The sequence below is a fragment of the Rhinatrema bivittatum genome, chromosome 3 (genome assembly GCF_901001135.1).
Source record: "Rhinatrema bivittatum chromosome 3, aRhiBiv1.1, whole genome shotgun sequence".
NCBI lineage: Eukaryota > Metazoa > Chordata > Amphibia > Gymnophiona > Rhinatrematidae > Rhinatrema > Rhinatrema bivittatum.
The window spans coordinates 279,990,851-280,057,137 of NC_042617.1; the positions used below are offsets into that span (position 1 = coordinate 279,990,851).

Consider the following 66,287-nt stretch of genomic DNA (forward strand, 5'->3'; position numbering starts at 1 on the left):
CCCCTCCCTCCCTCCCTGCCCCCCACCAACATGAACTGCTCACTCGCTCCCAGCACTACAGGGAACTGTGCTAGATTCCCTCACTAGAAATGTGTTAACCTCACCCTCCCGCCTTCCCACTGGCAGGAGGACGGCAGGACTGCTTGCCACCGTGTGCCTTCTCGGCCAGTTTCAATCCAATGTTTAAATGCGGAATTTGCACATTCAAATGTCAGACTGAATTCGGAAGAACGCACAGGTAAAAACTGCTCCTCTTCTCCTGCCAGAGGAAGGGAAGGAGGAGGATCAGATTCATGAAAAATGTGTTTTGGTTTGCCATGAGGATGGAGAAAACTTGAAAGTGTACTGTGACATTAAAAAGGTTGGGAAGCACTGCCCTAAGTTACATAACACAGCATCTCTTACAGTGAAAGAGCCATGATGAGCAGGAAGTAACAGAATAATCAGAATATGGACAAAACAAACGGCTTTTAAAAGCTGAAAAAAAAAATCTATGGATACTGCATTCCTGCTTCCTGTCTGATGGGTAACATTTATAGATGCACTTATGGTGGTAAGAGCCTCTTATCCCAAATCGAGAGCACATATGAGAACCATAAAACTGAGCACATTTTTTTTTTTTTTTGGACTGGCCGAATTCTCCTGCTCCTTTCGGGCCTCCAGCTTAATCAGAATTAGCCTTAATTTGGCTGTAGTACCAGGATCCTTCATTCATCGCTACCTGAGGTTTTGATTCTACTTTGTATTCCATTCCCAATTCAGCCCAGTCACTGCAGCTGAGGGTCCACACCCCAGGCTCCTCCTGGGACCCAGGGAAGGTGGGCCCTAGCCGATCATTAGGTGCTTCCCCCTCTGCCCAAGGGCCGTGACTGGTGCTTCTGCAGCATCTCCAGCCGGCCCAGGGAGTAGCGCCCTGCCCCGGGCATCAAGCCCAGCTGCTCCAAATGTGAGCACACAGCACGCCCACTGAGCCACTGGGCCAGCCCTGAAGCTGGGCACTTTTGACATTTCAGTTTGCATGCCAGCTCTTCCCCCCCCCCCCAGACGTGGCTCCATATCGATGCTCTTGCATATTATTCATGTCAATAAATGAAAAATCTACTCGTGGTAGTGAAAAGGGACCAGCACAGAGGGTCACAGTTGCCAACAGTGACTAGTGCCAGGAGTGTTGTTAGCCAGGGGACAGCGTTGGCCTGACCAGGGTAACAGCACCAATGGGAGTAGAGGCCCCTTTAAAATGTACAAAAGAAAATGCAGCCCAGGGAAAGGAGAGAGAGAGAGAGAGAGAGGGCAAACAGAGGGTCTGCCTCCCATGGAGGAGCTGAGTGTGGGGCCAGCGCTGATTCTGAAGCTTCTGTCGCTGTAGCAGAGGAACAGGCACTGACTGAGAGCAGCGTGGCTGGAGGCGCCATCACCGTAGCAGATACAGGAGGAGGGATGACTGAAGCAGTGGGGAGCATTGAGGAGCTCCCACTCCTGGTTACAGGCTCGTGGGGGGGGGGAGGAAAGAAGTGTATGAGGGAAGCAACACAGAGCTTGGGGAAGCTCCCATCGGCGTGGGCCAGCGGTGATGAAACTTTTGACGTGAGATCTGGAAACAGGGCCCAGGTCTTACTAAGGATTCTATCCCAGGGGTACAATTGAAAAAAAACAAACAAACAAGACTAGGCTAGACGTGAGAGGGCCAAGGGAAAGCCTCTCACAGCATTTTCATTTTAAAACAAGTGTTTTAAAGGGAGTTAAACACCAAGGCTGAGTGGTGCCGCATAGATGACATGTCCTATCATGTCATTCATGCCTATGGAACAGAGGAAACTATCGCTAGGGATGCTAGGTGTTTAGGTTCCTTGGGGCCACACTGGAGGCCTAATGCCAGGTTAAGGAAACAAGTTGTTTGCTTGAAACTGGAGAGGCAAGGAACACTTAAGAAATCATCCTTTAAATTCAACAATCAGATTGGAAGGGACCCAGTGATTTTTAAATGGAATTATTAAAATGTGAACATTATTGGGAGGTTCCTTGATTACAATGAAGCCATAAAAAAAAAAAAAAAAGAGTTGAAAAGATGGAACTACTTTGGTGAGGTCACATCTGAGCAATAATTCCTGAAATGATTTGATTTATAGTTGGGGAAACGCAGTCTGAGAATACAAGAAGCAGGGGAGGGAGGCACAGAGAAATAGCCTTGATTCATGTTACTGGAGAAAAATTCCTTGAGAGTTTAGCAGAGGTCATTAGAAAGACGTCACACAAAGGGGAAAACCGTTTTCACCATTTTTTTTTAGAATAAGTGAGATCTTTTAAATCCTGAAGTAAGGAATGATTGAAAGAAATTAAAATAATAATCTTTTCCTTTCAACTTAAAGTAAGAAGATCACAAGAAAGGCAGTTAAAAGTAAAAAAAAAAAAATAGTGGCGAAGAGCCACAGACATGTACTTCTCCTTTTTAGGTGTGTGACTGCAGTAATTCTGTTTGAGGAAAGTTGAGAGAAAACTTCGAGCAATATTAAGTAGAAGCAGACTAACTAGAAAGGAGAACAGGAGCACTGCTCTGGTTACAGTATATTGGTGCTACAGGGAATCTGGAGTGATTGTTCAGAGTGAAAACCGCTGGAAGCATCCATGGCCCAGAATCTGGGATAAAGCACTGCTGAGAGCACGCTCTACAATCCAGAAAAGCAGTTAGCGGGAAATTTGGAGGAAAAGAAAATGAAAACTGGTTCTAAGTTACAATACTAGAAATACAGGAAGAAGCACCTTAGGCTCAATATTAGACTGAGAGCTAATGTGAAGCACCAATAAGAATTATAAGTCCAAATGGAAATGAAAGTCATTTCAGAAAGATATTTATGTAACTGCTTAAATAGGGAAAATTGTCTAATTTGATTTCCAACAAAATTCTCCTGAAAACTTGCCCTCTAATGAGGGAGGCATGAGAATATAAGTGTGAAATTAAGTGGTGATACTTTAAAAGGAAAATATATTGCCCTCCGACACTAGAACAGAGAGAGTGAGAGTGAAAAGGTGAACTAAAACATTACTTGAGTTCTGTGACTGCTTTTTTTTTTAATCTTGTTAAACTTCTCTCAGAAAATTAAGGAAGCAAACCAAAGAGGTTAGAGAGTTACCGCTGTTATATTTTCTTTAGATAGAAAATTCACAACACAAAGTTCATTGGTTATTTTTTTTTCAGGAAACAGGCAGACATGGATTGCAGAAGAAGGTTTGCTTGAGGGAGATAGTTTCTCTTTTTGTGCTTCTAAAAAGACAGAGTAGTAGGAACGGCATATTCTTCAAAGAAGAGGACATTGCAGAAGAAACTAGAAAAAGATTCCAGACTAGAAGGCACCCATTGTACAGAACTACAAAGAGCTAAATGTGCATCAGCACATCACAAAAAGGCCGATGTAATAAAGTGCGTGTAAAAAAACGTGTGTCCTAACTGGGCGCCCATTTTTTTTACCGTGCGCACCTTCATCTCTCTTGGGTGCTCGATGCAATAGGCAAATAAGCCGCTGTGCTAAAAAGGACCTGCTAGGGATAAATTGTGTGTCTCTAGTGCGTCCATGGCATTGGGCACATCCACAGGTTAGGAAAATGGATGCTCGTGAATTGAGCATATATTTTCCTAACATGACCGCCCTCGAGACTTTTTTTCCTTTCATTTTGCTGCTTTCTGTGGTTCCTCCTATTGAGTATAACAATGACATTAAGTTGGAGGAACCACAGACAAGCAGTATTTTCTGCTTTTCTATTCAGGTCTTGGGGCACCTTAAATCTTAACACCAGCTCCGGGGCTGGTGCTAATTTTTTGAGGGTTAAAAGTTGCGTGTTGGCGCAGGTTTTTTTTTTCATTGGGAGTACTAGCTAATAGGCTTATCAACATGGCATTTGCATGTGATGAGCGTTACTAGCTATGCGTAGGTTTGGACGTGCATTTTTGGATGCGCTAATCCCTTATTACATCAGGGGTTATAGAAGTGTACCTCCAACTATGGGTTAACCTGTGTGCTAGCCTGAGCGCACAATACTGCATTGGCCTTAAAGGCAAAGAGAGACAGAATAAAATAACAGAGAAACAGAGAATCATTTCAAGAATACATCTGAGAAACAGAGTATAAATAGTGCAAATAAAACACAACAGATGGAGAGCAAAAGAATTCTCATACTTACCAGAGAAATCCGGATGCGTAGAGTTCTGATAAACAACGACAACCACAAACACTTAATTCCGATCACAATTCAGAAATGTTAGAAAGACTTTCATACCAAAAGAGGTTAGAAAGGAAAAGAACTTATCTGATTGGTAGTTTCATTCCACAGTCTTGTAAGCAGAAGTGAAAAGAAAGGTTTACTGGACAAAAAGCATAAGATGTTTAGTGTTTTTAACTATTTATGGTTAGAAATGGGAAAACACTTTCAAAAATAATTGACAGGCCTTTTACTGTGTTACTTAATTCTCTGAAAGCATCTGTTTTTTGTTTTGTTTTTTTACTTTATATTTATTAATTCTAACGTAATACAAAGCACCATAGATTTTTGCAGAAATGTAGTGGGAAAAGCAAATAACTCTAAACAATAAACATAATACAATAGTAATTCCAAAAACATCCCACAAATTAGCCCACAATATGATAAGGGGAGGAGAAAGACTATATGTGAGACAGAAAACTGAATAAAGAAACATGACTATATCCCACACAAAATAATTTTTCTAGGACTTAACATGGGGAGGAAGAAGACAATGATTTCCTAGAGTCAATAAAGACTCATAACTGTTCTGGGAGAAAGAAGACCTAACACTCTCTGTTAATAACCTACTTACAGGGGTATCTAAGAACGAACAAAGCTCCTAGAGCACGTACCTCCTGTCTTAGAGCAAGGAACCTCTTTCTTTTTTCCTGAATTACTCTGGCAGATCAGGATAAGTCGTCCCCTCGCCCTACAAAAAAAATATTCATATTCCTAAAATACATCTTCATAACTAAACTTAAGTCCTCTCCGATACAAAAGAAACCAACAATGTAGCACGTTCAACTATTTCAGGACTAGAGTTTTGAAGAAAATCTGTTACATTCAGCATATCCCAGAGTTTAAAGAGGCCTGGGCTCGCTGAGCTCTTACCCAAGAAGACAAAGGTCAAAAGGAAACCTTATTCAGTGAAGGAAAATTGTCCTCAAGTATAGGCAGGACTTCTAGAAAATACTTTTTAAGAATAAGTCAAGGTGGTTCACTCATCATCCTTGGAATATTCAGTAAACGTAAGTTCAACTGTCTAACTCGATTTTCCAAAAATTCCACATGACTTGATAGGGCCCCTTACTCCTCGATTAAGGTAGCACTAACTGACTGAAACTTCGTCACTTCATTCTCCAAAAACAAAATCTTAGTATCACGCTCCTTCCAAAATGTATTGTGGTTGGGGACTAAAGACTCAATCTTTTCAGAGAAAGTCTTAACCTTCCTTTAAGAAGAAGACAGAGACTTCCCAAGAGCAGAGCTGTAGCCTTGGCCATTGGTCACCATCCAGTAGGGACGCCGTCACCTGAACACTATCGACCTCCAGCTTCCTCCTCCCGCCTTCCGCTCTGGCAGTAAAGATCAACACGGCCTGCAGAGCCTTAAAAACGACCTCCTGCTCCTTCCTCCCGCCAGGGCAATGAAGAGCAGGAGGTGTATTGGTGTTTAGGGCCTGGTGTAATATTTGCAATTTTGCTTATTCATAGGTAGGATTGAATGCTGGCAGCTAGTGCTGTTTTGGAATGGGAGGTTTAGTATATTGTAATTGTAATTCCATTTACTTGTGGCTTTCGGAGGGCCAAGCCTACATCTAACATGTGCTACCATAGACCTAATACCATATTGGTTCCAAGTGCCTTTTTTCTTTGACTTGTTTTGCAGGGTTTTCTAGTTAGCGCCACAGCAATGCACGTAAATATAATATACATGTTGCTGTACGTGATATGTTACCTCAGAATGTTCTTTTTCATGTAAAATCTGAATAATCTTTAATTGTGTGTGGGAGGGCGTGACGCCTAGTGGTTAGATTGGGGGCCCATGACTGCAGGAAACCCTGGCCCCCAGCCCAGGACGGACACTGCATTGGAGTAAATAAAGTTGAGAGGGGAAAAAAAAGATCCCCGGGAGTTGTGAACGAAGGCTCCTGGCACCAGGAACTCTGGACCGGTTCTGATTGAGCTGGAAGCCCAAAGGAGCCAGAGGAAACTGCTGGGTGAAAATACAACTCAAAGCCCCCTCCATTTTAACAGTCTCCTAGCTTAAGGTATCGTATGTGGTGCTCGGGTTGAGGGCGCACTTTTTCGCTTGGCCATAGGTGCCGCATGGCCTGGCCACGGCTCTGTCCCAAGACACCCAATAAGATCCCATATGGAATCCAAAGTTACCTCCACCGGCTTAATCAAGATGAAAGGGGTCTCACCAAAGGGGACCAGGCCCATTGGACTGCAGCCAGGTTAGGAACCTCATCTTCCAATAAGAGAGAAAATTGCTGCTGCTCCAAAAAAAAAAAAGAAAGCCCTCTGGACCCCCCAAAGGCCTTGGTGTAGAAGAGTCTACCACAGATAACGATTTGACAGCAGCTCCCCTCCTGCACAGAAACTCCGAGGATGTCAGCATGCAGTGCCGTTCACAGCTCACTAGGGGGAGCCGCATCTCTCTGTGGGCAGTGGACGGACCGAGAGAAATCTCATCCCCAGGTGATTCTGACACTCCCTCGCATGGAATCACAATGGGGCTTTGCCAGCTTCCCCGTAGCAGGAGACTTTTGGACAAAACATGAAATAGGCTTCTGGCCAGGGAGCAGGGGGTCTCTTGGAGAGAAAACCCCTCGCTTTCCCTTTCCATTTCGATGGCATGATGAAAGCAAATTCTCACAGCAACCAAGTAAGCCAGCATATGCCTGGATCCGAGCCGTGCCGCCATCTTGACTCCTCCCAAGCATCTGAGTTTTAATCCTACCAGCAGGCCCTTTTAATTATGCATTATAGTAAAATAAAATTTTAAACTAAAATCTAGCCAGAGTGCGTAAAATCAGCACCAAAACCCACACATTAATATTAATTATTTATATTCGTAACCTTTGCTTTCCCTTTCTGTCTCCAGGAGCTGAGACTGGTTTGGGTATAGGACTCACTTCATCTATGGAAAACCAGTAGGCAGGGAGGGCACCCCATAGGATATCACACTCTAGGGAGAAACCCTGCACTGGGGCCGATGTAATAAAACCTACACTAACAACCAAGTTAAATTTTAGCGCAGGTTTTACTTAATGCACGTGTTAAAAAAAACAGGGTTCCTTGCAGGATGCAGTAAGCTAATGGGATAGAAATCAAACAGAAGTTAAAAATGTACCCCAAAATGTGAAAAATCCATACTAATGTGCTTGAAGTTAGAAGTTGTGACTAAAATGACCTTGCATGCAAGATTGTACAGGGTATCCGGATTTGGGAACAATCTTGCATGCAAGGCCATTTGGGCAAAGCATGCCAAATGAAAACTAAGGCTAAACTTTCTAGGGAGGGCACCTACAGCCAAACAGTTTGCATTTTGGTGCTGTGCATTTCGAACGGCTGTAGTTGCCTGTTCCAGAGAGTTTCTCTTTTGATTTCACTCAGCATGCCTTGCTCAAACGGCCTTACATGCAAGAATTGCCCTACTTGGGTTGACCACTGCCAGTCTTGCGTGCAAGGCCATTTTGGTTACACTCCTTACAACTTCAAGCACTTACCTCCTTACTCCTGTGTTTTATTGACTCCTTGGCCTGAGCTGGAGTAAAAGTTAATTCGCATTTCTGGTGGCCATGATATTCTATGGCTGTACCCATGAGGTAGCATTTAACTATTTCTATCACACTGGGCACAGCAATAGAGTTTATTCCGTCTCAGATCCAGGAGTTAAATTTCAAACGTAAGCTCTCTGAGAAAGATACCAGGATCTCTTTGTTTTCAGCTGAACAGTATGTGCATAATGCTAAAGTATATACTGTTCAGCTGTTGGTGCCCACTCAGAAAGCCTATGCTTTCTTCATCTAGTTGTAGGTGCCTTTCCTAGAGAGCTTATTCTTTTATTTTACTTGCCATTCCTTGTCAAAATAGCCTTGAATGAGAGAATGTGCCCACTAGTTGGGATGGACCCAAAAAAACAAAGCGGTAGCCGATCCAGTTGGCTGTATAGCAGTAAGAACAAAGAGAATCGGTAGTTGAAAACGCCCTTTATTAAATGATGCCCGACTCTGGCCGAGTTTTGCTCTTTTTCTCAGAGCTGCCTCAGGGGCAATCAATTGGAGAAGGGCTGATATCTATAAGATAATTGCCACATAAATATATGCAAGTTCATCAAATACCTGTAGGATCACAATTTGTGTCAAGTTTGCAGCCTTCTGCACCGATTGATGTGAATGGTGCTGTTTGACGGCACTCGCTGCAGACCTCGATTTGATCGGTGCAGAAGGCTGCAAACTTGACACAAATTGTGATTCTACAGGTATTTGATGAACTTGCATATATTTATGTGGCAATTATCTTATAGATATCAGCCCTTCTCCAATTGATTGCCCCTGAAGCAGCTCTGAGAAAAAGAGCGAAACTCGGCAAGAGTCGGGCATCATTTAATAAAGGGCGTTTTCAACTACCGATTCTCTTTGTTCTTACTGCTATACAACCCACTAGTTGGGATGCACAGCACCAATCTCACATGCAATGCCAGTTTAGCAAGGCATGGCAAGAAAAATCAAAGCATAAGCTCTCTGGGGTAGGCACCCTCAGCTGAACAGTATGCACTTTGGTGCTGTGCATCTAGTTTTGGCATCCTGTTCAGCTGTAGGTATGCTCCCCCTTCCCCCCCGGAGAGTTTATGCTTTGTTAAGCTAGCTGTAGGTGCCAGTCCCAGTGAGCTTATGCTTTGGTTTTACTTGCCATACCCTGCCAAAATGGCCTTAGACGCAAGAATTTTCTCTCTGGGGCAGGCACCATCAGCTGAACAGTAGGCACTTTGGCCTCTGATTTGGCATCGTGTTCAGCTGAGAATGCCTCCCCAGACAGTTTATGCGTTCTTAAGCTAGCTTAGGGGCCCACTCAAAAGAGTTGATGCTTTGATTTTACTTGGCAGTCTCTGCCAAAATGGCCTTGGATGCAAGAATTTACTCTCTGGAATGGGCACTTACAGCGAGCTGAACAATGTGTAAGCTCCCTGGGGTGAGCATCAACAGTTAAACCGCACACCAAAGACAGGACGCACAGCGCCGGTGTACTGTCCGGCCGTAGGTGCCCACCCCAGGGAGCTTACACTGGAAATTAAACTCCTGGCTCCATGGTAGAGTAAACTAACATTTCTGGTGGCCAAAGTTATTCTATGGTTGTGCCCAGTCTGGTAGAAGCAGCTGGTCACTATCACACTGGGTACAGCAACAGAATAACATGGCCACAAGAAACGAGAGTTAAGCTTTATTCCTGCTCTGACCCAGAGTTACATTTCCCGTGTTAAGAAAATGTGCTTTAAGCTGTCTGCCATTTAACCTGGGTAATTTTCAAATTTAATCCCTCAAATCAAGTACGGGATTTAGATGGATGAGAACCTCTCAATGAAAATGCACATCAGTAAATTAATCTAGATAGGTTACACCAAGTTACGTATCCTACATCGGTTGAAACCACGATTGACTCTTGCAGACTTCCGTGCTGTACAGCAAACTGTAATCTTCTCAGACCTTGACTACTGCAGCTCCCTACTACTAGGTCTACCAGCTAAGCCACTTAAAACCACTACAGCTATTGCAAAATGCTACAGCTAGAGTATTAATAGGGACTAGGAAATATGAACACATTACACCAGCGCTGATATCACTGCATTGGCTACCAGTACAATTCAGAATCTACCCTAAGGTATTAACAGTAATATTCAACATCGTTCATGACAATAACACTGGACTATTAGGAGTGACCCTACAACCTTACAATCCTCAACGAACGCTAAGATTTCAAAATAAAGAACCTTTGTCTATTCCCACATTACAGTGCACACATCTGACACAAATAAGAGATTGAGTGTTTCCCATAGCAGGTCCAAAGCTCTGGAACTCTCTGCCTGAGGCGCTGCATATTTTTCCAGGCAGAAAGAAATTGGAAAAATTAGTTAAAAACTTGGCTGTTCAGGAATGCATATAATTTAACCTAGAGACATTAGAAAATACAGCATCACAAAATAAGAAGGAGAAAAGGTATTAATCGAACCATGAAGTATAAATCACACAACAGAATGAAAGATCCTCAAAATAGCACACTGACGAAGATGTGAATACCATAACTTTGCATTTTCATTATCCAAACTCCCTGCCTTTTGTAATAGACCAAGGTGAATATATAATAGAAAATTGGATTTGATAAATTTTCTTTTAGATAAATGCCGACCTTCGTATACCACCTCTGTAACCTAACCATATTTGTCTATGAATTGTGTTATAATTATGAATGTCACTTTGCAAACCATTGTGATCTATATTTGGAACGACAGTATACAAAATGTCTAAACATATAAAATAAATAAATAATGCACCCCCCTGCATTGCTGGGGAATAGCGAATGGCTTCTTTTACATGGGATTTGCATGAACCTGAGCTAATTTTAGCACTGTTACTCCTGGTTTACCGTGCAGGTTTTAGCAGTTAAAATCCCTGTTAAATACTAGTTTTAAATTACTGCTGAAAAAGGCATGCTAAACCGGAGTAAAAGCCTGCCCTGACTTTAACATGCTTTATTACATAGGTCCCACTGAGAGACAACCAACAGCCACCATCACAGGCAGTGTGGGTAGGTATCCCTAGCCTTGGGGCACAGTCCACATTAGCCATTAAAATGAAGGAAATGAATAAATAACATTATATGTGCAGAATATGCACAAGTTTTCCTGTCACATGGTTTCTGAAGTTTAATCTGACATTAATAACTTGTACCTCAAACTTACTTCTGTTAACACAAGGCCTCTGCTGAGAAAGATGCTGGCTGAGGCCTAGAAGATGAGTTGTGACAGGTATAAGAAGTTGCCTTGCAGTGTCCACAATCCAATGCTATAGATGAAGGATGGACAACGACAGCCATTAAGATAAGTTGGGGGGTTTTTTTTTCATATTTTACCTGTGAGCATGGCTTGGGCGGACAACGACAGCCACTAAGATAAGTCGTTTTTTTCTATATTTCACCTGTGAGCATAGGTTTTATGCCGGAAGAAGATGACCGGTCATTAGAAAAAAATTGGTTATTGCCGCCATTTATGAAATAAGATATTCCCGTAAATCAGCTAATTTTCAGCCATTAAGAGGACAATTTACATGGGAAATAGTAAAAAAAAAAAAAAAAATTTTAAATCACTTTGGCGCACATTTCATAAAAAATAAATTCAAAAGCACTAGGTAGGAGGTGAACCGTTAATGATTAAAAATTGGTACATTACATGGTGGTAATGACTTTGAAAAAACTTATGAAACGTTCCACCCTTTCCTTAAAAAATTTTCTCTTGGTGTTTTGGTGTACATCATAGACTTTTAAAAAAGTTATTTGTAAAATTATATAAAAGGGAGTAATTTTTCCCATAGCGAGTAATAAATAAAAATACAAATAAATTCATATATGGGATATTTTTGGAGTTGGGAAAGGTGAAGACTTGGCACGATAGCAAATAAAACGTTTTAATTAGCTGAGAGGGACAATGAGCTTTTACAAAGAGCCACTGCACAGAAATAAAATTGGCTGTACGAAATAAATGAGTTGATTCCAGCATCACAATGCTGTGAATCATGAAGTATGTATGCACATGCACACATGTATCACACATGCATTTCAAAATTAGACCAATTTTGTAAAATTGCTTGGGGTGCAGTTTTAGTAACATCCAAGAAGTGATGAACACAAGACATCCCAAGACAGCTGATGGCTCAGAGGTTCTTGAAATTAAATATATCTGAAGCAGGAAGCCTGCGAAGGAGTCATTTGGACCCTTAGATAATAGAGGAGTTAAAGAAGTGCTCAGGGAAGATAAGGCCATTTTGGAAAAACTAAATTAATTCTTTGCTTCTGTGTTTACTGATGAGGATGTTGGGGAGATACCTTTTCTGGAGACAGTTTTCAAGGGTGACAATTCAGATGAACTGAACCAAATCACAGTGAAGATGTAGTAGGCAGATTGACAAACTGAAGAGTAGTAAATCACCTGGACCAGATGGTATATACCCCAGGGTTCTAAAAGAACGAAAAAATGAAATTTAGACTTATTACAAGTAATTTGTAACCTATCATTAAAATCATCAGTTGTACCTAATGACTGGAAGGTGACCAATGTAACCCTGATATTTAAAAAGGGCTGCAGACTTGATCCGGGAAACTATAGACCAGTGAGCCTGACTTTAGTAATGAGAAAAATCATGGAAAGTATTATAAAGAATAAAATCACAGAACATATAGTTAGACATGGTTTAATGGGACACAGCCAGCATGGATTTACCCAAGGGAAGTCTTGCCTCACAAATCTGCTACATTTTTTTGAAGGGGTGAATAAATATGTGGATAATGGTGAACTGGTAGATGTTGTGTATTTGGATTTTCAGAAGGCATTTGACAAAGTCCCTCATGAGAGGCTTCTAAGAAAATTAAAACATGGGATAGGAGACAATGTCCTTTTGTGGATTGCAAACTGGTTAAAAGATAGGAAACAGAGAACAGGATTAAATGGTCCAACAATGGAAAAAGGTAAACAGTGGAGTGCCTCAGGGATCTGTACTGTACTTTTTAATTGCTACGATCGGTGGCCTGTGGGTTGCCCCACAGACTGCTGCTCTTATCTCCAGGTCCAGTCCTGACACATGCGACAGGATGCCACTAGTGATCCCAGGCCAAGCTGGCCGCTCCTGGATGCGGCGATATGCTGCCAATGACTCCAACGCAGTGTACCCCCTTAGGCGCGTACGTGTGTCTCTTCTCAACATTTAAAGGGACCGCAGGAAATTCTCCACAGTCTCTATAGATGATGTCAGTGCTAAAGCCCTATAAAAGGGCAACATTCCAATCTCAACTCACTTCAACAACAGGTCAACTACTTCCAAGTAGTGTGAGTTGCTCCTGTGTCTGTCTTCAGACGTGGGCTGGTAAAGGCAAAACTCCAGCAGGACCTCTGCCTTGTCTGAGTCTGCCAGCCGACAGTGGGGACCTGCAGGGCTCTTCCCTGCAGATTGTGCCAACACTACCTCAGTCCAAGGGTCCACGATTACAACATTAATATATTTATACATGATCTGGAAAGGGATACGAGTGAAGCAATCAAATTTGCAGATGACACAAAATTATTCAGAGTAGTTAAATCACAAGCTATGAGAGGACCTTGCAAGACTGGAAGATTGAGTCCATATGGCAGATGAAATATAATGTGGACAAATGCAAGGTGATGCATTTAGGGAAAAATAACCTTTGCTATAGTTACATGATGTTAGGTTTACCACCAAGGAAAAAGATCTAGGCATCACAGTTGATATTACATTGAAAATGTCAGCTCAGTGTGCTATGTTGTTCAAAAAAGCAAACAGAATGTTAGGAATAATTAGGAAGAGAATGGCAAGTATAACGGAGATTGTCATAATGCCTCTGTATTGCTCCATGGTGGGACTGCACCTTGAATACTGTATGCAATTCTGGTCGCCACATCTCAAAAAAGATATAGTTGCATTGGAGAAAGTACAGAGAAGGGCTATCAAAATGATAAAGGGGATGGAATGGCGCCCTTATGAGGCAAGACTAAAGAAGTTAGGGCGGTTCAGCTTGGGGAAGAGACAGCTGAGGGGGGATATGATAGCGGTTTACAAAATCATGAAAGGACTTGAATGAGTAAATGTAAATCAGTTATTTACTCTTTTGGATAATATAAGGCCTGGGGGGGGGGGGGGATCACACCATGAAGTTAGCAAATAGCACATTTAAGACAAATTGAAGTTATTCTTTTTCACTCAACGCACAATTAAGCTCTGGAATTCATTGCCAGAGGATATGTAGCTGGGTTTAGAAAAGGTTTGGTAAATTCCTGAAGAAGTCCATAAACTGCTATTAATCAATAGGGAATAGCCACTGCTTGTTGCCTGCATTAGTAGCATAGGATCTATTTAAAGTTTGGTACTTGCCAGGTACTTGTGACTTGGATGGGCCGCAGTTGGAAATAGTGGCCAATCCAAGCAGCCTTGGTTTGACCCAGTATGGCATATCTTATGTTCTTATGTACAATATCCTTGCAAAATTCCTTCCTGATTCAAAAGAACTTTCAGTTCCCTTTTTTTTAAAACCCTGATCCACTTGAGCCACTCCTTGTTACTCTCAAATGAGCTGTGTCCAATTCTGGAGACCCAACCTCCAGAATGACAGAGACAGACCAGAGAAAGGCTACCAACATGGTGCAGTGCCTGCTCCATAAGCTCTACGAGGTGACTTTAAGGATCTAAATATGTACTGTACGTCTTAAAGGAGAAAAGTGATATGAGCAAGAAATTCAAAGACCTCAAAGGTATAAATAATGCACGAGAAGCAAACAGTTTTCAGTGGAAAGGTAACTCTAGAACAAGAGGCCATGATATGAATAATATACCTGGGAACTTTTGAGTTCTGGTCACCCTAAAATTTGTGTAGATTAGCAGGGGAGAGGAAGAGTAACAGCACACAAATGGAAAAATAACTTACCTGATAATTTTGTTTTCCTTAGTGTAGACAGGTGGACTGAGGACCAGTGGGTTATGCTCCCCTGCCAGGAGATGGGAGACGGAGCAAGCTGACGTCACAGTATATACAACCCTGCAGTGACCCCAGCCTGCCAGTATTCTCTTCAAAAGCAACTGTGGACATAGTAGCGAAAAACTTGATTAAAAACAGTCAACCATAACTGTACTCAACCAACAATAAACACGGAATTCAAGTAAGAACATAGGTACCCAAATCTAGGGACTGGATGAAAACTTAGCAGTAATCTCGTGGGACCCATATCCCCACAGCAGGACTATTGTTACAATCATTCAGCAGCCAAGGGCAGGAAGCTGAGTCCATCTGTCTACACTAAGGAAACAAAATTATCAGGTAAGTAATTTCTCCATTTCCTAGCGTGTAGACAGATGGACTCAGGACCAGTGGGAAGTACCAAAGCTACTCCCGAGTAGGGCGGCAGGCTGCCTGTGGTCCAGTCAATACCGCACATGCAAAAGCTGTGTCCTCACGGGCTTGCACATCCAGACAATAAAACTTGGAAAAGGTACGTACAGAGGACCACGTCACAGCTCGGCAGATATCGACGGGAGATAAACTAAGTTCCGCCCATGACACTGCCCGAGCCCTAGTGGAATACGCCCAAACCTAAGTAGGCAACAGCTTCTCAGCATCTAAATACGGGTCGTGATTATCTCCTTAGTCCAGCGAGCTATTGTAGCCTGCAAAGCTGGTTCGCCCTGCTTCCTTCCACCATGAAGGACAAACAGGCGATCCAATTTTTGGAGAGGTTCAGAAACTTCATACCGCACTACAATCCTCTTGACATTAAGGAATGCAGGAGACGATACTCCTCCACATCCCTAACCTTATAAAGGGACGGTAATGAAATGGACTGATTCAAATCAAACTCTGAGACCACCTTAGGCAAGAAGGATGGAACAGTACACAGCTGTAACACCCCTGGAGTCACCCGAAGGATCGGCTCCTGGCAAGACAAGGCCTGCAACTCAGAAATGTGTCGTGCAGAACATATAGCCACCAGGAACACTGTCTTCAAGGTTAATAACCGCAAGGAAAGGGTGCACAACAGCTGAGATGTAGGGCCCGCTAAAAAATCCAGCACCAAATTAAGACTCCACAAAGGAACCAGCAACCACATGGGAGGCTGAACCACTCCCTTCAAGAAACAGGTCACATCAGGATGGGACGATAAGAAGACATTATTCATCGTGCCTCTGAAACATGCAAGAGCTGCAATCTGAATCTTCAAGGAATTAAGGGCCAATCCTTTAGTAAACTCATCCTGCAAAAAATCCAGAATAAGACAGATCTTAACTGAACGAAGAAGATCACCGCGTTCCTTGTGCCAGGCCTCAATCTCCAAACCTGCACCTATGCTAGAGAAGTGGAGAACTTTCGAGAGCGGAGTATGGTAGCAATCACCACAGAAGAATATCCATGTTTCAACAGGCGAGCCCTCTCAAGGGCCAAACCGTAAGACAGAACCAAGTCAGAGCCTTGTGAAGAACTGGCCCCTGGCGCAACAGATTCAAGTGTGGCAGAAGATGAAGGGGGTTCTCTACCAGGAGCCTCCACAGATCTGCATACCACCAAAGCCCCCTGTGGCCTTTGATTCTGTGAATAAGCCTGCCCACCAAGGACCATGGAGGAAAAGGCATAAAGCAACTCGTCTTCCAGCCAGACCTGTACGAGAACATTGATGCCTAGAGACCACGGATCTCTCTTGTGACTGAAAAAGCGAGAAACCTTTGCATTGTAAGACTTTGCCAGCAGGTCTAGAGACGGAAGGCCCCCAGCAATCCACTATCAGCTGAAAAGCCTTGGTGGACAACACCCATTCGCTGGGGTCCAGACTCTCCCTGCTGGGAAAGTCTACTGTTAAGTTGTCCTTTCTGGTGATGTGGGAGGCCGAGATAATCTGTAGATGCCCTTCCGCCATTTCCATAAATTGGTCTACTTCCAGCAACACTTGCTGGCTCTTGGTTCCTCCCTGGTGACTGATGTGGGCCACTATCGTTGCATTGACCGATATCATGCAAACTGTTTGACCTTGCAGTCTGTGGCTGAACTGCAAGCACGCCAACTGAACCGCCCGGGCTTCCAGGCGATTGATGTTCCAGAGGGCCTTTTCAGCCGTCCATCGTCCCTGAGCCATCAATTCCTGACATTGAGCTCCCCAACCCTGGAGACTCACATCTGTCATGAGAACCAACCAGTTCGGGGAGGATAAGGACACTCTCCATCTCAGATGAGCCTCCTGTAACTACCACTGGAAGTGACAACAGATTTCCATCGGCAAATGGAGATGAACTGAATAGTCATGAGACTGCGGGTTCCAACGAGACAGCAGTGATTGCTGAAAAGGATGCATATGTGCCCTTGCCCATGGCACCACTTCTAGGGTAGCTTCCGTCAAACCGAACACCTGCAGATAGTGTCACACCATTGGATGTACAGCTTTCACCAAATGATGCACCTAAGACATCAACTTTTGGATCCGTGCGTCCGGCAGAAAAACCTTGCCCAGCCTTGTTTCGAAGCAAACTCTCAGATACTCCAATGATTGAGAAGGCTGGAGCCTGCTCTTGGCCAGGTTCACCTCCAAGATGAGCTCCTGCATCAAGGAAATCACTTTGTTGGTCACCAGGATGCTCTCTTCCAAAGACTTGGCCTGGATCATGTACGGGTGTACCAGGATCCCATCTCTTCTCAATGCTGCTGCTACGACCACCATAACCTTTGAAAATGTTCTGGGAGTGGTGGCCAGACCAAAGGACAGCACCTGGAATTGATAATGGCGACCCAGCACCGCAAAGCACAGAAAATGTTGGTGCTCCAAACGGATGGGAATATGAAGGTAGGCCTTGGACAGATCCAGGGAGGTCAGAAATTCTCCAACCTGCATGGCCATTATCACAGAGCACAAGGTTTCCATGTGAAAATGAGTCACCCGCAGACAACAGGTTGACACTCTTGAGGTCCAGGATGGAACAAAAGGAACCTTCCTTCTTGGGCACAACAAAATAGATGGAATAGCGCCCTGTATTTTTCTGAGGACGTAGGTACTAGAACCACAGCCCTCAGCCGGAGGAGCCATAGAATGTAGGCTCCACTGCCTGCTTCTTCTGTGGAGCATAGCAAGGAGACACCATGAACACTTCCCAAGGAATGCTGCAAAATTCCAGTGCATATCCTTCCCATATCACTTCCAGGACCCATTGATCTGATGTAATCTTGATCCACCTCTGATAAAAGAGAGATAGGCATTCCCCTATCTCCTCCTCCAAAAGGTGGGTCTGCAAACCTTCATTGGGAAGCTCGGGACGGTCCACCATCCAAGCCCGCTCCTCTCTTGAGCTGTTGGGAATGAAAGGTCTGAGACCTACCAAAAGGCCAAGTTCTCTGAAAGGCCAGGTTTCTGTAGGGACAAAAATGCTTGGAGTCTCAGAGACGACCCTTCACAGAAAAGGGGTACTGCAATTGCTTCTTATCCTCTGGTAACTGGGGAACTGGAGATTCGCCCCACTTACTGGCCAGCTTTTCCAACTCACTCCCAAACAAGAGTGAGCCATTAAATGGCATTTTAATGAGATTAGCTTTGGAGGTTGCATCAGCTGACCAATTCCGCAACCATAGCTGATATATTGCTGCCTCCACCAAAGCCACTCCTCGGCCGAGATATGGACCAAATCACAGCTGCTCCATAACTGCTCTGGAATTCACCCCATGATCATCCACCTCCTGAGAGAAAAGCAGGAAAGAGCATTCCACAAGAGCGCAACAGGAAGCAATCTGTAAAGTCATTACCACTGCGTCAAAGGCCTGTTTAAGGATAGATTCAATCTGTCTGTCATGCATATCCTTCAAGACTACTCCTCCCTCCACGGGGAGGATCATACACTTAAAGACAGCGCAGACAAGCGCATCCACTCTGGGAAAATGCAAATGCTCTCTCACTGCTGGATACAGAGGGTACAGGCCTTCCAATGCCCGACCCCCTTTGAAACTTGCCTCCAGGGTGTCCCATTCAAGATCAATCAATTCTTGAATGGCGTCCATAACAGGAAAAAAGCAAGAGGCTTTACACAAGGAAGCCAAAATGGGATTCTTCTTCAGCTCTGACGTAGAATCTGCCCCAGGCACTCCCAGCATCTTCAAGGTCTGGGAAAGTAGGGCTGGAAGGTCATCTCTATGAAAGAAACATAGCATGGTCCGATACGGTTCTAAACCAGGAATCGGGATCCGCCTCATCATCCATGCCATCCGGGTCCCCACCAGGGATACCCGTGGCAAACTGAGGCGTACCACAGCACTTAACCGAAGGATTGGAAGAGGGAGGGGGCCACCGGCTGAGGGATCAACCTGACAGGAAGAGGGCAAAGCAGAGCACTGCTCCTGACAAAGGCCTGTCAACCCAGAAAAACTCCACCTAAGAAAAAGCAGCTGGGTCCAGACCAAACCTCAAAGGTACGGGAGCGGGCCCAACTGAACTGCTATCTCCTGCGGAGGAGCCAGTCAAGGGAGTACCAAGATCTTGCGCACTTCCAGCCAAAGCCGTAAGCAGGCCATCATCAGAATGGGAGGATCCAGGCTTAGAAAAATCTGAGGAAGAAAACTCTCCTTCAGCATCTGAACAGCGCTGACAAATGTTTGAAGACAGGTCAGGCTGAGAAGCCCTAATATGACAGGCAACACAAAGAGAAAGGCACTTAGACTTCTTGTTTACCGGTGCCATGAGTGGAGGTAACTGTGCGTTCAAATGGCTTGCGCTTAAAAAAGTTGCATGCACAAAATCAAGGCGCTCCAGAATAAAGCGCGGAAAGGCCCACACACTACTGAAGCGTATCACCACACCCAAAAAGGTTGTGCGTAAAAGTCACGCCTAACTTGGCGCGCACCGCACACACCAACATCCTATCAAGGACAATAAGGCACGCACAGGAACGAGCAAAAATGCTGCCGTAGCCTACCACGTGGTGCCTAGCCCACCAGGGCCGCTCAACCCGCCAGGCTGCCCAGTTCCCCTAACCTCAACGGAAAGTCCTAAAAACCTCGTCTCTGTAATTTTTTTTTTTTAACTTACCGGAGTTCGGTGCTTACCGGCTGAGTCCAGAGACGGTCTCCAGCTGCAGGGGGGAGGGGGGGAGAGGGGATGTGCCGTCACCACCATGCTCAGCCTCCTGCACCCACTACCTTTCAGCTGCATAAGCAGTAAAGTCCACACCGGGAAGCGTCTACTGGACAGAGGCCTACCTCTGAGGGACCATGGAAATCACCTGAGAAATTTCTCAATTGGAAGAGGGATCTTTAGGTATCACCGCAAGAGAGTGGGGCTTTCATTTCTCAATTTAAAATTCTCCTTCCAAAATTCATAGCGATCCCTATAGGGAGATGCACATTCACCATTTGCTGGAGACAGAGAATACTGGCAGGCTGGGGTCACTACAGGAGTACATATACTATGAGATCAGTTTTCTCCGTCTCCATCTGCTGGCAGGGGAGCATAACCCACTGTTCCTGAGTCATCAGTCTACATGGGTTCACACACTTCCCTCCAGGAATGACTTTGACACTCTCTCCTTTCCCTTAGACCCAGCCTCCCACCTCTGAAGCTGTGACTGCTTTGGCTCCAGTGATCCAGTTCAACCATTGCTCCTTCCCGTCTAAGGCTTGCATGGCCTTCAGTCTTCTCCCAGCCCTGCTGATTCAATTGCAGCTGCCTCCCTCCATCCTGACATAAGATGGAACTCACATATTTCCTGTTACGTATCCAGAGACCGGGCAATTTCAAGAAAATCACAGAATCTGCAGATGAAACCTGAAGACCTCCCAGATAAAAAGAGTAGGAGACTGAGGTGTAACATAAGGAAATACGGAAAGGGTGATGGATACATGGAACATCCTCCCAGGGCAGGTAACTGGTAAGTAAAAAAAAAAAAGGTATTGGAATAAAAAAAGAAAAAACTATGGGGCAGGCAAGCAAAAGCCTCAGAGGTGAGGCAGCAAGGGTAAAGCTGCAAGATCAGGTATGATATGTGATATTGTAGTAGGGAAAAGGAATGGGAAGACTGGATGAACATTAAGAATGTCATACTGGGTCAGACCAAGGGTCCATCAAGCCCAGCATCTTGTTTCCCACAGTGGCCAATCCAGGCTATAAGTACCTGACAAGTACCCAAATAATAAACAGATCCCATGCTACTGATGCCAATAATAGCAGGGGCTATTCCCTAAGACTACTCGATCAACAGCAGCCATGGACCTCTCCTCATCTTTTCTAAACCTAACTACACTAACTGCCTCAACCACATCCTCCGTCAACAAATTCCAGAGCTTAGTTGTGTGAGTGAAAAAGAAATGGACTTGGGAGTCCCCATCGTGATGTCAGATTGTGTCTCATAGCAGTCATAGGAAGTACTGAAGTAGCAGCTTGCCGCTCAGCAAGACAGATGGGCGCCACCTTGTGGCTGTTTACCAAATGCAGATTTTTTTTTTTACTGACAAATGCTGCAGGTCAGCACAGCTGAACATTCATTTAATGATTCAACGTGAATAGCTATTATTTCATTTTGATGGTAACAAAAATAAAAATACCCCACCTATCCTGAAGCACACGGTGATAATCCTGAAAAGCTAAAGAGATGTGTTCAGATGGTAAGAATGTCTTTATTTTACAATTTTTTATTTTTTTTACTTAAAACATTTTGAAGAGCCATTTGAAAACATAGTCATGGACAAAACAGTATCTGTAAAAAAAAAAATAAATAAAATGATTGCAGGATTTCCATAGGCAGTAAACCAATAAACAAGGCTCTGTGCCAAAACACACAGCCCTAGTGATGGCGCAAAAAGGAGTGAGGGAGGGACAGGAAAAACACAGAACAGTTTTCAGCAGCAAGGTTGGTTCTATAGGATTTGGACTTTAACCAGACTAAACATGATAGGAGAGGTCAGGTTCACCAACTGACTTGAGATTAAACACAGCAGCCGTGATGGCTTTAGATTTGCGACACCCCCTAGGCGCTGTCAGCACGTTCCCCCCTTCCCTTCCTAGAAGACTGGAAACAGCCCCCAAGGCAGGAGGCCTTGGTAGTGTTGCGGTGGTCAGGCACGTGTCACAGTCTCTGCCACCCTAGGGAAAGAGCTACGACGGTGGTAGGCAAGCTTATGCTGCAGAGAATTTCCCAGCTCTGCACAGTCGACTGGGACCTACAAAACTCTGCTTCATTATCATCTGCTGGGGCAGGCCAGGAGGTCCTTATGACCCACAGAGGTTTTGCATCCCAAGAACAAGTCCTACTACCTCGGTGCAGAAATCCAGACCTGCTTGAGAGGTCAGGGCAATGTTTCCCCAAACCTGTTCTCAGGGCACTGCCTGCTGCGCGCTGCCATGCAGAGGACCTGAGTCTGAGTCTCAGGCCAGATCTTCCAGTCAGCTGGGACTGGGTAGGCTGTGGAGACAGCATTCACAGCCTTTAGCAGCAGGGAGGGGGGGATGTGAGGGAAGAGGGAAGCTCAGCCACTGCTCAACAGCAACACCTAGTGGCAAGACTCAGGGTGCACACGTACCAGGTTCAAAAGGGTGTTGCACTCTACAGCAAAGACCATCACTGCACTGGTTTGGCTTGGCTAGGGTGGGTTGTAAAATAGAGGAAAAGATCCCAAAGCCACAGCCAGCTCCACCTAAACTGGAAGCAGAGAGGAGGAAGCTGGTGGGCCAAAAAAAAAAAATGCATGAGATATTTTCCATATACTAAAGCTCCAATATATGCAAATATCACATGCCTATTCATTGTGGATATCCAGCAAACATGACTGGCTATGGGGGCACAGCACAGGTTTGGGAACCACCGGGTTAAAGGTTCCCAGCTGGCTCCAGATTTCCAAGACAGGCTGACCCAGTCCTCATCTAATCCTACTGCATGCATAGACTCACAACGATGTTCCTACGTGCAATGGGGGTCGAACTAGGGCCTGGATTTCAACATCCTGAACATGTGCAGCCCTGGGAGAAGTAGGACTACAGTCTAAGTACTTTAACCATATGACACTTCAGAAACCGCCATCATCAAACCAGCATGCCTGCATGAAGACTAAGGAGAGTGTGAAAAATAAAGAGCAAACAGTCAATTCACTTTCTCAAGTCTAAAACAAACCTAGTGGTTAGAGTAATGGGCTGAGAACCAAGAAAGCCAGGCTTCTAAATCCTACTACGACTCCCTGTGATTCTGGGTAAGTAGGGTCACTTCACCATCGTTGCCTCAGGGGGAGGGGAAGGTTATCTAAATGCAATCTGCTTTGAAGTGACTGACCAGCCACAAAAGGTGGAGTAAAATGAATCACTTAAACTTTCTGCAACATCTGGAGAGAAAATGTTGCAAAAAGAAAAATCAGACAGAGAAAAAGCTTGTACAAACAAGCACTGTGGTATTTATGCCCAATGCTTAAATAGAGCACTTTCCCCCACATATTTTAGAGCAGAGATGCATCAAAGCCTTTTCCAGCCAGAAACAAAACAAGTAATCCCATTTAGGCACCTGCAACTTTTCTTGCAAAACTGTGGATTCTTTTCCTTTTTCAAAATTGCAGAATTTAAACAGCTGGGCAAAAGATGCCTTTTTTTTTCCCAACACTGAGCAAGCAAACTAACTTGGAGACTCTTTGCACTTTTGCTCAAATCTTAAATATGGCTCTGCTGTGGGAAACATGAGGGTCAGCACCATTCTCCACCACCACCACCAGACTGGCACCCAGACCTCAGATCAGAAACACAACATGAGAGCATCTCAGAGGAGAGTGCTGGGAGGAGTGAGACAGAGCAGAGCAAAGAGAGAGCAGCAGCGTAAAAGGTGGCAGCAATAGAACAGCAATCAAAATTCATATTCACGAGGGAGAGAACCCCCAAGACATGACAGAGGCTGTGATATCTTTTATTAAACCAAGAAGCAGATTCTTCAGCCTGGCAGCCATCACGCTTTACCTTTCAGTGCTGCTGGAGCGGCGAAAGCGACACTGCAGAGCAATGTTATCGGCGTACAGAATGCTTTCTGCAGGTCCAATGAAAGACATCACAACTTGCACCCATGCCTGGCGTTAATGGTGATAGACACTTCAGGTTCTCACAACAACCCAGTTCACCAGGTCGCTCTCTAAGGTTTCCAAGCACACTGCACTCTCTGAGAAAAATAATCTAAGCGCAGGGAGTAGTGGAATCATTGGAGGATTCTCTTAGTGGCCTAGCTGGGGCAGGGTGGAGTTTGAGACCTCAGTTTTCACCCTACAAATTCACACCACAAGCTCCCTGGTAGGAATCAGATCAAGGATGGAATCCTTCACAAGCTGGTATAATCCCAGTCAAGAGGTAGTAAAACAGTGCATCAGAGCATTTTCATAAAAGAAAGCTAAAAGATCCTGACAACATTACCAAAGGCAAGCCCCCACATCTGGCTCTCACTACTGCAGTTTTATTACAGTGTCACATATTAAAAAAAGAAAAAAAAATGCTGGATCACTATAACATACTGTCAGTAGACAGAAGAGGGTTGCAGGAAATCACGTACAAACAGCACCTGCTCCAATACACACAAATAGCATTGTTTCTAATGGAGGGGCGGGAATAATACAGGGGTGTATGAACAACTCACCAAGTCGTTACCCTTCTATTATAACCATTTATCCTCCAATAAAATCTGGAACTCAAAATGTCCATAAATTCACTGATCGATAGCCATAGCCGTAACACCATGGATCCCCAGTTAAAAACCTCCCTCCCCACTCCAACACAGGCCATGTTTCGGTAGTTATACCTGCTTCAAGGATATTATTGCTGACTGCAACAATGAAATACAATGCATTTTAATTTCATGCACTTTAGACTTCCTTATGCGATATTTATGGATTCAAAATTCACTTGTTCAGCAAAAGATGAATGCAAATCTTTTTACTGACAAATAGCCAGAGAGCGTTCCAAGAATAAAATTTATAATCCAGGTTGATGGTCCCCTCTCCCCTGAATCCTATTACTTTTTTTTTTTAATCTCTTCAATTCAACATGACATACTGATATCTTGGTTTGTGCGACATGATCTACATTTGCCGCTGTTTTTAACACCTGTTACCGCACATGCTTTAAGATTATTCTGTAGGTTCTCTCAACCCTTATCATGTGACTTAAAATATCTTGCATGCTAAGATTATGATGTGTCTGACACGGGCTACATATGCCACCATTGTTTATGCCAAAAATCTCATGCTGTACACTGCAAGACTAACCTTTTGGACATACTATGATCCCTTTCTTAGAAGAAATCCATAAATATTTTTGGGTTTTTCTTCTGTAGCTTTGCTTTGACACCACTGAGTCATGTGGTTTGGTTTTGTTTGGGATTTTTTTCAACCTATTTAATTAGATTTACCAGAGGTCCTGCAACTTTTCATCTTATATATCTGGGATGCTTTGTACCCTTGTCCTGAATAAATATATTATTTTCTTTTCTTATTCAGATTCCAGATCCCTCCCAGCACAGTTTATGTGAAACACGGTCCATGGTGGACCATCAACCTGGATTATACATTTTATTCTTGGAACAGTAGCTGGCTCTTCATCAACGCAAAGGTTTGCCTTCATTTTTTGCTAGACAAGTGAATTTGTTACCGTTCCTTCTTGGACTTTTATATATTTTGGGTTATCCACCATTTTCCTTTCTGCTTATATTTTTGGGGTCAGCAAAAATCCCTTTCAACTACCAAGATGTGGTCCATGTCCAGGGTGGGGATTTGAAACTGAGGCTTCTTTGCTTATAGTTACCAAGTAGTGACATTGGAGGAATTATTATTATAAGAGGGGGGTAAGCACTCAGTGCACACCACTCTATAAATTACCTTTTATTATAGAGTAACAACTTGAGTATTAGCATGGACACTAGGTTTGCTCACATATGACTGCCTGCAGCTCTTCTATGTACTGTCTGTAGTGAAGTAAGGTTGACCTCTTGTGTGCATACATCACATGCTGTAAGAACACTAGAAATTTAGGGCACAGATGGAAGAGCACAGGAGATTTCAGTCTCCACAAATCCCCCTTCCCCCCCAAGAAAAGTGGAGGAAAAAACAATGGTAAATTGGGGGTTTTTTGAACACACTGATGACAGTTAAGTTAAAAATCAGGCAGCACCCTCCCCCCCCCCCTCACAAAACCAAAAAGGAGGTACAAAGGAATACAGAAAGTTTCTGTTCTCTGTTAAAACAGACAGTTCCCAGAACTCCATGAGGACACGCACCCTTATTTCCAAGTCTATGCTGGGCCTTGCCCAGACACGCCCCATTCCTCACAAATCAAGCTCCAGATCTTCCAGCTCCTCCTCCAGGGCCTTCCTCCGTCCCAGCTTCTCAAACTGCTCTTTTGATGGCGTGCCAATCTCCCCAGAGTCAATTTTTTGCTGCAGCTCCTCCACCTGCCGCAGCTTCTTCCGCAGGTTTTTAATCTTCCTGGCCTTCTCTGACATGGAGGAATTGAGCTCGGCTTCTTCATGTAGGCACAGTGCATTCTTGCTCTGCTCCCCACTGCTGCTGCTTGTAATTGTGGCTTTCTCCAGAGCTTTGCTGAGGTGCTCCGTCTCATTTTTCTCCTGCTGCTGCTTCCTTTTCTCTTTGCGCTTCAGGTTTCTCTTAGCTGTTTTGGACAGTCCAGCCTCACCATCTGCTCTTGCAGCCTCTTTTGCAGGGGCAGCTTCTTCAGGATTCAGGCCTGGGGGCAGGTCTGGTTTGCTTTTGAAAAACTTCACATATTTGTTCTCATACCTGCATGGAAGAAAACACATCAGTGCTCTTGCAGACACAAACCACCTAACCTGACAACCAGGGGGACAGATCCTGTCTTGGTTTCATTGATCAGAGTATCAGCAGAGCAGTCCTGTCCTCCCTCAGTCCCAATGGCACTAGACCTGGGGAAGGTAGGAGAGATAAACAAGCTGAAGGCAACAGTCCGCCAGTATTTTACTAAAAGAATATGAACATGGAGTGTGCAGCAGGAGGGGGTGCTGGGTTAGGGAAACATATGGGGCCTTTGCTTTGTCCAACCCCCTGATATTGGTGGTCCTGTCTCCTTCCTCTTTCCCTTGATCTGTGGTCCTCCTCTTCCTCTCCTGCTTGGCTGGCATGAGGACAGGACTTCATACCCACTTCCTACCAGCTACTGCCTCTCCCATGCTATTCAAACCACAAAATCAGAAACAGCACAGGAGAGGTAACAGGAGATGGGTATGATATTCCAAACCCCTCCTGCCAGGCAGGGTAGAGGAGAAGGCGGCCCAGTGGAGAGGTGAAAAAGAAGGAAAAAGTCTGCCAAGGATGAAGCTGGGGCCAGAAAGAAAGAGGAGGAAGAGTGTGATCCAGCTGCTGGGAGAGACAGCGAGGTGGAAGGGAGAGAAAGAAGGGGAAGAGAACAAGGGAGAAGAGAGATGGATGCCAGGGAAGCTGTAACATGCTCCAAGTAGCTGCACCAGTGCCTTGCTGGATAACTGCAGCTATAGCAATGTAGAAAGGAAGATCTGCAATAGAGAGGGATTGCTGGCTGCAGGTAAGGGATATCCCTGAACCCTAAAGTGTGAGCTGTTCCTTGAAGAGCATCTACACATTTCATCAAAAGCATCTTGAGGCAAAGATTTGATTCTACCCAAACCTGAAGCATCAATTGAAAAGGCATGATAAAAAAAAAATCCTCAAATTATAATTATTACTGCAAGGCCACACCTATAACTTATTTTCTGCTTATAGAACTTGGCATGGGGGGACAGCCAACTTAGTAACAAGGAACCTTGCTATATAGGTACAACTTTCCCTTGGCTGTTTGATGGCAGGTTCAGCATTTTAATGATTCTCTGTAATGGGAGTGCTGTCTCCTCTGCAGTCACATCAGGGATGTGATGCCTGACCTCAACCTATATCCCTTCCTCCACACCATCCAACTTTTACAAAGGGTTTGAACACCTTTTGATCAGTCCCTCACCTAGATCGGCAGTGCAGATACTCAGACCCAACTTATTTCTAGGGACCAGGAATTCGTCCTCATCCTAAATATTTTGGAAAAGGGAAGCAAAACAGTGGGCTTAAAAAATATATATATATATCCCAAGATTTCCAATAATCTGACAAACTTCTTAGTGCTGTGTCACATAGGCTGTTACAAGGACCACCTTCAGTGCAATTTAACACAGCAAGAATCCTGAAAAACACTTAACTCGAAGGCAATAAAGTGAGTGTTTAATTAAGCGCTTGCATGGAACAGTGAAGGATTCTGGTAGCTAGACTGGTCCTGGAGGACACTGAATTCTTTACAATCTGCGATAGATATTCTTCTGTTGAGCCAATAAAACCTATCACTTATCATCAACTTTGGATAATTCTTACTCTGGTCTGAGAACAGGTTATTACAACCTGGAAATATTCCCCTGGTAAAGGCCCCAGTCCCATCCTTCCCTAGACTATTCGGAGATACATACACAGGAACTTCTTCCTGAGGAACATATCCTTCTTTCACTTTCCTCTGCTTCCGCCAGGTCCCATCAGGCCGCTGCGTCGCTGCAATGTACTTTCCTGTAATATTACAATCATTCCACTTTGTAATGGATTTTTTTTTTAAGAGAAGTAAAACAATTTATAAAGTCATTCAAAGGATCTCACACAGCACGGTGAGGGGAAGAGAAGAGTATTATTGCAGCAAAAATCAGAATGTGGGTTCAGGTTTCAACCCACCAGTGGAGGGTGCTGTACACTGCTATGCAGAAACATCCCCGAATTGGGTCTTCTGCTCCGTGGATCAGCCAACATGGGGGGATGCTGCAGAAGCAGCGTTCACAGCCCTAGGAGGGTCATAGTCATTGCTTAAGGGGGGACACTGGGTGACCGATTCCAAGCCCATGACGGCAGGGAAGGAGAACCGGTGCATGACTGTCAATGCAAGGACCAGACTAGATATATTGAGGGGTGGGGGAAAATACAAAAGCGGTGAAAAATCCCCAGGCAATCGTGAATAAAGGCTCAAGGCACCAGTTCCCAACAGTTGCTCTGATTAAGCAGGAAGCACAAAGAAGCAGAAAGAAATCATCGGGACAAAAAAAAAGAGAGAAAATGGAACTGAGGGTCGGGCACCCCCCTCCCCCCTCTCTTTTTTTCACTGTGCATCACAGAAGGAGAATAAGCCTCTTCACGCACACTGAAGAATGATAAATTCCCCCCCTTATCCCCGCCAATTCTCTCCCATCCATCACCACACCGTGAGGATAAGCTCTTTCATACCCAGAAAAAGAATATCCCCCTCCTGCACTTAGGGATGCTCGGCGTGCCTAGCCCCCCGCCCCGCACAGAGCTTCACAGTCAGGGTTTTCCGACCCACATTCAAGACCCCCCACTGGACAGGCTCGCTCTCTCCGCCCCCAGCGGCCGCTCACCGGACTCGTCGGTCACATAGGGAGTCGACATCTTGTACGGCGGAGCACTTCCGGCGCGCTCGCCCTCCCCGCCGGAAGAGAGGGAGGAAGGGGCGGGGCCTGAAGCGCGCTCGTTTCGTTCTATAGGTGCAGAGTCTGCCCAGCCCGGCGCGAGAGAGAGAGAGAGGAGTCCTAAATGCCACCCTTCCCCCGGCCTTGTCCCCCATCCCGAGACTCTCACGCGGACAAAAAAACGGCAGGAGACGGAGGGGAAGTGATACAAAGTAACCCGAATGTTATAACATGCCAGAGATACAATATCAATATTGTACAATAGCCGTTCGCTGCTTTACAGGGCTCCCTTCTCGCCTAGCGCGCTCACAGCCTAAGCCCGTGCAGGGAGTGAGGTGGGGGTTTCTCTCCGATCGCAGAAAAGTTTAGAGTAGGGTTGGAACTTGGGTCTGCGTGCACCGATCCGTTTTACATATGTTACCAAAGGGTAGGAGGAAAAGGAGCCCTTGCAAGGTAACGCTGAGATCCCGTGTCATTCCCCCTATCCAATATGCATACTTGGAAGCTTTTGAGTTGTGGTGACTCTGAGATTGATGTTGATTAGCAGATTGGGGGGGGGGGGGAGAGAATGGAATAATATGTATCAGCTTTCTCTCTTACACCCCCCCACCACCACAGCCTTCTCTCTTCAGCTTTCTCTCTTACACCCCCCCCCCCAACCACAGCCTTCTCTCTTCCACTCCCCCCGCCATACAGTTTCTCTCTTTCTTCCACCACCACCATCACCTGTCCCCCCCCCCGAGATGATCCCAGCATACTTGCTCTTTGACTCTGACCCCAGCACTCTCCTTGCTCCCTCCCCCTATAAGTCTCAGCTCCAGGATTTATGCATCCTCACTCTACCCTTGGCTGGGTGAGTCCCAAGCCTTGGAATCACAGCTGCAGACTGAGTTTTGTGTGTGTGTGTGTTGCAGCCCCTCTCCAGTTTCTCCCCACATGCTATTTGCAGGATCTACTCCAGACTCGCCCCACTTCTGTTCTCTGCAGGCTTACTGAGGAAGGGGAGTGGCTGAGCTGAATATAGAGAGGCCCTGGGACCCTGCAACTAATGCAAATTCCCCGAGTCTCAGGGTGAAATCCTGAGAATTCCCAGGTATGCCAATATGCTTAGCATGTGGGGAGTGCAACCTGAGCAGTAAGATTCAAACTCCGCCCAGATGAACGCTAGAAAAGTTACTGTTCCTGCCAGGGAAAGGGAAAAGGGGCGCAGTTACCTGGGACTTCCAGCTCCCATCGGAAGTCCTGCACTTTTTCTTTTTCAGAGATAAGCAGGCTGGGGAACTCTGGTCCTGCCTGAGGCTCTCTTTCTCTTCCTGCTTGGACTCTCAGGCAGTCGTAGCTTCCTGTGATGGCCCCAGCGTGCGGCTCAAGCAAACATTCCCAGGTTTCGCATTTTCCTTTTTTTATTTCATGACTAAAGCGATGTGGTGGCCACGTTGTTCTTCTTATCTTTGTAAGTTGTAGGAGATACCTCGTTCCAGTGGACAGGTATCACCTACCTACGATTTATTTTTTGACCTGTATTTCCTTTCCCTGGAACCTATGCTCACAGGAGCTTAAGTTTTCAAAATGATTTTTGGGGGGGGGGGGGGGTATACTTTGTTATGGAATACCATGCCCACTGAACTGCGCCTTGAGCCATCTCCCAAAACATTCAAGCAAAAACTCAAGACATGGTTATTCACACATGCCTATACTTGAAATATTTATGTTTTTCCTCTCCTTTATATGCCCTGCATTATCTACCCATCTCCCCCGGTCTAGACACCATCTCTAATTTCCCCAACTTCTGCTTACTGTAAATACCTCTCCTTACAATTGCTCTTAATTGCACTGGTAGTGCTTTCTCCCCCCTCTTACTACCTCTAATTAGAACTCCATCTCATCCTAACCCTCTCCCTTCCCTCATACCCAATTTACCAGAATCCCTTTCTTCTCCAGTTCTGTTTATCTCAGCTCAGTTAAGTTACACCTAAATTATAGGTTGTTTTTTTTAAAGACTCTACTTGTTTTATGTTCAAATATATATATTTTTACTATTGTTAAATGTATAACGATCATATAATCCTGTTAAATGTATAACGCTCCGGCGTAAGTTCCTGTTCTCTGTACACCGACGTGATATCTTTGATGAGCGGCGGTATATAAAAAATTATAAATAAATAAATAAATATAAATAAACATAAATTACCCCTCCTTAGACCGAGTGAAGATGTTTGTTCAATAATGAGGGTACTCAAACCCATCCTCAACCCACAGAGCTGGCACCTATGCCTGTACTGAATGCCCTGTACCCACCCTGAGGCATGGAAGAGAAACCTCATGGGGTGCAATAGCCCAGCAGGGGTGTATTTCGATGCCTGTGCTCTCTCATTATTTCCTGTGGCTGAACCCTGCATACTGGTCTGCATTCCAGAAGAGCCATGATACTGTGAATAGAAACGTGTTCATGAAATGTGTTTGGATGCGGCTTTTGGTGACACTAGCAAATGTTTTGATTATCTTGAAAACCAGGAATATTACTGTGTTTTCGGCCCTCTTTACAGAAAGTGTAAGAGCCCTTTGTGTGCCTGAGGATGTGTCTGGGCAATTTTTCAACAGTGCATGCACAGCAACTTTCTCTCTTCCACTCCCCTCACCCTACAGTTTCTCTCTTTCTTCCACCATCACCTGCCCCCCTCCCCCCCCCCCTCCAGAGGTGATCCCAGCATACTTGAAGTCACTTGTGTAAGTTTAGAATACAGAAGGATAATAGGAGGAGAAGCCTGGTACTGGAACAGGGTGGTTGGCACTGTCCCCCTCACCCTACACCAAGGGTCCTACCAGTCAAAGAGAGAGGAGGAAGAGCTGCTGATTGGTGTGGTGGAGTGGCAGGGTTTCCTTGGACCCGCCAGTTAAAAAACCAGAAGAGGAGTGAGATGGGGGCTGGGGAGAGATCTAGAGATAGTGGAGGTGGGCCTGGATTTAGGCTTAAGCAACTTCCTGTACATATCCAGATCAGTTCCGACAAGTGAGTTTTGCATCCCTACCAGCAGATGGAGGCAGAGAACAAAACTTTGAGGCACTTCTACATAGCCGAAAGTGCCACCTGCAGACCCTCAGTATTTCTCTGTCTCCAGCAGATGGTAGAGGTGCAAACCTGCAGTCTGACTAAATTTGAATTACGAGAGACAGATTGGATTTTTCTAAATTCCGAAGGCTCCCTGAGCTGTTAGGCTCCTTTGTGGACCATCCTTCAGGTGGAGCAGGGTGACCGGGGGATTGGCTATCAGGGCCTCGATCGACTGGAGGCCCTGATAGCCAGGGGACTGGCTCCCTCAGGACCACTGATGCCCCCTCCTGTGTCCTGCATTAGCCTGTCTGGGAATTTCCCTGCTCTTTTTACTTAAGCTGTTGTTTAAAAAAAAAAAAAATAAGAGAAAGGTGTTTGACTGATCGCAGTGGCTGCAGGGAACATTTGGCAGCGAGTGCCTTCTGGGCAGCGGGAGCTGTCGGCACAGCAGGAGGGGAAAGTCGGGGGGGGGGGGGGGTGTCCTGGTTCTCCCTTCTCCCTTGTTCCGGGGTTCCTGGGAGCAGTGAGGGAAGTTGCGGCTTGGCCCTTCGCCACTGCGGGTATGGTCTAGCTTTACATTTCCTGTCTTTTGGGCCCTTGGGCAGACACGGACGCACAGTGTTTGCCAGCAGGACTCCTTGAATTTGCTTCGGGGCTCCCAAGTGCGTCGATTCGACCGTGTTTTGAGGGCGGCTGAAGAGCACCGTGCTGCCCACGTGTGCAGCCTGTGCGGCTTACTGTGTATGCTGGCTTGCGCTTGAAACGATCTGAGCCACGTGTGGGACCTGTGCCACTGCGGGCATGCCGCCAAAACCGTGGGTAGTGGCCTGTAAGGTGTGTGGGACCTGGTCTGCTCAGCTGAACAGTAAATCTTTGTGTTCCAGCTGCCAGGCGGCAGGTGAGGGGATCTCGGGAGGGGTTCCCTGGAGAAGAGGGTCCCCGTTTGTCGGGGGCCCTTGCTGTGGCCCTGGGGAGATTCTGGGGAGCAGTTATGCCCACTAGAGATCGCAGGTAGGATTTGCTTCAGCAGGGACACACAGGATTCCCCCCCCCCCCCCCGCCTGTGGTTCAGGATGTTACTGAGGGGTGTCAAGATTCGGAGGCTAGCCTGTTGGATCAGGGGGCTGAAGACCCAGAAGATTTTTCGCTGGACTTATTTTACTCCTCCATAAGGCCTTCCTGGCATGGAAGGGAGTGGGCAGCAAGCGTGCCAAGAGGCCGCCCGTGCACCCGTCTAAGATCCCTAGGGTGGTTCCTACAGGAGGCTCCAGGGATCTGTGCATCACCTGGGTCCGGGTTGGGCAGGTGTGGAACCTGACCCCAGATGGTGCTCTGGAGGATCCCCTCAATTTATAGGACATGGATCCCAATGCGGACCCGGCTGCTGCCCCGAATGCGGACCCAGATGCGAGTAAAGACAACCTGGATCTGGAGGAGTTTCCAATGTCTCAGGAGGATGACCCTTGAGTGGTCCACTTGTTTAAGAAGGAGGAGTTACGTCCCCTCATTCCTCAGGTTTTGCAGTCATTGGGGGTGAAGGTGACTCAGGAGGAGCCGGATAATGAGGGTGTGAACCTGGTCCTGGACGGCCTGTGGGGATCCCCCTAGTGCCTTTCCATTAGTCAACCGGGAGTGAGATTCCCCGGAAGTGGGCCTGAAGGTTGGAAGGGCCATAGCTAAACCTTACCCCCTGATGGAGGAGACCTTGGAACTTCTGTGAGTACCGAAGGTGGACGCGGTGGCGGTTACCAAGAAAACAACCATCCCAGTGGCGGGGCTGCCTCTTTGAGGGATACATGGGACCGCTGCCTTGAGTTGTCGGGATGCGATTTGTGGCAGCTTGATGCAGAGAGCTTGTTTATGCTGGGCACAGAAGTTACGGGAGCCGTCTTCCTCCGGGGATAGGGCCTTCTCTTCAGGCAGCGCGCTTAGAGGCTGGAGTGGACTGTGTTGTGGATGCGCTTTGCAACTTGCTCTACAACTTGGCCAGGAGCATGGTCTCGGCAGTAGCGGCTCGCAGGCTTTTGTGGCTGCAAAATTGGTGTGTGGACTTGTGGTCCAAGGCCCAGGTGTGTAATCTCCCCTTCAAGGGTAAAACTTCTCTTTGGGAAGGATTTGGACCAGCTGATGAAGACTTTAGGACAATCCAAGGGTAATAAATTGCCAGAAGACCAAAAGTCCGGCAAGAAGGTTTTTCTGCCTCAGTCTCGCTTTTGGGACATGCGTAGGTTCCATGCCGGCAAGGCCACTTCCGGGACGGAAGCCAAATTGTTAGCAGGACATCAGCAATCCTTTCAAGGATCCCGTCGACCCCTCTAACGATGCCAAGAATTCTTCCCTGCGGACCATCTTAGGGGCGTGGGAGGGGGCTAGCCTCCCATCATTTTTTGAAGGGCCTGAAGCATTTGCATCCACCAGTTCATAAACTGTGTCCCGATTGGAGCCTCAATTTGGTTCTGCTGGTTCTTAGTGGACCGCCCTTCGAACCCTTGAGAAGGGTGATGTTGACACACCTGACCTTGAAGATGGTTTTTTTGGTGACAATTTGCTCAGCCAGGAGAATTTCGGAGTTGCAGGCTCTGTCATGCAGAGACCCTTTTTTGCGCATTTCTAATGACGGTGTTATGTTGCGCACAGTACCCTCTAGGGGTGTGCATACATTTTTTTTTCGTTGGAGTTTCGCTTTTGGGTCTGGGGTGGACCATTTTGGTCCACCCCCTGGATCAGAAAACTTTTTTCATCCAATTTCAGGAAAACAAAAAAAACCCCATCCCAACTTGTGTTTTTCCTATCGTTTTTTTTTTTTTGGAGGGGGAGAAAGGGCACATTTATTAAAAAAAACCCAAACCCACTCCAACCCTTCAGTGGTGCAGGCCATTCATTGCTCCTACCAGATGACCCCCCCCCCCCCCCCCAAGACTTGCCAAAAGTGCCTGGTTGTCCAGCGGGGTCCCAGGAGCGATCTCCTGCTCTCGGGCTGTCTCATCTAAGTCTCATCTAAGTCTCCAAGTACCAAGCGTCCTCGTCCCGTCTGAGTCCTAAGCTCCACATGTCCTCTTCTCGTCCGAGTCTCCAAGCATCCTCGTCTTGTTCAAGTCTTCCAGCCTAGTCCAAGTCCGAGGTCCTGTCTTGTTCCAAGTTCCAGTACCATCGCTTGTCCGTCCTGCCACATCTGCTTCTCCCCAGTGAAAGGTCTGAAAGGGCTATCGAGTAGCCGGAGGGCTACCCCAGAGACCAGCATTGCGTTGTTGGGTCTCTACCGGTGCGTGCAGGTTCGGCAGAGGTTAGGGCTCAGTGGTCAGCCTGCTCCTCCCATGCTTGGACACGTCTTGCTTGCTGCGGCGCTTCCACGGAGCTCCTCTCTGCAGTCGCGTCGTGGTCCAAGGGCACACATCCCCCCCCCGGAATCAGGATTGCTGCCTTGCGCTCCCCCAACAGAAGCTGCTAGATATCCAGACTAGAGGAACCTGTTCCTACTTGCTTTTGGGCTGTGCACTGACAGTGCTTCAAAATGGCACCACTGTGTCATACCATTCACCATCCCCATTCCTCCCCCTGCCCCCCACCCCACTCGCCATCTCCAGTATCTGGAGTTCCCATGCTCTCCAGTCTTACCTATGGGCACCACAATCTTAAATCCCTCAGTGGAGGAGGGGAGAAAACAAGAGTAAATGGATAGGGATGAGAGAGGATAGTGAGGGGTGCACCTGGGTGGTAGACAGGGAGGTGAACACCCTGAAAAAAAAGTGTTCTACCACCAGCAACCCTCCAGAAAAGTTATTGGGCATGGCGGGATGGGATTGAGGGGAGGAGGGGCAGATGCAGATGCAGAATTACATGGTGAGTCCATTTTCATCCCTGGAAAGTAAGTGCTGTAGACATTTCCAGTCTTGTTAGGACTGAAGTTTGTTGTCCTTGTCCTTGTTCTTTTGTATATGTTGAAAGATTTGTTTACTGAAGCCAGTTTGAAAAACAGTACCTAACATCTCAACAATTCAAACATGTAATATTTTTCCATAACAAAAAAAAAAAGCAATCGTTAACAATCATATATAAATGTAAATGCTAAATATTTCCATTCTTTATAGTTTTTCTTTTCTCTTCCTTTTTTTAGCTTTATGTAGAAAATAAATCATCTGAGAAATAAACTTAAGAGGAGAACATAGAGAAAAAGGAGAAAGAAGCTAGCGATCCACTGGGAGAGCAGAAATCTGTAGATGGGATCTCCAAACATTATAACATGAGTTTGTAGTATCTTTTTTTTTTTTCCATCAAGTTTTCAATTACATTTTAGTTCCCATGCCCTAGAGCAGTGGTTCTCAACCTTTTCATGACTGCTGTACCCTTTTCAAGAAGTTGAAATGTTTTGGGTACCGTCAGGGTCACAAACATTCAAAATTCACAGCAAATACTTTTTTTCAGCGTGACATATGGAACTATCTTTCAAGGGAACATTTAGCTGGCAGACAAGTGGCAGACAAGCTGGCAGACAAGACACACACACACACACACAAGTTGCTGACACTGCTGAGTTCCAAGCAAATCGAGCAGGAAATGACATCAATGCCACAGATCTGGCAGTGCTGAAGCGGCTGCAGGCACGTTTCTTGCAGGGCTTTAATGTCTCCTCTTGACAAACTGGGGCCACTTTGAAGCTCCAGGGAAGGATGGAGGGAGCTGTGGCAGGAATTTGGAGTGCCAGATAAGCCCAAGTTTACGTTGCTCATTTCAGAGAGATGGGGGAGGGAGGAATATTACAAGTGGACACTGCCCTACTCACCTCACGTCTGCGTGCATACAAAAAATGACAAAAGTATTAAACACACTACATTCAGAAAATGGAGCTAACGAATACAGCAGTGAATACTTAATTTTTTAAAATGCAAATAAATTGTAAACAGTATAGAATATAACCTAGTTTAGTACTTCAGGGAATTCTATTCCCATACTTAAACTGGATATAAAATGTGTTTGTCCCCGCCATGGATAGTTTAAGTTGTTTTTCCCTTCTGTCTTTTCTCTGCTTTCATCTTTTCTCTCTTCTAACTTTGTTTCCTGGTTCTCCTTTCCGTTTTCTCCAGGGGTTTTTTTTATGTGTTGGTCTCCTCTTGTCATTCATTCATCTCTCCCTCACCTGTTTCTCAGATGTCTTTCTTTAATCTCATTTCTATTTGTCTTTCTGTTCCAACTCTCTCTCCCCATTACAGTCCTTTACCTCCTTTTGCCTTCTCTCTTTTCCACAGCTCCCCCTTCATCTCTCTATTTCCTACCCTTCTACTTAGAAACATAGAAATGTGGTGGCAGAAAAAGACCATACGGCCTATCTGGTCTGCCCAGCCACTCCAACTAATTCGGCTTTGGAATCCCTACCTCAGACAACCTCTATCCAATGCATCCACGTCCCTCTCAGTAAAGAAATGTTTCCTCAGATTACTCCTGAGTTTAGCCCCTTTCACCCTCCTAATTTACAGGCCGATACAGTACAGTGCGTTCCGGCGGAGTGCACTGTTAACCCGCAATTGTACGCACGTTTTCGACGCACTAGCGTTACCCCTTATTCAGTAAGGGGTCGAAAACGCGCGTCCAACCCCCCCCCCCCCCCCGAACCTAATAGCGCCCGCAACATGCAAATGCATGTTGCGGGCGCTATTAGGTATTCCCGCGCAATTCAGAAAGCAAAATGTGCAGCCAAGCCGCACATTTTACTTTCAGAAATTAGCGCCTACCCAAAGGCTCTCCCGCGGACTTTACTGTATCGGCCCGTTAGTATGTCAGGAAGTCATATTCCTATACTCAGACCGGATATAAGAAGTTGTTTATTTTCTCTTTGTTGGTTATTTAAGGCGTTTTTCCTGTCTGTCTTTTCTACTTCCTTGCTTCATCTCTCATTGAACCCTCTAAACCCTCCATCTCTTCTTGGCTGAATCTCAGCCCTCCCTTCCCCCTCTTTCTTTCCGTCTCACTCTCCAAGACTCCTCCCCCCCACCACCCAACCCTCCATCTCACTTTATGCAAAATGTTCTTTTACTGAGAAGACTCCAGGACAGCTATCTCATGTTTACAGAACACTTATCAACACAAGAACAAATTCTTCCCTGCCCTTTTCCTTTATCCATAATCTCTACTACCTACTCCCAAGCTCCCCCTATCCTTCCCCCACCCACTTCTTACATCTCACTTTATCTAGTGCTTCCTCCCGAAAAACTCCAAAACACATGCAGACACACCTCAGCATTCAGTCTTGTCACTTCTCAGCCTTCCATTCCCCATCTCTCTTTCTCCTCTTCTCCTACCTGCCCACTCTTGTTCTCTCTCCCGACATCATCCCACTCTTATTGATCCTCTCCAGTTCCCAGACCCCATCTCCCTTCTTAGCTCTTCCCAGATCTCATCCCTCCATCTCCCCAATCTTGTTTCTCCCCCCCCCCCCCCCCCCCCCCCCCCCCCCGTGGCAACTGGACAGCAGCGGCAAACCAACCACCAGAGGCAAGGGAGCAGCAAGACTCAGGAGAGGCAGCAGAGAGTGGAGGGCTTCATGTCCCCATAGTGGCTTTCTTTGTCCTCCTACCGCTGTGCAGGGTACATTTCTTTTTTTTTTATTTTATTTTTATTGAATTTAACCAATTTAGACAGCAATACAGCATTTCAATGTAATACCTAATAAGGGGGGTTCTGAAAAAGTAAAAGAAATACAATTTTAATAAGAAAAAGAAAATAACATTTTCTTAAATCTCAACCCTTCTAGTTCCTTTACCATGAAATTGGGGGGGGGGGGGGAAGGTGGAAAACAAGGATTACTTTGTGCACATTAAAGGAAACAGAGAGAGAAGCCAGTACATATTCTCATTGTACATCAACTTCCATTTTGGCTAATATTTTGTGGCAAATGGGAATCAAGAAAAAAGCATAATTGCGAGGGCTCAAAGAACACATATCTATTATTCTGAAATGTTAAAACACATTTATAAGGGTATCGCATAAACATATTGGCTCCTAACTGACATGCTTCTGGACCCATCTGAAGAAATTTCTTTCGGACGCTGTTGGGCCCTAGCAATGTCTGGATATATCCATATTTCTGTCCAAGAAATAGCTTATCACGATTACGAGGAAACAATTTCAAACTTGAATCCGGTCAATGGAAATACAAATGCAATATAACAACGTTCCACGATACTCCACATGCTCTGTCCAGAGAACTCTAGAAACGCTGATAATATCCATATGAACCATTGGATCAGTGTTCTCTCGTAACGCGTTAAGAGGATCCGTTTTCTTCTTCTCCCGAGGAATAAAATATATCCGGGATAAAGGAGGAAAAGATTCTTCTGGAAAAAGCAAAACTTCCTGTAGATACTTCTTAAAGACATCACGAGGTGTTGCAAATTTAACACATGGAAAATTTAAAGCTCTCAGGAGCATTTAAAACTCTGAGAGCATTTTCCATATTTTCCAGCTTTTTTGTGTTTACTGAATCCGATCGTACAAGTCCTTTCTGAACTAATTGTATTGCCTCTGTCCGTTGATCCAAAGTGGAAATCTTAGCATTGTGGTCAGAGGTTACAGCTTCTATCACTTGAGCCAAGTGCTTATTTTCAGTCATTATCGTAGTTAATGAAGAAATAGATCTTTGAATTAAGGTAAGAGCTTCCCAAACAGAGTCTAAGGTAATGACTTCCGGCTTAACCAATTTTGATATGGAAATAGTAGTAGCCAAATGATCACTGTGGGACTTAACCCAAATCATGGAGCCACACAGAGTCCCCATCCCCAGCCGGGGTGGATGCTTGAATTGCGCCAAAAGGTTCCTTTGGCCTCGCCGCCACCCTCTGAAACAGGTAGATAGGCCTTAGCTCTCCATTCCGGCCACCACCTCCGGAACTCGCCATGTCGGGCCGAGTCCTGGCCTCCACCGGCTCCACCGATGAACCACATCCAGCTGGCGAGTCCAGGTCCACAGCGCGAACGTGACGGGGGGGGGAGAGGGAGTCGAAGGAGCTCCGGGGCTCAAGGTGACGTGGGGATGGGGACTCTGTGAGGCTCCTATCATTAAAATCATCCATTGTACCTGAAGACTGGAGGGTGGCCAATGTAACCCCAATATTTAAAAAAGGCTCCAGGGGTGATCCAGGTAACTATAGAGCAGTGAGCCTGACTTCAGTGCTGGGAAAAATAGTGGAAACTATTCTCAAGAACAAAATTGTAAAGCATATAGAAAGACATGATTTAATGGAACATAGTCAACATGGATTTACCCAAGGTAAGTCTTGCCTAACAAATCTGCTTCATTTTTTTGAAGGGGTTAATAAACATATGGATAAAGGTGAACCGGTAGATGTAGTATATTTGGATTTTCAGAAGGCGTTTGACAAAGTCCCTCATGAGAGGCTTCTACGAAAACTAAAAAGTCATGGGATAGGAGGCGATGTCCTTTCGTGGATTACAAACTGGTTAAAAGACACGGAAACAGAGTAGGGATTAAATGGTCAATTTCTTAGTGGAAAAGGGTAAACAGTGGAGTGCCTCAGGGATCTGTACTTGGACTTGTGCTTTTCAATATATATATAAATGATCTGGAAAGGAATACGACGAGTGAGGTTATCAAATTTGCAGATGATACAAAATTATTCAGAGTAGTTAAATCACAAGCAGACTGTGATACATTGCAGGAGGACCTTGCAAGACTGGAAGATTGGGCATCCAAATGGCAGATGAAATTTAATGTGGACAAGTGCAAGGTGTTGCATATAGGGAAAAATAACCGTTGCTGTAGTTACACGATGTTAGGTTCCATATTAGGAGCTACCACCCAGGAAAAAGATCTATGCATCATAGTGGATAATACTTTAAAATCGTCAGCTCAGTGTGCTGCAGCAGTCAAAAAAGCAAATAGAATGTTAGGAATTATTAGGAATAAATAGGAATGTTAGGAATTATTAGGAAGGGAATGGTTAATAGAACAGAAAATGTCATAATGCCTCTATATCGCTCCATGGTGAGACCACACCTTGAATACTGTGTACAATTAGCTGGTCAGCCGCATCTCAAAAAAGATATAGTTGCGATGGAGAAGGTACAGAGAAGGGCAACCAAAATGATAAAGGGGATTGAAACAGCTTCCTATGAGGAAAGGCTGAAGAGATTAGGGCTGTTCAGCTTGAGAAGAGACGGCTGAGGGGGGGATATGATAGAGGTCTTTAAGATCATGAGAGGTCTTGATACAGTTAGATGTGACTCGTTATTTTCACTTTCGAATAATAGAAGGACTAGGGGGGCATTCCATGAAAGTAGCAAGTAAGCACATTAAGACTAATCGGAGAAAATTCTTTTTCACTCAACGCATAATAAAGCTCTGGAATTTTGTTGCCAAGGATGTGGTTAGTGCAGTTAGTATATAGCTGGGTTCAAAAAAGGTTTTGGATAAGTTTCTTGGAGGAGAAATCAATTAATGGCTATTAATCAATTTTACTTAGGGGAAGAGCCACTGCTATTAATTGCATCAGTTAGCATGGGATCTTCCTGGTGTTTGGGTAATAGCCAGGTTCTTGTGGCCTGGTTTGCCTCTGTGGAAACAGGATGCTGGGCTTGATGGACCCTTGGTCTGACCCAGCATGGCAATTTCTTATGTCTTGGGGGGGGGGAGGTGCACAACTCACCAACACCCACAGCAGAGTTTCTCATTCCGGCTGTGGCGAAAAAATTCTCAATTCGTTGTTGCATGAGGCTAGCAGCGGGAGGGGTAGAGGAACCTCCTTAAGCAACCCTTCCTTTTTTGTATGCTGGCATAAGTTTACCAGAAGCAAATAATTCCAAGCGTGTGAGAGTCCAAACGCCTTCCTCTTCTCTCTTCACGACGCCATCTTAACTCCTGCCCCCCCCCCCCCCCCGCAGGGTACATTTCTAATCAGGAAGCCCATATAATAGGAAGACAGGAGGAGGAGGAGGAGGTAGAAGCCACAGGGACAGGAAGCTCAGCATTTTCACTTCTCCCTGTGGTACCCGCTGACTCTGCTTTAGACCTGAGAATGGTGGCCTTTCCTGCAGGGCTGGGTCTAGGCAAGATGGCGTCCTGGGCGAAAATCGGCTCTCCTCCAGCTTTTCAGCATAACAGGTGATGCTGGCAGTACCCTCAGCTCATGGCACCCTGGTGATCGCCCAGCGCGTCCAACCGAAAGGCTGGCGCTGCTGCACTCCTGCTCCTCTCATGCTAGTGGTGGCAGCTTTGCCTGATCTCCAAGCTGCTTGCAAGACTGGGAAATGCAGCAGGTGATATGGGAGGCAGGAGGGTAGTGCAGATTGGTGCTAGAAATGGATCACCAAGAATAATGAGGTTGGCTCTTTTTGCGGCAGTGACAGGTGGTGGTTTCCTAACATTTTGGACTGCCCTTTTTTATGCAGCAATGGTGGAACGACTTATGTGCCCTACTGACTGGTTTTCAAGTAGCCCTAGGTTAAGAACCACTGCTTTAAGAACATAAGAAGTTGCCATACAAGTTTCAGAAAATCTGGCAGGCGTATGCAGGCTGGAAAACAAGGGTTCCTGCTAAAGATACTTAAATATAAAGGCCTGGCCAATTGCTGACATGGTTTTAGGCAATATCCAATTACAGAGTTAAGGGAATCGACAAATCTGGATAGGAAGATTCTTGGGTTCCTTTTATAGCCCATTTATAGTAGAAGGGGGGGGGGGCGGTAGGGAAGGGATGGTGGGGTGATTTATTAAAGATTTGTGTCTTTCCTAATGATGAAACATATGTTTTCAATACAATTGTGACACATAAACATTTTGAATAGAAAAAAAAAAGAAGTTGCCATACTTGGTCAGACCAAGGGTCCATCAAGCCCAGCATCCTGTTTCCAACAGAGGCCAAACCAGGCCACAAGAACCTGGCAAGTACCCAAACACTAAGAAGATCCCATGCTACCACTGCCAGCAACAAGCAGTGGCTCTTCCCTAGTGATTGAGGGTAAAAGAAAGAAAAACGTTTAGGTGTGCTTATTGAAAATCAAACTAAGAACTGAAATGGTCACACTGCTACCCAGTGAAAGTATTAAAATACTGTGGCCAGGATTGTGGGGTTGATATGGTACTGATAATGATGGATAGGAAGAGAGAATTAGTGGACATCCCCCTCGTGGTTCTGAAACTGGAAAATTTAGTAGGTGGCGATACCTTTAATTGGTCAGATATTAGAATAATCAAATATATTGCAGTGCATGAGCTTTGCTGAGGCCTTAAAAACTCAAATGGCATCTTTGAATTACTGTGTATTGAACCAACGGATAATCTACTGAGATTCCAGTTTTGACCCTGAGGTCTGGGGATGGAATGTTCCAGAGGTAGCCACCCCGCTTACAGTCACAGCCTGTGTGGCTTCCGAGATCATCCTCGTTGTGTCCACAGCAGAACGGTGAACGCACTCGACTTAGTAGGAACCGGAAGCACTGAGACATCATTGACACTTGTGCTACTACAGAACAAAACATATGCTCCTGGCCATAGAGAGGGCCCTTGAGTCCTGAATGTCTGTCTGTCCTGTAAGGACACTTGGGCCCCGGTGTGACTGTGATGTTACCCAGGTCATTTGACAGTCGCAGGGGAAAGGCAAGGCGATGGGAGTGTGGTATGCTCACGGGATAATCCCTCGCGGTCCCTGAGAAGGCTCAGGTCATCCCTGTTAAGTTTCCCTACAGTTACACCCTGACAGTTTATTTAAGGAAGGTTCTGACCTTTTTATGTTTCCAGGAAACCACAGTCTTGTATGGTGGTTTGCATTTGTGCAATCGACTTAGGATCTTAAGAATTGCTGCGGTTTATTTTTATTAAAGATATATTTTAAGTGACTAGTCTGTTACAGTCGATGTGTGAGGTTTCTTTCCCCTTAAGGCTACGGTATATCAGAGATGCCTGATTAATTTACGCTGGATTGATAATCCTCGCTCCCCAGGTAGGCCAAGTAAATATATTCCTGGATCCCATGGTAAATTTAGACCAAGAATTTTTCTAATGTTTTGATGGATGGATTTCCAGAAGAGGATGATTATTTTGGGCAGCTCCACCCTACATGAATCAGGGTTCCTGGTATTTATTGTAGCCTCCAATATTTGTTGGAAGTTCCTGGGAAAATCTTGCATAAGCCTGATGAAGTCAAATAGCATCTGTAAAATACCTGAGAGCTCTTTTCAAAACTGATGCTATTAATGTTTTATCTGTTCCAGAATATCCCACTGTTGCTGTGTAAAGATGACTTGTAATTCCCTTTCTCATAACCTGTCAGAGGGAATGTTTGTGTCCCTGAATTTCCAAGTAGATTGTAGAATTTGAATATGAAGTGCTTTATTTACTTATTTAAATGTATAAGTTGTTTGTTCCTGAAAACATGGCTCTGTGTGGCATGCAACAAAATAACAATAAATAATATTACAACGTACAATCAATACAACAAGGTAACAAACATAATTACAAGTTTACAAGAAATGAAATCCTCCAATAAAATATTCAGAGCAAATAGTCTGTTTTAATTTCTTTTGCTTTTTAATCTTCTATCTTCTATATAAATAAAAATGTAAATGTTCGTTTGTTCAAAATCTTAAATCTCCGAAAGTTCTTCACTGATTGCTGTGAAATTTTGACACAGTGTTGCATTTGAATATGCGTGTGTTTTTATATACCTATATTATATAGATGTCACACCTGTGGCAGGTAAAAACATGCTTTTTTGGAAAAACCGCCATCTGTTGGACGTAAAAGCAACACACGCTATCTACAATATAAATGGGCTCTCACCGATGGCCCGCAAATGCACAGTAGAGAGCAGCTCTAACCGCGCATGTGCGGACCATAGAGCTCTGCGCTACGTGCTGGGTGTCACAGAGGGGGAGGAGGAAAGGGCAGATGAGTTGCCCGCTCCGAGAAACGGCTCAGCCCGTTCCTCCGCCACTGGGGAAGGGGGGAGAGAGTAGGGACTGCCGGACAGTTACACACAGGAGGAGGAAAGGGTAGAAGAGTCGCCGAGCCAGTCCGTCCACCGCTGGGGAAGGGGGGGAGGGAGTTGGGACGGCCAGAGCAGAGCAAATGCAGTAGAAAGCGGCTGTGAAAAGATCACAAGCAGCTGCAGCCAAAGCGCAAGGTGCTGAACAGAGAACAGCTCGCCCTCCTCCCCCGCCCCCTGAGTCCCACAGATAAGGAGAAGCCAAGTAAATATCCCGCAACTGCGGGGGGGGGGGGGCGGGGAGAGGGGGAAGGCAGTGCTGTCAACCCGCCCATGGGTCTCAGCCACCATGGGCAGAGTTTACATGGGCATCGCTCCACCCCCACTCCCAGCAAAGCACCGTGACGAAAGTGAAAGCCAGAGCCCTGCTCCCTCCTTCCTCTCAAGCCCCCGATCGGATTTCTTAAAGGCACAAGAAAGAGCAAAGTAAGCTAGGCAACGTGTCCCAAATCTGTTGCAGTGCCTGCCGCCTGCCCTTTGCGAGGGGGGGGATGGAGTGTTTTCCTCACTCTCCCAGACACAACAGGCGTGGGAACTTTGTAAGCTCTTGCGAGTGCAGAGCAAAGACTTAGGTGGAGAGGGGACAAAAATCTCGCCCGTTTTAACTGTGTGACAGAGAAGCGTGGTAATGTGCGCTGAAGGCGAGTGTGAGTGCCAGAGAGAGAGAGAGAGACTACGTGAGGGATTGTGTATGTATGTGAGAGGGATTGGGCGGGTGTGTGTGAGGGACAGAGGGAGAGTGTATGTGCAAGAGAGAAAGAGAGGAAGCCTATGTAGGGGGCTGTATGAGAGAGAGATTCTCTACCCCCCCCCCCCAGCTCTCCACTTATTAGAGTGGAAGGGGTTGAGTGTAGAGGGGAATGGGAGAGCAAAGGAGTTGGGGCCTGTAAGGATAGAGAGAAAGGGGTCTGAGCCTGTCCTTCCGCCACCGGGGAAGGGGGAGGGAATTGGGATGGCAGGACCATTACGCCTCGCGAGATCCCCCTCGTCCACCGCTGCAGCTCCTACCACCGCCACCGCCTCTGGCCCTTCGTGGTGCTGGGGGTGGGGGGGAGGAGTGGAGCAGAGCAAAGATGTAGGAGGAGAGGGGACAAAAATCTCGCCCGTTTTAACGGGCTTAACGGCTTGTACTAAATATTTTACAATTCCATTTCAATATTTCCGATTGCATTGTTAAATTGAATTTTCATAGATTTCGATTTATTTTCATTTTGATTTAATTATTTTGTGTGACATTGCGTTGGAATTGAGCTGTGTCGTTTACCATACCTTTCATTTACTGAATATAGTTTATGTTTTTTCTTTTTTCATTCTTTTTCATTTCTAGAATTATGCGGTTTACATCTAGATACGGATTGCTTCTCACATGGACAATCATATGTTGCGTGTTCTAGACTCGGCAAACCAGACAATCTCTATATCTGCACAGACAATGGAACAACAAAAAATATTGTATACCCACAAGCATTGTGACATTAAACATATTCGAAACGTGCGCTTTCTCTTTTCTTTCTTTTCCATTTAACCAGTCTGAGCCACAGCAACGCGTGGCCGGGTACAGCTAGTTTTTAAATAAATATCTAACCTGCAAATAAGCATAATAGTAAATACTAAGCATAATACTACTTTTCCACAAGCTTTGGAAAACTAATTATTGAATTTTCATCTTTATGTTGACCTAAAGTACTTAGTCCCAATGTTCTCCAATCACAGTAAGTTTTGGAGAAGGGCTTCTCAAACCTGTACTGGAGACCCTATAGCTGGTTGGGTTTTCAAGGTATCCATAAGCATGGGATAGATTTGCATGTACTGAGCTCCACTGGATGCTAATTTATCTCGTGCATATTTATTATGGATAGCCTGAAAATCCAATTGGCTGTGGGATCACCAGGACAGGATTGGGAAACTCCATTTTAGAGTAATTTCTTGGTAGGAAAATAAAATTATTTTGAATAGGTGTTTAGTATGTATTACAGGTTCACTGTGTGGGTGTAGCAAAACACAAGGCTACAAAGGGTTGGTATCTCTCATGCAGCTCCTGCAAGAACTACTGCCCTGAAATACAGACAAGACCGATGTCCCACAGGTACCTCACCACAGGAACCCTTACTCAAAAATGTACAAAGCCACACTCACACTCTGAGTCAGCACAAGTGTAGATACCAGGATAACTATTTTCCTAGCGTGTAGCAGATGGACTCAGGACCAATGGGTATGGTGTACTCCTGATAGCAGTTGGAGACAGATCAGATTTCAATCTGACGTCAGCCCTAGTACATATACCCCTGCAGGAAGTGCAGCTCTTCAGTATTTTCCGTCTCCATAGCAGTGTTGCTATGTGCCCGTTCTCGCCCTCGCTCCACCCTCTCTACCTTAGTGGCGACTCCCTTTGGCTCTGACGGACAGATGCTGCCATGGCTTCTCCTCACCTTACTTCCTAGTATCCCCGGGCTGGCCTGACGCAGCGGATCCGCCATGTTCCTGATGATGTAAGGGTGCGCGCGCACTCCAGAGATGTACTAGCAAGGGCGCGAACCTCAGGGGCGTCCCCCCTTTGTGACATCATCCGCTTCCAACTTAAAAGGTCTTTGTTCGCAACTACGAATCGAGTTAGCAAGGAGTAGGAAGGAGGAAACTTCTCTGCTGCTCTGCCTCCACAAACTTACCAAGGGGTACCCGCTCCTCGGGGGCCCCGCTCTCTCTTCTTGATTTCAGACTGCCAGATGGGATCCGGTACTCGCTCCTCGAGGGCCTACGTCCCTGAATGCTCAGAAGACTCCTTACTGCCTGGAAGCAATTGCAGACATGAACACTGTGAGTTCTATTACAGATAGGAATCAGTGCTCGCTCCACAAGGGCCCATGTTCCTAAAACCCTTCACAGACTCTCTTCTATTTCAGAAGCTATTGCATACCTATACCTGGTACATTACTATTACAGATTGCAGATAGGAACTGGTACTCGCTCCATGAGGGCCTATGATCCTAAAACTCTCCAAAGACTTTCTTCTATTCCAGAAGCCATCTCATACACAGATATTGTGAGTTCTTATTCCAGACTGCATATAGGAACCAGTACTCGCCTACGGCTCCTGTTCCTGAATATACTGAAGACTCTGTTGCATAGAGGCCATTACAGATATCTACAGTTGTGAGTGTATCATCTACTACTGGTTATGTATCCAGCATACCCTGTCTACTCACTACCTATAGTCTCTCTCTACAGCTCAGCAACCCAGAGATCGCAGTTCCAGTATCTGAGGGATTTCAGCCCTGCTGGGCACATCAGCTCACTACTGCCACCTCTGGTGGTTCTACTTCCTGTCTAAATAAAGAACTATCTGTGTTGTCTCCATACTCCAGCCTAGCCGGTGGTCCCTCTCAGGATATCCTCCTGGGGGCGCTGTCATCTGCCATCGGCCCAAGAATTCACCAGTTTCCACTAAGTGTTTATTCCTTACACTACTAGAGCAGTATCATGCAGACTGCCAACTGTGGGAGCCAACCCACAACAGATCATCGACCCCGCCTACGGAGTATTACAGATTGCTAGCTCCTCCTCTTGAGGGAGCAGCATTGATCAGATTACTCACTCCTCCCCTCGGGGGAGCTGGTCGATAACAGATTGCTAACTCCTCCCCTCTGGGGAGCTGGTCGATAACAAGCAGTTAGGGACTCTATACATGCTAGCACAGTGTTAGAGTAAATTTTACCAAAGAACTCCAAATTAAGAAGAAATCTTACCTCTACAGATGAGTCCGTGTCTCCTGCGGTGACACCCGTTGGGTCCCTCCCCCAGTCGAGATTCCCGAGGTGATTTCCACGATCCCTCGGAGGTAATCCTCGGTCCGGCGGCCAACCCTTGGCGGGGACCTACACCCCGACATCGGGTGAGGCTGAGAAGCAGCGGGTGCAACCTCGAGCGTGGCGGTGAAGGTATTTCCCCTCTCCCCCGCAGCCGTAGACTGCCCGGAACGAAACCAGAAAGTGCTGGGACAAGGTAAGGTAGAAATCTATTTAAACGTCTCCGGTCCCCGAAGCTCGAGGAGATGTAGCAGCTCGCCAGCCGGGACCAGTGCCACCGGGTTGATCCGCCCTAGCAGGGCTAGACCCCAGTCAGATCCAGGGGTCCTCCCACGTGGAGACCCTCCGAGGTGGTCGCCATATTGTTCACGTGATCGCCGTCACCATCTTGGCCCTATTCGCCGCCGCGATCCGTGCGCACAGAGGCGACCCATGCTCACAAACCCCTCGTGCGCACAACATTGCGCGCATAAGTACCAGGCGCACAAGCGAAGCGCATAGCCACGCGCACACTGTGCCAGGCGCATAATTGGACCCATGCGCACATCTCTCTGCACGCACCAACCTACGTGCGCAACTTCGACGCGCACAAGTCATGGCACCACCCGAAAATAAGCTCAAAGCTCAGGGCCTTTGCCCAGCATGCCACATTAGAGCTGCACAGCATGAGGAGGCCACGGCCCTGTGTATACAGTGCGAAGAGGCCCTAGGGGACCCAACCCATGGCCCTCCCCAGCCGGTACCAGAACCTAGCCTCTAGAGTGGTACGCCGGACCTAGCATCACACAGCGGGACCTCCCCTCAGACAGAGCACCCCAGGCGCCCCCTAGTCTAGACCCAGCCTCTATATCCTGGGTGGAATTCTTCAAGGGTCTGCATACCTTCATTCATATGCAACAGGGGCCTCCTACAATGCGGCCACAGGCCCCACCAGAGGACCTCTACATACCAGGGCCCTCTATGCCCAGGGAAGTGATCCCACCACCTAGAAGCCCCACCTTCGGGGACACAGACATCTCAGATGAGGAGTCAGAAGCCCTGGAAGAAGGGAACTCCCTCCGGGGACAGAACCCCACTGAAACATGAGATGCTTCTTCACCAAGGACGAGCTTCCAGACCTGATCACACGTAGCTTAAAAGAGCTTGCCATCCCAGGCACAAGTACCTCAGGAGAACCTAAGACGAACCCACTTTTGGAGGGACTTCGTCAGACCTCTCGCCATTTCCCACTATTACAAGCCGTCCAGCAATTAATTGACCTGGAATAGGATGCCCCAGAAACCACATTCAAAGGGGGATGGGCTCTGGAAGCCATGTACCCTCTGGACCCAGCTGCCAAGGATCTCCTGGCATGTCCGAAAGTGGATGCCATGGTCTGCGCGGTCTCGAAGCGCACTACTATCCTGGTGGAGGGAGGAGCAGTACTCAAGGATGCTCAAGACAGACGTCTGGAATCTATCCTCAAACAGTCCTTTGATGTCTCCGCTATATCTTTACAAATCGCAGCCTGCTGTGCCGTGGTCACACGCGCCTGCTTAGCACAGACCAGGAACAACACTCCTGGGGAAGCCCTGGAACCAGCTGTATCATTCCTCTCGGACGATGCTTCGGATCTGGTACATATAGCAGCTAGAGGAGTCTCATCCACCATGACAGCCAGAAGACAGATCTGGCTCCGAAACTGGTCAGCCGACGCATCCTCCAAAACAAGACTCACAAAGATGTCTTTCAAGGAAACACTCCTGTTTGGAAGCGAACTAGAGAAACTAGCCAACAAGTGGGGCGAGTCCCCACTGCCACAGCTACCGGAGGAAAGCAATAAGAGAAACCAGCGATCCTTCCCCCGACCTCCAGGGGCAGAGGATCACAGTGCTTCAACCCATATAGAAGCTCATATCAAGCAGCCCGCCCCGCAGGCCGGAGCCAATCCTTTCAGAACAAGCACAATAAAAGGGGAGCTAGCTCGGGCCCAGGCCCCAGCCACACCCCACAATGAAGATCAGCTGACCCATCCAAAGGAAGAAGCCATAGGGGGCAGACTGGCTCTATTCTACCAAAGATGGGTCGAGAATACTTTGGACAAGTGGGTCCTATCCATCATTCGAGAGGGATATTACTTGGATTTCCACCACCTCTCTCCGGACAAGTTTGTGGAATCTCCCTGCCACGACCCTTCCAAGAGAATGGCAGTGGAAGCTACACTGACCAGATTACTAGCCTTAGAGGCTATAACACCGGTGCCTCCACAACAAATAAATATTGGCCATTATTTCATCTATTTTATCATTCCCAAGAAGGAAGGAACGTTCAGACCTATCCTGGACCTCAAGGCGGTCAACCATCACCTGAAGATTCCCCGCTTCCGCAAGGAAACTCTATGCTCGGTAATAAGGGCGATACAACCGGGAGAGTTCCTTACCTCCCTGGATCTGTCGGAAGCCTACCTACACATTCCGATCCATCAAGAGCATTAGCGCTTTCTACGTTTCTCGATCCTGGACCGTCACTACCAGATCTGGGCACTACCTTTCGGGTTAGCCACTGCACCCCGGATGTTCACCAAGATCATATTGGTGGTGGTGGCAGCAACGCTGAGGAAAGAAGGAATCCGTGTGCACCCTTATCTAGAAGATTGGCTGATCAGAGCGAAATTCCCAGAGGAAAGCCGCCAGGCAACCAACAGACTCAAAACTCTACTGGAGAGCCTCGGGTGGGTGGTCAACACAAACAAGAGCTGTCTTCAGCCCTCCCAATCTCTAGAATACCTGGGAGTCCAGTTCGACACCAAACAAGACAAGGTCATCCTGACACTGACAAGGAAATCAAAACTGATGACCCAGTTACGAACCCTGTTGAGCAAACTTCACCCGACAGCATGGGATTACCTACAAGTTCTTGGCCTCATGGCATCCACACTGGAAGTAGTCCCATGGGCACAAGCTCACATGAGACCCCTACAATGCTCACTACTATCACGATGGAATCCACTGTCCCAGAACTACATCATACGACTTCAGCTCCCGGACAGAGTTCGAGCCCAACTACGATGGTGGCTACAAGAAGCCCGCCTGAGCCAGGGAACAAGACTATCCTCCACATCCTGGATTCTAACCACGGATGCCTGCCTATGAGAATGGGGAGCACACTGCCAGGAGCTAACCGCCCAAGGGCAATGGAACGAAGAAGAGTCGGATGGAATATCATTCGTCTAGAAGCCCGGGCAGTCAGACTAGCCTGCTTAAGGTTCGGTCACAGACTCCGAGGCAAAGCGGTCAGAGTAATGTCGGACAACGCCACAACAGTGGCCTACATCAACCGTCAGGGAGGAACCAGAAGCCAACAGTTGTCTCTGGAAATAGACCCCCTAATGTCATGGGCAGAAGTGAATCTTCAAGAGATCTCGGCCGTCCACATTGCTGGCAAAGACAATGTCGCAGCGGACTACCTCAGCAGAGAAAGTCTAGCTCCAGGAGAATGGAAACTATCAACCACAGCATTCCAATTAATAGTAAACCGTTGGGGAACACCAACCATGGACCTCCTGGCAAACCGGTCCAATGCCCAGGTACCCAGTTTCTTCAGCCGCAGACGGGAACCAGGGAATCGATGCCCTGGTACAGACCTGGCCACAGGAGACTCTGTTATTCGCCTTCCCACCGTGGCCCCTGTTGGGTGCGATCATCCACAAGATAGAACACCACAGGGGGCTAGTACTCCTAGTGGCCCCGGGTGGCCAAGAAGACCGTAGTACGTAAACATGTGAAGACTGCTGGCAGGGACCCCCCTGCCGCTACCTCCACACAGAGACCTGCTCCAACAAGGGCCGATCCTCCACGAGGATCCAGCTCGATTCTCTCTTACGGTCTGGCCACTGAGAGGGCTCACCTAAGGAGGAGAGGATACTCGGGGACAGTAATTGACACCCTACTCCAAGCACGCAAGTTCTCCACATCCCTAACATACATAAGGATTTGGAGAGTATTCGAATCCTGGTGCGAGGACCACGACATCGTACCACGCTCAGTCAAAATCCCTGCGATTTTGGAATTCCTACAGAACGGGCTACAGAAGGGATTATCCCTCAACTCCATCAAGGTACAGGTGGCGGCCTTGTCATGCTACGGAACCAAGAGCGAAAGCGGCAGCATAGCCTCTCACCCGGACGTCTCCCGCTTCCTGAAAGGAGTCAAGCACATCCAACCACCCCTAAACTGATCCCTTGTACAGATCCTTGGTAAGGCCTCACCTGGAGTACTGCACTCAGTTCTGGAGACCGTATCTCTGAAGAGACAGAGACAGGATGGAGGCGGTCCAGAGAAGGGCGACCAAAAAGGTGGATGGTCTTCATCGAATGACTTATGAGGAGAGATTAAAGAATCTAAATATGTACACCCTGGAGGAAAGGAGGAGCAGAGGTGATATGATACAGACTTTCAGATACTTGAAAGGTTTTAATGATCCAAAGATAACGACAAACCTTTTCCGTTGGAAAAAAATCAGCAGAACCAGGGGTCACGATTTAAAACTCCAGGGAGGAAGACTCAGAACCAATGTCAGGAAGTATTTCTTCACGGAGAGGGTGGTGGATGCCTGGAATGACCTTCCGGAGGAAGTGGTGAAGACCAAAGCTGTAAAGGACTTCAAAGGGGCGTGGGATAAACTCTGTGGATCCATAAAGTCTAGAGGATGTGAATGAAGAGTGGGTGGCTCACGGGAACGATGGCTACTACCTGGTGATAATACCCTTATTCAATAAACATACACACGGTTAATGCGACTCCAACATTGCTCTAAGCTTCAATGGCAATGAGGAAATGTGGAAAAAAGGATTTGCATTCACAAAAAAGCGGGGAGTAGCTTGCTTGTTACGGCAGTTACTACCCCAAACCAAATAAGCCTGATACTTCACTTTCAATGCATATCCAGCATAGCTCTCTGCTTCAACGGCAGGGGAGAAAGTCTGACACTTCACGCATATCCAGCATAGCCCTCTGCTTCAACAGCAGGGGAGCAAGACTGATACTTCACTTTCAATGCATAGCCAGCATGGCTCTCTGCTTCAACAGCAGGGGGGAATGAAGAAAGGTGGATCTATATTCAGGCAACAATCAACAAGGACTGAATTACATAGTCTGGATAAACATTGGTGTGGCTTGCTTATTGCAATGGTTAATACCCCTAACTAATTAAGCCATTTCACTTAGATGCAGTTCCAACACTGCTCTCTACATTAATGACGGGGGTGGAAGGGAAATAGAATAAAAAAGGTTACTAAGAGCCAAGAGAAACAGATAAGTATGTGAGAGAAAAAAAAAGTGTGAAAGCTTGCTGGGCAGACTGGATAGGCCGTTTGGTCTTCTTCTGCCGTCATTTCTATGTTTCTATGTTAACCTGGTCCTAGATTTCCTAGCAGGAACCTCCTTCAGACCTCTCTGTGGCCTGTCTCTCCGACTATTAACATTGAAGACAGCCTTCCTACTGGCAGTCTGTTCAGCCCGTTGTATATCCGAGCTACAAGCACTATCCTGCCGAGAGCCGATCCTCAGACTCACCCTAGGAACCATTCACTTATGCACAGTTCGTTGTTCCTCCCCAAAGTGGTATCTCACTTCCATCTCAACCAAACCATCTCGCTACCATCACCAGATGAGCATAAGAATTCGGAAGAGGCTCGAAGTCTCCGCCACCTCAATGTCGGCAGACTCCTAGCCCGATACCTGGAAAGGTCGAAATCCGTACGAAAGACGTACCACCTATTTGTCCTTCACAGCGGGAAGAAGCAGGGGGAAGCGGCCTCGCGAGCAACCATAGCCCGCTGGATCAAAGAAGTCATCAAGGGTGGGGGGTGGGGGGAGTGTTGATTTGACATTCTCCATCACCTGTTTTGGAGTTTCACAATTCACCCTTTGTGTGCTTTGGTCCTTTCTAGCTATAACAATTTGATATGATATATGCAGGACGCCTACCTGCACAGTAAATTATTGAATTTTCATTGTTATAGACTTTGACAAACTTCGGTCCCCCTGATGCAGCTGGAAGTGAAACACGGCCGTGTCAGGGCACTGTCGCTTGTACAACACTGTTAATTTTATACTACATATCTTGCACAAGTTTCGTGTGCAAATGCAAAATAAATAATTGTTTGTTTGTTACATTATTATTACCCAGTACATTGTATGCCACACATTTTCTTGTTGTGATTTTTTTTTTTAAATACACAAACAAAAATTTGGTCCCATTCCAAATTTAACAAGTACTTGTTTCAAGGTATTCCCATGCAGTCTATCAATCACTATTTTCTGCGTCTATTGCTGAAAGCAAGGCAGGCACATTAGAGACTTTGGCAGCGTGTATAAGATCCTTTTCCTCGCATACATTGCCAAGTGATTATCTTTTGGAAACAAATCCTACTTGGCAATAATAAAGAAAGGCTGGTAATTCTACTGATAATCCAGTAGTGAGGGCATGGGGCAGAATTTTAGGGGTGAATTTTTAAAAGATTTTTCTGTGTAAGATTGGAAGTTTATGCACAAGTTAGTATGTTTGTAAGCAATATACACGCACACATTACCGAACTTGTATGCCCGTTTATACAGCAGCTAAACTGTTTCTAAACTGTTTCTAAACTGTTTTAGAAATGAAATCACACATGTTGTTTGTCTGCACTTTTGGGTGGGAGGTCTGGGTTAAGTGGTGGTGGTGGGGGAGTCAGGGTAAAGCACAGGAGGGTGGAGGGGAACTGGTACATAAGAACATAAGACAGGGCTGTCCAACGTACAACCCGCGGGCCAGAATGCGGCCCACCAAACCTTTCTATCCGGCCTACGGATCGGGTGCGAGGGAGGGGTGCAGGGACTATCAGGGAGAGGATCGGGTGCGAGGGAGGGGTGCAGAAACTATCAGGGAGAGGATCGGGTGCGAGGGAGGGGTGCAGGAACTATCAGGGAGAGGATCGGGTGTGAGGGAAAATTCCCTTCCATATCTAGCAGCCTTTAAAGCAGCGGTTCCCAAATGGTGGGTCGCGACCTCAAATGGGGTCGCAGAATTCTCATTGGGGGTCGCGGCTGCCTTCCGATGGGGAAAAAAAAACCCCTCCGATTTGAAAAAAAACCCAAAACCACTTCTGGGAAAACAAGCCAGCGCATTCTGAGCCACGTGCTGCAACAGGAGCGGACGGACCTCGCAGGCAACATCTTGTCCTCCTACGTCCCACAATACCCCCTCACCTCCCGCCCGCAGGGTCCCGGGTCGAACGCTGGCAAAGGCGATTAAAGGTTTCCTTCGCCTTCCTCTGCCGGCATCAGGGCGGTTCGGGGGCGGTCTGGGGGCGGGGCCGAATCCTCCGGCACAGTGGCCTGTGCTGGGGGATGGCAAGCCGGCACGCGCAACTTACGCCTGCCTTGGGCAGGCGTAACGTTTGAAATAAAGTTAGGGGGGGGACAATTTAGTTAGGGCTGGGGGGTGGGTTAGGTAGGGGAAGGTGGGGGGGGGCCGAAAAAAGTTCCCTCTGAGGCCGCTCCAATGGCAGAGCGGCCTCGGAGGGAATGGGGAAAGCCATTGGGGCTCCCCTTGGGTTTGGTGCGCGCAAGGTGCACATGTGTGCACCCCCTTGTGCGCGCACCGAGCCTGGATTTTATAACAAGCGGGCGTAGATTTTAAGATCTGGCCCTAAATTAATAGATCCCAAGCTACTAATCCTTATTGATTAATTGAAGTTTATGGACTTCTGCTCTAGAAATTTATCCATACCTTTTTTAAACCCAGTTACACTAACTGCCATAACCACATCCTCTGGCAATGAATTCCAGAGCTTAACTATGTGCTGAGTGAAAAATAATTTTCTCTGATTTGTTTTAAATGAGCTACTTGCTAACTTCATGGAGTGCCCCTAGTCCTTGGTTTATCCAAAAGAGTAAATAACCGATTTACATTTACCCATTCAAGTCCTTTCATTATTTTGTAGACCTCTATCATATCCCCCTCAGCTGTCTCTTCTCAAAGCTGAACAGCCCTAGCCTCTTTAGATTTTCCTTATAGGGGAACCATTCTAGCCCCTTGATCATTTTGATTGGCCTTCTCTGTACTTTCTGCAGTGCAACTATATCTTTTTTGAGCTGCGGCGACCAGAACTGCACAATGCATTCAAGGTGCAGTCTCACCATGGAGCGATACAGAGGCATTATGACATTTTCCGTTTTATTCTCCATTCCCTTCCTAATAATCCCTAACATTCTGTTTGCTTTTTTGACTGCCACAGCACACTGAGCCGACGATTTCAGTGTATTATCAATGTTAGTAATTGCGAGTATGTGCAAAAGTCAGTATTTTCAGAAGCGGAACATGAGCATTCTTTATAACATATCTACCTCTGCATGTAAACAGCATTAATTACGTTCACATGTCACAATTATTTTGCATGAAAAATATGTGTGGGCTTTGGTGAAATATAAAGTATGTGGCTCCCTGCATTTAAAAAACTTCTGCCCATACTGAAACATACACACATACTTTTGGGGCAGAGATAGCGCATTATTTTATTCAGTTTGCAACTCCTGTCACACAGTTTATAAAATACAGGTATAACTGTAAACGCCCCAATTTACATGTGGATGTGCTGACTCACACACACTCCTGAAAATTACCAACCCGCCTTTGTCTAAATTGAACAGGATGAAAGGAACTACAGTCAGTTTTAACTTTTCTTTTTTTTTTTTAACTTTTTATTTAGCAGGTTTTCAAATCACCCAGGAATAAAAGGCAAAATATACAAAGTAGTTTAACAAAGTCGGATAAAGCAATACAATCCTCAAACGGGCCCACCCGTCCACAAGCCAGAAACCGTTAATCCACTTTATAGTAGGCATGACAAGGACCCCAGACAACGGTGGGGCCCTGTGGGACTCCTCCCTGCAGGTAGGGCTAACTCCCCCTCGGTACAAGTGTCCACCAGTGCAACACTGATGGTCTAGCCAGAGATTATCCAGATCTTGTTTTCCGCAGAAAGACTGCCCACCTCCCCTGACTCCTATTGCATCTCCACTCCTCCCCACCCTCCTGCCTCCAACATCAGTATCTCCAGGGGCCCAGGGAGGACGCCACAAGGAAAAGGCATGAGTAAAAGCCTCCTCACTGACTGCAACAACCATTCCAACACATTCCATCTCAGCATATATGCCCCACAATTCTGCTGTAATTCTGCCTCCCAGCTTTTCAGGTGTACTGCAGTCGAGATGAGACAGATGTTTCTGACAATGATCCTTGAGATGAGAGGGCCTTGAAGCCATCTAGGGTTGCCAGCATGAGCTCAAGAGTCAGCATGGACTCTGGGGCAAATCTAGGTTCTCCCCATTCTCTTGCCCATATCGTTGAGGCAAAAAGACAGCAGGTCTCCCAGACAGCATTCCACAGGGCAGAGAACTCACACCTTTCAGCTATGTTGGTCCCTGCCCTGGCAGCAACACTCTTTGCTGGTGTTAGGGGGCATTCTTCCCTCTGAGCCAATGTCCAAGCATAGTGTTAGGGTGCTCTCTTCCTTCTGAGCCATTAGGACCCAATGTTTCAGCATAATGTAGGGGGTACTTTTCCCTCTGAGCCAGTACTGAGTCAATGCCTCACCTCTCCTGTCCTGACTTTTTTTTCACCTCTAGTCATTCTCACTCTGTTCCAATCTGACTTTTGCCCTCTACATTCCATAAAAACAGTATGCGCCAAAGTCTCCAGCGATCTTGTTCATGGCCAAAGCTATGGGTCTTTATGTGATCCTCATCCTCCTTGACCTATCCTCTGCTTTTGACGCTATTGATCACGATCTACTCCTTGACTCTCTGTGCTCACCTGGATTCCGGGACTCTGTTGTATCTTGGTTTTCTTCTTACCTCTCCCATCATACTTTCAGTGTATCCTCTAGTCCAAAGCTTCTCAACCTTTTTTTTTTTTATATTAGGGCACACTTTCAAGTTTGCTTGATCCTTGTGGTGCACCAAATCAAATTTTACAATGACACATATATTCATACTTGCTGGCCACTGGTCAAGTGACTGTGAAAATTCCAGGAAATGTACTTTTAACTAAATTGAACAGCACTACCTTCCTTCCCCAAGGGAAACCCTAACAGCACTCTATCTCTAAATCCTGCCACTTTCAAGATCCAATCCTAATCTCCTTCTCCCCAAGTGTTCTCCTTCTCACCAAGTGTTCCCTTTAAGGATTGGTTAGCTGTGTGTAAAAAGTTTTGCACGTAAGTAAAAAGTTTTGGTTAAATCACCCTGTGAGCACTACTTTTATTTGATGCAAAAAGCCTATCACTTTTATGCTCACAGCAACACAATCCTTAAAGGGACCATTGGCTAAGTCCATCCCTTGCTTAAAATGATCACCTAATCCCTATTAACAGCAGCAACAATAAAACGAATATGAAAAAATATTTTCAGTAATAACATTCAAAACTGTTTTCTGCATGCAGGTGAAATTAATAAAGAACAAACTTTCGTTAAAATAGAAAGAAAGAAGGGACGATCCTAATGCCATAAAAGCCAGTGATGAAAAGTACCATCATTTTTTTAAACGTTATATTTATTAAATTTCAATTATATATATAAAGCAAAAGTATTGCATAGGGAAAACAGATGTTTAGAAAAATAATTAATTAAGTAAAAGAAAAAGAGAACAAAAGGAAAATATTACATATTCTAAAATATTCTGATTAAGAAGCAATTGGAAAGGGAACCAACATTTTATGGGAGAATACAGGGAAAAACCCCCCAGAAAATAAAAACAAGGCAATTGACTTTACATGTTACACAGCACTCAGAATAGTAGATCTATACAAGTAGCTTTCTACTGAAAACCTTCAGAAGGATGAAGGTACATTTCTGAATTCTAAGGAAGAAAAAAAACAAAGGAATCAACTCTATCCTTAACGATACAGCTACAAGGCTATCGCAAAATAAAGGAATAACCCATAGAGGTAACTTTAGAGTGAAAGGCAATAAAACATTTGCCCCATTCTTGGGTGGAACGAGCAAAGTCAGGAAATATACGAATTGTCTGACCAAGAAAAAAAGAAGAAAGATAAAAAAAAAAAAATCTTCTCAATACCTCATTAACATCCTGCTCGCAAATGAAAGAAACCAACAGAGTAGAGCACTCAACAATCTCAATCCCAGAACTTTCATGAACTTCAGACAAGTTTTCAAGGAAGCTTGTTGAAGATTCCGAATGCTCCCTCCATGTGAAGAAAGAACAACAGCTTTATTTATAGAGGGAATTTTCGCTGAATCAAACTGTAATACATCTACAAAATACATATTAAGCATAGTGAGGGAGGACTCTCCAAAAACTTTAGGAAAACTGAGAAATGGAAGGTTAAGGTGTCTTGCTTGATTTTCTAAAAGTTCCACTCATCAGGAGGGAATATTTAAGACCTTAACAACTACAGCATTAAAGGCTTGTAATCTTTAATCTTGCTTTCAGCATTAGCCAGCTTTCCTTGAATGTCCAGAAACTGAGAGTCACATTCATTTTTAGAAATCTTAAATTTAGGAGATAAAAGGTCAATTTTATTATTAGAGTCTGTGAGGGATTTACCAAGGCCTTCCAACAGAATCCAAATGTCATCCAAAGTTACTATAGCCGGTTTGTTAATCAAACGCAAAGACTCATCGGAGGAAGGCTGCAGGAGCGGCACTGAGCTGCCTACCAATTCTTGCAAGCTTGCTGAAAGGGGCTCATCCTGAGCCGACAATGGTGAGGAAGACAAGGAATCCACAAGGGACTCCCTGCTGACTTCACCAAGCAGCGTTGATGGAAAAAAACACTCCGGAGTCTATAGCAGTACGTCATCAGTATGCGCCTCCGAAGGAGGTGGAGCAGAAAGTCTTTCTGATGGAGGAAGCCGAAGATCCTCATTTTCACCGCAAGAATTAAAGTTACACAAGACAGACCCTCACCATAACAAAATAGAAAGGCCCATAAAGTATAAATAGAAATGTGCCAACAAAAACTGAACTGGAAACCACAAGCCCAACTGTATCATACAGTGCAACAATGGAAAAACAGAAACATCATCATTCCTCACAAAATATGAAGCAATCAAATAAAGACATAAAACTTTCATAATATTAAAATCATACTAATAAAAAATAAATGATAAAACTGCCAACAAACATCCAATAATTTAAAAAAACCCTGTTATACATTTTACAAAACATCAACAAAATAGTTCAAAACAGCAGAAGAATCAAGCATCACACAATAATTAAAATAAGGATTTTTAAAACTCCTCTCCATACCTGGGATCTTTTGATTTCCAGTCACCCTGAGATTGTCGTGGACTGGAGGAGGGAGGGCCGCACCAACTTTATCTTCCTTCTCTCACACAAACACAATAATACATTCATTTTTCTCTCACACTCCCTCTCTTATATATGCCTATGCTCTCACACACATTCCCCTCTCTCTCACATACACATACTCTCTCTTCCTCATAGATATATTATGTGTGTATGTGTGCCTATCAGAGCCTGAATGTGACACATAGGCTTTCACAGCCATGCACGCTCACAGAGGCACACAAACACAGGATCTCACATAGGCACACGCATAAGAAGGCTCCCAATTTCTCTCTCACAGGCACACACACAAGCAGGCGCTCAATCTCTTTCTCTCATGGACATACACACAAGCAGGCTCCCAAGCTCTCTCTCTCTCTCTTGCTCTCTCACAGGCACACACACACAACCAGGCTCCCAATCTCTTTCTCTCACACACAGGCACACACAAGCAGGCTTCCAATCTCTCTCTCACACAGGCACACCACGAGCCAGCTCCCTTTCTCCCTTTCTCTCTTTCTCACAGGCACACACACACACACAAGTAGGCTCCCAATCTTTCTCTCTCTCTCTTTCACAGGCATACAAACAAGCAAGCTCTCTTTCACAGGCACACCACAAGCAGGCTCCCAATATCTCTCTAGAAACCGAGCACATTAACCCTTTATCTTACACACATGCTATTGCTCACACACACACACACAAACGTTCGCACATGCTATTGCTCACAAACACAGTTCTTGCACACATACTGCATACATATATCCTCTCATATACGCTACTGCTCACACTCACTCGCACAAGCTCTCACACATTCTTTCTCTCCCCCCTAAATGTGTATTTTTGCAGTGGGAGCAATCTCTTCTCTTTAGCCCTACTGCAGTCACCTCTCCTTCACCGCATGGATTGACCTCTCTGTGGCCGTGTGGCCCAGGCCCAATGTGGCAATGTTCTCTTATTGGCTGCGTGGCCTGGGCCTGATGCAGCAACGTTCTCTCATTGGCCGAGCAGTCCAGTTATGACTGGGAACCTTCTTTCTTCAGCCGCAAGGCCCAGGCCCATTCAGCAGCCTTCTTTCTTTGGCCCAGGCCCAGCTAGGATTGGAAAAAAAAAAAAGAGGGGCTACAGAGACTCAGGGTACTGAACTTGAAATTTGCCACATGGACCCCAAGTGTCTGGGGCTAATGACACCTCTGCTGCAGTGCAACACTACAGTGGAAAAAGAAGGGGGAAGGGAGATTACCGTGGCACAGCACAGTGGTTGAAAAGCTCTGTTCTAATGGACCCTCCTCCACTGCTATTCCATTATCAATCAGTGTGCCTCAGGACTCTGTCCTGGATCTTTTTCTCTCCTCTCTCTATACTCATTCCCTCGGTGTTCTGATCTCTTTCCACCACTTTCAGTAACATCTTTATGCTGATGACACTCAGATCTCTCTCTGTGCATGCGAAGGTTCACCAGGAATCCAGTTCCAAATCTCAGCCTGCTTGTCTGATATTACCAACATAGCCCATCACTACCTTGTACTTATCATGGCCAAGACAGAGCATCTTATGTGTTCCCCACAAACCCACTTCTCTCTTTCCTCCTTTCTCTATTTCGGTCATCCTTCCAGCTCCGTAAGCCTGGAGCCTTGGTGTCATCTTCCACTCTTCTCTCTCCTTCTTTATAATATAACACTTCTAAAACGTATCTTTTCTTTCTCTATAACATCACCAAAGTCAATCCATTCCTTTCTGAACAGACTACCAAACGCTTTATCCACGCTCTCATCTCCATCTGCTTAGACTACTGCAACCTGCTCCTCACAGGCTTCCCACTCAACCATCTATCTCCATTAGAGTCTATTCAAACTTCAGCTGCATGACTTGGATCATGCAGTATTGATTTCTAGATTGTGGCAGATAGGTCTGGGTGGTTTATCTCCATTCTTACAGGTAAACAAGGGAGGGTGTTATGTAAGGATTGTTTATCAGCTCCTATCTCTTGTTATGGAGTTCCTCAAGGCTTGTCATTCTTAGCTGTACTATTCAAGGTTTATCTTTAACCTTTAGGAACTTTCATTGACGATTTCAGCTCCCAATCCTATTTGTATGCCAACGACATCTAGTTGGTGGTACCACTAAGAAAAGATCAGGCAGAAGTGGTAGGGAAAGTAAGTGCTTGTATAGAATTGGTAATTGGATGAGGGTGAATGCGCTAAAACTGAATCCAGAGAAAACAGAAATGTTGTGGGCAAGAAGAAAATCCAAGGCCTGTGGATTCTAAGATGGTGATTTGCTCCAGTCCAGATCTGAAGTGAAGAATGTGAGGGTGATCACTGACCAAACTTTAACCTTAGAAATGAATTTTTGCACAATAATTTGCAGAACATTCTTGTAATTACGTTCAATATGGGAACTAAGCCCTTTTGAGACTCTAATTCATTGCGACACAAAGTTCAAGCTCTGGCAATGTCCCAGTTAGATTACCACAATGTTTGCTTATGGGGTTCCCAGGGAAGCTGACCAATACAAATGCAGGCTATGCAAAATCCAGCTGCAAGGGTGGGGTCAGGATGTGGCTACAGAGAGCATAATCACCTTCATAAAATGACATTGGGTGCAGATTGGGGTCTGCATCTCCTTTAAGATCTTATCTTTGACCTTCAGGTTTTAAATGAAAAAGGACCAGAATATTTAAGAGGGGTTTTCTTGCTATGTTCGCTCTATAGTGTTACATACAGCAGGAGAAGGTATGTTTTGTATTCCCTCACTTCTAGAAGAGAATCTAGTTACAAGATCCCATACCCCTTCTTCTGGGCTGCTCCAACCCTATGGAACCGAATTTCTAAAGAAGGCAGGGTTTATATGAGATTACTTCCCATTTCATCATTTTATCAAAATGTGGCTTTTTACTATTTTACTATTTAAGTCATTTTTTATTTTATCTGTGCTCATGTCTGAGCTTTAGAAGTTTTGGGAAGAGCAGTCTTAAGGGGATTGGTTAGGAACAATGATAGGCTTAGGTTAAGTCATTGATATTGTTTTGGTATCATAGTAATATGCATTATTGCATATTTAAATTATTAATATGGTGTTTGTGTTTTTAATATGAGCATATTGTATAATTTTGGCATATCTGCATTGTTATTTTATGTTTTTGACTACTGAAAACCAAGTGCAGTTTTTATTGGAAAAGTGGTACAGAAATTTGAATTGAAATGAAATGAAACAATTTTTCACCAGTGTTGCTATGCCCATGTAACCCCTCTTCTCAAGTCACTACATTGACTATCTATTCATTCAGGCATACAGTTCAAGCTCCTCTTAGCCACCCTCAAGTGCATTCTCTCTGCAGTATCTCATTACTTCTCCTCTCTTCTCTCTCTCTGAACCCCGCCTCGTGCACTCCGCTCATTGGACAAGTCACACCTATCTATGCCCTTCTCCTCTATCGCCAACTCCCAACTCTGTGCTTTCCACCTTACTGCACCATATGCTTGGAACAGACTCCCCAAGTCGGTGCATCATACGTCCTCTCTGGCTTTATTCAAATCCAGCCTTAAAAAACCCACTTTTTTGAAGGCTGCTTTTAAATCCTAACCTGTAAGGTTAGGGCTTGGTGAGGTACAAGATAGGGTTCCAAGGCAAAACTGGGGGTTTGCTACCCAGAGGATATAAAATACAAGTATCTTCTCATTCAAATACAAGGCTTATTCATAACATAAAAGGAAACAGGCTCTTTTCATCTTCATTCATTTGAACATAATATTTAACAGTGTATTTATTTATTCACAGTCCAATCAGTGTTACTTCACATATACTCAGATCCAGACAATACTCAGATCCAGGTTTAGAACTGGGATCCACGGTACAGCTCACAGTCCTCAAGCTGCCGAGAACAATGGGATAGCCCAAGTGGTCCCTTAGGAACGCCTGAGGACCAATCTGAGTCCTCGGTGGCAGTGCTACAGGTCTGGGCGGGAAAGCAGTAATGTAAGCCTTCTCAGCTACCTTGGCTGCAAGGGCAGAGACCTGTCCAGTAGCTCATGGCAGAGTATATGCCCTCCAGAAGAGCAGACCCCAGTTTAGGACAGGACCTGTTTTGTTTTTTTTTCTCCTTGCGTCACCGCCCACCCCCCTTCTAGGGTGACCCCTGGACACCCTAAAGAAGCACCAGGATCTAGGATCAACCACCTAAGACTGGTTCTAGAAACATAGTATCTCTGTCAGGAAACATGGTCTGGAACCAAACTCCTTGCAAGGCAAAGACAAGCATCAGTGCCAGGTACACAATAAAATCAGAGGCAAAATCTAGCTTTGAATCAAGAGCAAGGTCCCACTTTGCATCAGTACTAGCTGCAGCACGCCCCCCCCCCCCCCCCCCCCCCTTTGGGCATAGGATCCGACGCAACTTCGGGGATAGCGAAGACGGCAAGCTAGGCAGGCACAAAGTCTGGTTCAGGAGCTGAAGCTGGGACAGGCACAAAGTCTAGAGCAGAATCCGAAGCAAGGTCTGCCATGGAGCCCGCTGGCACAGAGGATCCAGCTCCTGCCTCTAGCACAGAGTCAAGAGCTGGGTCAAGTTCTAGTCACGGAGCTGGAAGCAGGAGCAGGCTCAGCCAGCACAGCTTCCACATTGGCTGGAGTGCCTCACTCCGCAATTAGGGTTCAGCGTGTTTTCAGCACTGGTTCCAGTGCCCCCACACGAGACTGTCCGCTCTGGCTTTCTCTCTAAGGAAGCACCCTCTTCTGCTGAGCTGCCAGATGGCCCAATAACTCCCCAGTGATTTGGGTCCCCTGTTTTATAGAAGCCAAACGTGCAGACACACCCCTCCAGAATGACAGGTAGCCCGGGCTTCCATATTG

At 45.8% G+C, this 66,287-nt stretch overlaps 1 protein-coding gene across 1 annotated transcript; it reads right to left on the reverse strand.

Moving 5' to 3' along the window:
• Positions 1-22,340: 22,340 nt before the first annotated feature.
• PYM1 (PYM homolog 1, exon junction complex associated factor) lies at positions 22,341-29,352 on the reverse strand. The gene is made up of 3 exons (XM_029594805.1): positions 29,210-29,352; positions 28,262-28,355; positions 22,341-26,561 (listed from the first exon to the last, which is right to left on the reverse strand). The coding sequence occupies exons 1-3, from the start codon at positions 29,238-29,240 to the stop codon at positions 26,090-26,092; spliced, it is 597 nt and encodes a 198-aa protein (XP_029450665.1). The 5' UTR covers positions 29,241-29,352; the 3' UTR covers positions 22,341-26,089.
• Positions 29,353-66,287: the final 36,935 nt, after the last annotated feature.

Bases quoted from the DNA above. Each gene is read 5' to 3' on its own strand.
- PYM1 (XM_029594805.1), bottom strand. From the start codon at position 29,240: ATGTCGACTCCCTATGTGACCGACGAGTCCG. The intron at 28,356-29,209 runs GTGAGCGGCCGC...GTAATATTACAG, and splicing joins CTATGTGACCGACGAGTCCG to GAAAGTACATTGCAGCGACG. The intron at 26,562-28,261 runs GTATGTATCTCC...TCTTCCATGCAG, and splicing joins CCTCAGGAAGAAGTTCCTGT to GTATGAGAACAAATATGTGA.